Source organism: Anabrus simplex, chromosome 8, assembly GCF_040414725.1.
Source record: "Anabrus simplex isolate iqAnaSimp1 chromosome 8, ASM4041472v1, whole genome shotgun sequence".
Classification (NCBI taxonomy): Eukaryota; Metazoa; Arthropoda; class Insecta; order Orthoptera; family Tettigoniidae; genus Anabrus; species Anabrus simplex.
The window spans coordinates 168,019,691-168,091,779 of record NC_090272.1 but is presented as its reverse complement, the minus strand read 5'-3'; positions in this window follow the sequence as shown (position 1 = coordinate 168,091,779).

Below are 72,089 nucleotides of genomic sequence, written 5' to 3'. Positions count from 1 at the left end.
GTTGAAAACTCTGGCGAGCTAAGTCCGGTATCCCACCTAGACACTAGTTCCTGAATAACGTGATTATCTTTGGAAGATAGATAATTTCTTTAGACCGCACATCCGAATTGAGGTACAGATAATCTGCATGTAAGACTTAATAAATAACTTGAACTGCTTCCCGACGAAGAGAGAAATGACCACGATAAGAAGTTTGCACCTTGAGAAGTTGTACCTTTTCTGTTTGTGGATTCTCTTATTACACTGATAACGCTGTAATGGATGTCGCAAGGTAGCACGGAGCTCGCATATCAAATTCAAGCACTTAGCTGAGGAAGATAACACGAGACATGGTATCCGCTCATTTGGGTCATGAAGTTCTGTGTTTCATATTATTATTATTATTATTATTATTATTATTATTATTATTATTATTATTATTATTATTATTGTACCGGGCGGTGCACCTCCACGCCGCTAGTTCAAATATTGCGCCAATTGAAACTCCTCTACAGGAGAAAGTCTGAACTTTAAAAAACGGTATCAACTCACTGTTTCTCCGAAGATGGCTCTGTGTAAATTTTGATGTGTTTCTGTTTGTCATTTTTCAAGAAGTGAGGACGTTCTCTACCAGATGTCTCTACAAAACTATGGTAATACACTCTGGTGCAATGGAATGAACTTTCTTGAAGAAATTTTGTATTCATAAGTTTTGTCTTTACTAAATTTTGTTCTGTGGTTTGTGGGTTGGCAACACTAATTATTTCTACCCGCTTGTTTTGAATTTAGCCAATCCCGAATTTCTCTAATTATTTTTTGACCAATAACGTATGTCTTCTCCGATATGGATATGTTGCTTTAAGCTATCCAATAAAGTTCAGGGGGGTGGGTGTACTCATTCTTGAAAGGTCTCGAATGTTCCACGAGATATATAAACTGCGGATTTTCTTGTCTCGGGGCCACTTCATCGACATCTTGCTTAGTGTGTGATTATGTAGCAGGGGGCGGGAAGCGCCTCTTTCTTCGGGCAGCAGTTCATCCACAAGGTAATGGCCGTTTAATAACTTTATTTCTTGCTAGCTCAGCAGTTTAACCCTCGGGGCAGGTTCTAAACTTTTCTCATGTAACCTATCTTTAAACTGTAATAGACACTTGGTAAAATTTCGTCTCTTTAACTATAAATTGGGATAGAGAGTGCCTAACCCTCTCGAGCTCCCACTCATATTGTTTTGAGGTGACTACGTTTTCATAACCGTTTTTCTTCTCTTCGTAAGGTAATAAAGTTCTCTTATCGTGTCACCTCTTTAGTATGGGATTAGCCATTGCGTAAGCGCCCTAGTGCCAAGTAGGTTTCAAAAGTGTATTAGGAGTGCAAGCTTCGCCTCCATTCTATTTTGTATTATGGGCCAGTAACTTAACCTGATGTTTTATTTTCCTCATGTAAAGGCCCTGTATGTTGGGTATCAAATACCCCTGTTTCTTGGTGCGCCTTAAGGGCAGATAGAAATGAAGTTTGTTGTAGCCTTTGATAGGCTTGTCAAATTGAGAGCGGGTCTGCTCTTTTTCTTAACGTTGTAATTAGGAGCAAGTGCTCCTTGTACTTAGGGGTTTTCTGCCCTTTAGCTATTGTGGTGGTGAGCTGAGAGCTCAGAAATTAATCTTGGGGCTCGAAGCCCAAATATTGTAACTATTGTAATTTCTTAAATTGTTTTCCTGCTACTTGGTACCTGTTACTCTGTTGTTGTTATCTGTTGATTTTGAAAATAAAATATAACCTTTGTTAAAGTTTTAAATTAACTTTAATTCTGTAGTTGAGACCTATTCCACCCAGCACCTTCTTTCACCTCTGCAAATCCACAAAACATCGTAACAATTATTATTATTATTATTATTAGCGAAAGTACCCATTCTTTGTATAGATATATGTGAAAGGATTTAAAAAGGTTAAATTGCTATTGGCTTTAAGTCGCACCGAGGTACAGATAGATCTTATGGGGACGGTGGGATAGGAAAGGCCTAGGAGTGGGAAGAAAGCGGCCGTGGCCTTAATTAAGGAGTGGGAAGGTAGTGACCGTGGGCTTAATTAACGTACAGTCCCATCATTCGCCTGGTGTGAATATGGAAAACCACGTAAAACTATTTCCAGGGCTGCCGACAGTGGGGTTCGAACCCACTATCCCTCAAACGCAAGCTGATAGCTACCTAACTCAAGCTGCGCAGCCACATGCTCGGACCTAATATAATAATAATAATCATAATAATAATAATAATAATAATAATAATAATAATAATAATAATAATATCATGATGGAAATTGGATCTTCCAGCCTGAAGTGATATCAAAGACCGAGTAAGTGAATGAGTTTGTAGCTCGGTATTACGCCGTGGACGACAGTCGAAAACAAAAGGTAAACTTTCCCTACAGGACGAGTTGGCCGTGCGGTTAGAGTCACGCCGCTGTGAGCTGGCATCCGGGAGATAGTGGGTTCGAATCCTGCTGTCGGCAGCCCTGAAGATGGTTTTCCGTGGTGTTCCATTTTCACACCAGGCAAATGCTGGGGCTGTAGGCCTACCTTAATTAAGGCCACGGCCTCTTCCTTCCCACTCCTAGGCCTTCCCTGTCCCATCCTCGCTATAAGACCTATCTGTGTCGGTGCGACGTAAAGCAAGTAGCAATAATAATAATAATAATAATCATAATAATAATAAATTGTTCCGAAAACTAAGAGTTGCACATGACAGGAAAAGATAGCATTATTCATTATACCTTAGATTTCTTACTGAATAAAATAAGAAAACAATGATGGTAAGGAAGTAAATAAAATACAGGGAGTCAAATAAAAAAACGGAGAAACTAAATTAAAATGATAATGACAATGCAAGAACTAACTGACTCCGTGGCTCAGGCGGCAGCGAGCGGCCTCTCACCGCTGGGTTCCGTGGTTCAAATCCCGGTCACTCCATGTGAGATTTGTGCTGGACAAATCGGAGGTGGGGCAAGTTTTCCTACGGGTACTCCGGTTTCCCTGTCACCTTTCATTCCAGCAACACTCTCCACTATCATTTCATTTCATTGTCAGTCATTTGTCATTGCCCCAGAGGAGTGCCACAGGCTTCAGCAGCCGGCACGATTCCTATCCTCGCCGCTAGTTGAGTTGTGCTGTTATCATTATAGTGAAAGGCCGTTTCCCTAATGCCTGTCAGCTTACTGCCAGTCACACTCGAGTTGGTGAGTTTCGGTTAAAATAGCTGGCCACTTTGCCTAATGCCAGTCACAATTTTGATGGGTAATTTTGTTTATAAAGGCGGACACACTTGCCTACTGCCAGACAGGGGAGTTCTGAACAAAATATTATACTCCCATGCATTCTGCCAGTCAGGGAAATTATTCCTCCTTACTAATGCCAGATACGCAGGAGTTTGAGGTGGTCCGCTTACCTACTGCCAGTCAAAGTCGATGTGGGGAGAATTGATTACAATTGCAGACGCCCCTCGTACTGTCCTACTGACGGTCACGATCGATTTGTAAAGGATTATTTATAATGGCAGACTCCCCCTTCCACGATCGATACGAATCGACTTCAATGAATATGCATATATCGATATACGAAAGTACATGCACATTTACAATACAGCAGAACTTCAATTAGAGGTTAAGTGCTGTTTAACGGTACGCCAAATCGACAAACGGATTGCACCGTAAGACGCCCCTTGTAGCGATCTATATGTTTAATCCTATGCGATTTTATCGTAAAGTGGGAAGACAAAATATCCAATGAGGAAATTCTGAAGAGAGTGGGAGAAGTGAGGAGCATGCTGACCGTAACCTAAAATAGGAAGAAAAATTGGATAGGGCATAACCTAAGACATAACACTTTACTACGAGTAGCAATTGAAGGGATGATAAAAGGAAAACGAGGAAGGGGAAGGAGACGATATCAGTTATTAGACAGCATTATAAAAAGAAAGGAAGATAATGCAGAAGTGAAGAAAAGGGCACAAGATTAAGAGATATGGAGGTCACAGCCATGATTGGAGCTGCCGAATGGCAGAACAACTTTTGAACCTATGATGATGATAATCTATTTATGGGTTAGATTGAGTTAGAAACGTTGAATAGGTCGTAATATGGCTACAGTTTTCACATTTCACATTACCGATACGTATGTGACAGGTGGAAACATAGCATTTGGCACACATAGTGCCACTGGGCGGTCCAATGTTCGTGCAGAATTTGATGATTCTGTCTTTGCTGTAAGTGTGTCAAACTATGAAATATACGTGTAAAAAGCACAACATTTAAGTACAATCCAGAAATACAGGCAAATCTATCGTATAGGGGATAGAGATACGACAAGATCACTCCAAATTGAACGGAGATTGTGACATCCGTTTTGTGAAACGACTTATCGATTAGTCACCAAATACCTCGATATAAGGTCTGCACCGACATTAAAATTTCCTCCATATTTCAATATTTTTGTTTGGGGGGGGGGGGGGGGTTAAAAGTGAAAAATGTTAATTTAACATATTGGAATTTTTTCCGTCGGTTACTTGCTAAAAGCTATAATTGAGCCAAATTTCAATTTTCTATCTCTTCTGGCAGATCGTGTCGCCATCTTGATTTCGGGAGGGAAGGGGTGGGGGTGGGGGTGGGGGAATGAGGAACTTCCTGAAAGTTAATAAGCCCACGAAACCTATGTTATCGCTCTGGATAAATTTAGTGTATCCGTAAAGGATGGGCCATCTCGTCATGATTTGATATAATTGATATGATACTGAAATTCAGAAATATATATTGGGAAGCTGTGCTGCTCACTTGGGAAATATATTACCGCGCCTGCAAGTACACTCAGACAGACCTGGAGCCAGTCGGTTTATAGGGACAATAGAAGGGAACATTTCAGATGCGGGAACCACAGGTAGTTAAGCTGTTTATCTCTGCGTACGTCACACGAAGTGCCCGCTCCTTTTACTACGAGATTGAAAAGGGGAGAGCTAAGGACTAAGGACTAAGTCACTAATTGCTACCAGGAAAAAAATTACAGATATTTCTGTTCAATGCGAGGAAGAAAAACGCCAAAAATTCTTAGAAATGAGGAAACAAAATTCCCCACCCTAAGGGCATATAATCGCAAGGTTGGTTACGGAAAAATAAGGAACATTTAAAAGGCCCGCTTTACTTTCTAGGCCAATGACAAAATTCTAGTTTTATTCTTTTTTTTTTTATTAAGATAATTTAGAGTCACTTTAACCCTAAGGTCTTATCGTGACTTCTAACTGTAGAATTTACATTATATTACAGTAGGGTGAAGAATGAAAAAAAATAAAAGATTTTGGTATTTTAAACTGAACAGTTAAATTTTTCAATACAGACCAGTGTCTTTGAAAAACTTGATAATTTGTTTGCAGAGTGAAGGAGATGAGTGTGTCCCCTTAATATCCTTAGGTATACTGTGGTACTGGCGCCATTTGTCATACAGTGAACAGTCTGTTATGATGTGCTTCACAGTCAACACACTATTGCATGCTGTACAGATGGGAGGCAGTTTCTTCTCAAGGAGGTAGCTGTGACTTATCTTGGAGTGGCCGATCCGTATTTTAGTTATTAGGACTTGATCTTGCCTGTGAAGGTTGTGAAGATAGTGTTGTACTGTAGATTCCGTTGTTACTTCGTGGAGTTTGCTGTTCGAAGTTTGAAGCCATTTTATCTTCCACTGTTGGTATAATTTTGTTTTAGCATAGGCAATAATGTCAGTGTGAGGGGTTGCTATTGTTAGATCGCCTAGCGGGAGGTAAGTAGCGTCTTTAGCTGCTTGATCAGCAGATTCATTGCCTTGAATACCTCTATGAGAGGGTATCCACACAAGGATGACTTGTCTGCCTTCTTTCATGATGTTGTTAAACAACAGTTGTATTTCTTGTACAAGGATATGTTTCGATGATGGACTTTCTATTGCGTTTAATGCACTTTTTGAATCAGAAAAAATGATGGAGTTATTACGGGTGCTGGTTTTCAAAATATATAGCATAGCCTGCTTTATTTATTCTTAGCAAAAGGACGCTATCGCTTGGGTATTTGCTCCCAGTTTGTTAGGACAAATAATAGCAATGCACTGTCTCACTTCCTGTATGAATGCAGGGCAGTTCTCCAGCAACTTGACTTCCTCTCTCGGTAAACTTGGGAACGACGGGATGTTAACAATAAAAGATCCTGGACAGGTTATATCCGCACCTTGGGAAGGAAGGAAGGGAGAAAGTTTTAGTACGGTCTAGTGGTACGTGCCTGGTCATACAGGCAGGGCTTTAGACGGCGAACAACCATCACTCACATGGAGACACGGCCTGTGAATTCAAATGTTCCCTCGCTGGGTGGAACAAGCAAAGTGGTTGTAGTCCCAGCTTCCTGTGAGACACATCTGGTGGCCATCTGGGAATGACGGACAGACAGGTATATGACTGTTAACTCTCTGAAGTGCTTTCCTTTCCTCCTCGTATGTCCAGCGCTTCCTGTTGCTACTGCTGAACGCCATAGAAGCCTTTAACGAAACCCCAACCTTTTAAGCCAGGTAAAGCCCATATTCAAAACGCAACAGAATCACATCGCTTAACATTGTGCCGCTATTAAATGCCGGAGACAGGCATATTAACGAACCACCTTTCAGAGTAAAATATTGGTACTCCTCTGTGCGTCATCAACCATTAATGTTTAAAGAGAAACTGTCAGTATCAATTTTAAAACTTTTAATATGTAACAAAAATAGCTATCGTAATTCAATAATTTTAGGCTTTCACATTTTCATCATTAAACCTTCAAAATCGAATGCGTCTGAAACGTAATACTTTTTTGCGGGAATTATTTTTATCTGCAGTTTATTTCAAATGTAAATATTTTCGAATTAATTTTGAATTAATTTTTTTTACATATATATTTCTAAACGATATTCCAAACCCATTCAATAATTCCTTAGCGAGTATAACTTTGTTAATCTAAATTGTATTTTCTAAACCAATCTATTCTTCCAATCATTCAGGATTGATGTTTATTTTCTTGAATAGAAGATCAACTTCAGAGTGTAAGATGGCTAACAGGGGATCCAGGCCCAGTCTAGCTCTGCTTCTACTTACTTGTGCCAGGCTCCCCTATTTCATCTTTTCAATCCGACCTTTCTCGATTAACTCTTGTTTTCTTTGATTAGGTTTGCGAGGCCTAGGTTGTCTTATTTTCAAGTTTTTTTTCTTTTTTTGCTAGGGGCTTTACGTCGCACCGACACAGATAGGTCTTATGGCGACGATGGAATAGTAAAGGCCTAGGAGTTGGAAGGAAGCGGCCGTAGCCTTAATTAAGGTACAGTCACAGCATTTTCCCGGTGTGAAAATGAGAAACTACGGAAAACCATCTTCAGGGCTGCCGACAGTGGGATTCCAACCCACTATCTCCCAGATGCAAGCTCACAGCCACCCGCCTCTACGCGCACGGCCAACTCGCCCGGTATTTTTTAAGTCTTTTCGGGATCTTCCTTTTCTTTAGCTGACACCCTCTGCCTTATAAGGTTCGGAGCTTTCCTCTCTGATTAGTGTTAGGAGGAGATAGTGCTGACAAATTGTTCTTTATCTTAAAATAATAATCACCACCGCCACTAGTAACATAATTTTACCTGCTGTCGGCAGTCCTGAAGATGGTTTTCCGTGGTTTCCCATTTCCACACCAGGCAAACACTAGGACTGTACCTTAATTAAAGCCACGACCACTTCCTTCGCAATTCGGAACGTCGGTGCGACGTAAAGCAAATCTAAAACAAAATAAAAAAAACTTGTACAATGCAGTTAACTTCTGATTTCTGAACATATACGATGTTCAACAAACTTAATACGAGGAAATTAGTGCAATAAATTCAGTCTAGCCACTGTTTCAGTAGTCCCTATTGTATATTTTGTTTCAGGAATGTTACCGTACTAAAAAGTGTTGTAGCATTCCGGAGTAAAATAAAAATCTTAAAAATGACGGGAAAAGGGAAGTCAACATCAGTTTGTATAAGGAACATTGAATTTTTACTAACGCAGTTTGTGAGTTAGAATCCCACTGGTGTCCGTTTGGCCAATTTTGTTCTGTATTTAACATCTCTTCAGCACGTACTAGTTGTACGTAACACGACCTAATATGTTGAAAGTCGATTTCAGTGTGGATAAGTCGAATGAAATGTTGCTCTTAGGTAATCGTTCTACATTGGAAGGAATATTTTGACCTTTTTTTTTTAAACTGGTTTAGCGACGTAAGGATGGGAAACTAACGACCATGGCCTTAATTAAGGTACAGCCCCACTATTTGCCTGGTGTGAAAATGGGGAAAATACGGAAGACAATCTCCAGACCTGCCAACGGTGGGATTCGAACCCACCATCTCCCGCATACAAGCTACGCGACCCTAACCGCACGGCCAACTCGATCGTTTTTTTAAAATATAATCAAAGGAAATGTTTCAGATAAAGATTTTAATCATAATTGGAATGTGAACAAGATAATACTAGAATCACGCTTGAGGAACTAGAGGATGGTAGTAAACTTCATTGTTATAAAGTATCTGAAGTTCTCGAACTTCGACCACAAAATGTTGAAATAAAAAACCAAGATGTGGATAACAGAGATTTATAGAGTAATAAGATTTCCGGCTACCTCGCTAAGTAGTCACCGTTAGTGGCCTTCGGTTCAGAGAGCCCCGGGTGCGATTCCCAGCAGGTGGGGGGATTTAATTCTGTCTGATTATTTCCTCTATCTCGGGAACCGGGTGTTTGTATTAGTCTCAATCGCACTACAAAACACCACAGAAACACACATTCCCCCGCCCACATAGGGTTAGCTTCAGGAAGAGCATCCTGCCTAAAACTGGGCCAAATCCACTGCCAGTGCCGAACACATACATAGGAAAACTCAAGAATAACATTAAGAAAAAGAGAAAGTTACACATATTTAATTTTGTCTGGAACAGACCTCACGACCTCAGCCATAAAGAGACTGCTGGCTTTAATCGCCGCGCTAAAAGTCTCCTGTGGAACAAAATTCCGGATAAAAGTTAAAAAGTAGATAGTGAAACAGATTATTATTATTATTATTATTATTATTATTATTATTATTATTATTATTATTATTATTATTTGTACCCGTTCTTCGCACGGGAATTTGTAATGGATTACATGTTTCCTTCATGAATTTATGCGAAGTTACATGCCTGTATTCAAACATTTGATAGGCCTACGTCATGTTAAACTGATGCAATGAAATATCGTATGGCTTTTAGTGCCGGGATATCCCAGGACGGGTTCGGCTCGCCAGGTGCAGGTCTTTATATTTGACTCCCGTAGGCGACCTGCGCGTCGTGATGAGGATGAAATGATGATGAAGACAACACATACACCCAGCCCCCGTCCCATTGGAATTAACCAATTAAGGTTAAAATCCCCGGCCCGGCCGGGAATCGAACCCGGGACCCTCTGAACCGAAGGCCAGTACGCTGACCGTTCAGCCAACGATACCGACGTTAAACTGTTATTCTTCTGCTACGAAAACACGTGGCAGTAACGTGAAGTACGATAAAGCTGAACAAAGCGGAGACAGAATGGGGTAGACCACAGAGATTATTGAACGATACAGTTCCTTGTCCGAAGTTGTGCGAAATTCTCCCTGCTTCTCGATTATATACTGTTGTTTCCTTGACCACTGGGGAGACGCTGTGAAGGAAAAATCGTGAAACCCATCGTTGATGATAACCTTCCTTATTATCTGTTCTACCAAAGAATAAATAGTTATTCCCGTTAACCCACCTTGAAGTGACATCTACCAAGTGTTCCACGCGTCTTGAAAAAAAAAAAAAAAAAAATCCAGTTTTTCGTAAGCATCCACGTTATTTATAAACATTTGTCATTATAGTCTTAATAGACCTTAACCCCAAGGGATGCCGTGACGTCAAATGCACCTGATAACACAATCCGGAATAACTAGATTACAGACGGAACCCAGTTTTGGGACCGAACTTAACCTGTAAACCCGTCCATTAATGATATCTCCCTTACTAATCCTCCTATCGAAAAGGTGCACATGACAAAAATGTTTTAGAACTAGATTTCCGTCTTGTATATTTTAAGGAAGAGTAAAATCACTGTTGACATCTTCCTATAATCCCCAGTCCATTCAGGGATTTAGAAAGAATTATTATTATTCATTTTCTACCGTTTTTCCCACACTTATGGGGTTACGGGTGCAAACTGTGTCGCACATGTGGGTTTGATCATGTTTTGCGACCGGATGCTCTTCCTGACGCCAAACATATATGGAGAGATGACATCACTATTGCGTGTTTCTATGGTGGTTGGTAGTGTAGTGTGTTGTCTAAATATGAAGAGGAGAGTGTTGGGACAAACACAAACACCCAGTTCCCGGCCCAGAAGAATTAATCAGTAGGCGACCCGGGACCCTCTGAACCGAAGACCTCAACGCTGACCATTCAGCCAATGAGTCGGATGGGGATTTAGAAATAATATTGGCCATAAAACCTACCCATGGAGAGGTGTATTATAATATGAAATTTAGTAGAAACATATCCAGCGGTTTTCCAGTTATAAGAACTTTGACAAACAGACAACAAAGCTATTTTAAAAAAGCAGATGATCATTATTACTAGGGAGCGGATTTTTTTGTAATTACATAATTTTTTTTGCGTAAGTTTTAACGCAAGTTACGAAGTTCATTATTCCTATTGTGCATCCCCAAGTGTAAAAACTGAATCTTATTTCACATAAAAACACATATTTTCACAATTTTTTATGTAAATACATATTTTAAGAAAATCTATAACAAGCACATAAATCGCCAATATTTGTTGATCAATAAAATTTAAAATGCTTCTGTGTTATAAAACAATGCTCATATTTTCATTTTACGATTACGGTATTGTTTTAACAGTGTATTTAACATAATATATCTGAATGTTTCGGCTATTTATGGACTTCCCTCCATAAGTTCTAAAACTTGCTGGTCACTGGCTACGTCGTTACATTTAGACAGCGATTTGATTTGCTGCACAAGATGTTTCCTTGCATAATGTCATTCCAACTCTTTATGAGTCAGCCCTCTCGGGTTTTGTTTATAGAATATCAGCGAAAGGCAATCACGGAGAGATAAGGTGACGTAATTCCGTTACGACATGGGAGACTCGGAAGAATATTGCCCCACCATCAGGTAGTGGAATTTCATCACTCCTAAGAGTAAGGTTAGCTCTTAGGGTCCATATATCATTCCCGTGGTCGTGTGATTTTGTATGGATTTATAGCAAATATTTCCTTCAGTGTCCGCTGCTATTCTTTTTATTGAAACAGTGATTCACCGTAAATGCGTGTGTCGTAAACTGCAAAATAATGCCAAAAGAGAAGTCGAGTACAAGGTCGCGTCTTCAACAAAATGTAGTGGAATTTAAAAGCATTTTCACTACCGATGGAAAAGTATTATTTTGCCGACCGTGTGGTAAAACAGTACGTGCAGATCAACGTTCTCAAGTAATCCAGCATTTGTCTGGAAATAAGCATACTGCGGCTGCTTCGCGTGTGCGTTCGCGACAATTACTAATAGCTGAACCAGCTACTTCAAATGCAAGCCCATCTAAATATTCCCAGTATTATTTAGATGTGTGCAGAGCATTTGTTTGCGCCGACATTCCTCTTGGTAAAATAAATAATCCGGGACTGAGACATTTCCTAACAAAGTACGGTACATTAATTTTGAGCCTCCAGACGAATCCACATTAAGGAAAAACTATCTCCCAAAATGTTACGAAGAAACTTTATAGAGAATTCGGGCAGTATGTGATAGCGAAAAACTGTGGGTGAGCATTGACGAACCCACTGATTCAAGTGGCAGAAAAGTAGGAAATGTTGTACTTGGTGCATTGAAGAATGACAAAACTGCTTGCGAACATTCTTATTTGCTAGCGTGTAAAGAAATGCTTGCTGCAAACCACGTCACTGTAGCTAGGTTATTCAATGAAGCCATGCACTTACTTTGGCCAAAAGGTATAAAATACGACCATGTATTGCTTTTCCTTACTGACAGTGCAGCTTACATGAAAAAGGCAGCCGAACGCCTTTCTGTGAGCTTTCCGAAAATGATACACGTAACTTGCGTTGTTCATGCTCTACACAGGTTATGTGAAACTGTGCGGGCTCAGTATCCTCAAGTGGATAAATTAGTGTCTAATGGCAAAAAAGTCTTCGTAAAAGCACCCTCAAGAATCGATCTCTTTAAAGAGAAAAACCCGGATCTTGCGCTTCCTCCTCTGCCTATTGTTACGTGGTGGGGTACCTGGCTTAGCGCTGTGGTATACTACGCAGACAATTTCGAAAGTTTTGCATCCATTGTGAACGTGCTAGGTAAAAACGACGCGTCGTCAATTGAGATTCTTCAAGAGGTACTAAAAGACAGCTCTTTGAAAAATGATTTGGCGTTTATATCTGCCAATCTAAGCTTCTTGTGTAAAACTATAGACATACTTGAAAAATCCACTAACCTATTGTCCGAAACAGTGAAGGAAGTGCGCGCTGTTGAAAATAAATTAGATTCACTCCCGGCTTCGCAGGTGCAGGGACTGTTAAAGGTCAAATATCAAAATTTGTTCAGGAAAAACAGAGGATTTCAAACAATGTGCCAAATTTCTAATATATTAGAGGGTGCTCATGTTGGCGAAATTGATGGCGTTATTGTTGGTGACATTCCTCTCTTTAACTGTGCTCGTCTGACTTCCTGTGATGTGGAGCGATCGTTTTCGCAGTATAAGGCGTTCTTTAGAGATAATCGGCATGCATATGTAATGGACAATTTGGAGATGACCTTTGTTGTTCACTGCAATTCTGAGACTACTTCTAGCAACTAGTATTCCAGCGTGTGATGGGTGAGTACGAACTGGTACTATTTCTTCAAAGATGGTAGGTTGCTTTTGCCATATTTAAGCAAATCATTACCTTTAAAAAATAACCATTCATAATATCTACTCTGGAATATCAAAAATTAATATACCATACAGCACGTTTCCATACACAGACATCATTTTGCCTTAAGGAGCACGTTTGGTAGCACCATATTCTAATACAAAACATTATACTTATTTATTTCTTGAGAGCGAGTAGTTATGTGATATTTAAAGGAAAACAATTTCAATTTTTTTATCACATATTTTAAAGTTTTTCAGCACATAAAAAATAAATATTTTTCACATTTTTAGCACATAAAAATCCGCTCCCTAATTATTACACCTGAAACGGGAAACTGTTCGAAATTTTGCCAAAATATTAAATGTACAGACACACGGTTGTTACCATTTCATTTATATAGATAAAAAAAACTGCTCAGCGTGCAACACCTTTCGGGCTATGTCCGCTGTGACTTAGCCTGTAAAACGGCCCGTTTAATGATATCTCCTTTTTTACTCTTCCTATCGAAAAGATGCACATCAGAAAAAAGTTTTAGAAATCTACTTCCATTAAGGCTGGTAGATTTGCATTAAAGTTGGTCATGTATATTTTGTGGGAGTGTAAAATCACTGCTTCGATCTTCCTATAAACCACCAGTACATTCAGGGATTTTGAAATAATATTGCTCTAAAACCTACCCGTGGACGGGTTGATTCTTAATATGGAGTTCGGTAGAAATATATCCAGTATGTTTTCAGTTATAAGAACTCAGATAAAAGACACCAAAGCAAAAAAAATATGCAGATGACCATAATTACACCTGAAACGGATAAGTGTGTGAAAATGTCACCAAAATATTTAATATACAGACACACGGTCGTTTCGATATTATTATTATTATTATTATTATTATTATTATTATTATTATTATTATTATTATTATTATTATTATGCTGACTTATTGGGAGTAGGCTTTTTTTTGTAAGCATATACAGTACTTATTCTACGGATGTTTCTACTCGGAAAACATTTCTGTGCTTATTTTTTGGTTTGGTTTTTTATATGAAGTGATAGGCATCACTGAAGCCGGTCCACAGTCTGGGAGTAGTGAGTTTGCCTTTTACCGGGACGCCTCGGGTTAGATTCCTGGATAGGTCAGGGGTTATTTTACCTTGATCTGAGTGTTGGTTCGAGATCCACTCAGCCTACATGAGAAGACTGAGGAGCTCTCTGTGAAAGTGAGATAGCGGCCTCGGTCTAGAAAACCGAGAGGGTTCGTCGCGCTGACCTGGCGTCATCTCGTTATCTGCAGACTTTCTTGCTGACCAGCGTTCACTTGGTAGGCCAAGTATCATCAGGGATGATGACTTTGATTTGACTAGACATCATTGAATGTTTGTCATAGATAGACCCTGCTCAGTAACTCGCTCCCTCCCAACCCAACATACTCACCCATTTCTCTAAGAAAAGCCAACAATACCGAAATCTAACACGAAGATACGAACTGAACTTCGTATTCCGACAGTTATATCTCAGATTAACAAAGATGACCAAAGCTGGAATCCTCCTAAGCCATTCAAACGGCTCATAAGAACCAAGAATCCGAACACATATTATAAACATCACAGCCCTCGACTCACTTACGACCTATTTTAACAGGAAATATAAATTGTTTCGGCCTTTTCCAAATTTAATATCACTCTCTCGCTAAATTAAACTCAAAATTAAACCCCTGAAAGGGGTCGTTTGTTAAGAAGGGAGGTTTCTCCCCGTTCTCCCCCAATAGCTCTCCGAATCAAAATTTAACACCATTGCCTCAGTGAAGAGGGTTTTTTCTCTCTGACGAGAAGTGAATACGCCCTCTCAGCCAGGTCGTTTTTCACCCGCCAGTGAAAAACCAGACACTTTTCCGGCTCATCTGCATTTCTCGGAAACAGATGAGTAAAAGGGCGTAGTTTTCACCCTGGGACTCTCAGGTACTCGCCCTCAGTAATAACAACAACAACAACAACAACAAGTAAAGCTCGGACGTAACGAACAAATCAGGTGTCGAAGGCTACTTTCTTACAGGAAATGTTATTTAAAATGAATGCGAATCCTTCCAGCAATGAACATTCTTCAAGTATCCTTCTCCTTGAAAGTCTTGTAAAATTCTTACTAGCAAGTTGTTTTCATTAATATTGCAACAGTAGTTCTTGTTCATGGAATAGTCCAACAGAACGCAGGACGCGCTTGGCTGACTTACAGGTAATAAAATACTTCTTTGACATAATTTGTGGTTACTCCAAAGGGAGTGCCGTAAGATTTCTATTTCCTTTTTTCTTTTAAAAAAATGCAACATATTTCTAAACATGGGACACATAAGATAATCCAATTACAACTTTCAATTGTGTTTAGTGAAAAAAAAAAAACCGACTGTAATGAGTCGGTTCATTCAAGTGCAGCAGCTATGTTTTCTTCTGCGAACTCATGCTTTCGTGTTGCCTTTCACTAATGGCGCAACGTATACTATAGACGGAATAATGTTCATAAACAATCCAGTATGTCTCGTTTTTAAAAACCACTCACCTAGAGAGAGAGAGGGAAACACTAATACGAATATAATTTCCTGTTTCCGTCCCAATAAATCCATTATAATTACTGCTACTCGCAGCCTGCTTGTGGCGTATCCTTGGACTGTGTTGTGAACTGTGTAAGGATATGAATTATTACGGATGATAAATAGCGATTTAAATGTTAGTTTAATATTCACAGACGGCGCGGATTAGATTTCGAGAGGAATAAAGTGGAAATTTCACAAATATTTCCAGAGAAGTTTTCTCGTGAACAAATTTCATTGCTTGAATCAGATGAAGGGTAACTTGTGACTGAAGTTAATTAGGCTCTAAAACTGAATCTCACCTACAGACGCGATTTTTTTTTGTGATGAAGAAAAAATCAATACAATTTTAGCATCGTAGTATTCTACAGGTCCGCCTCTGTGGTGTAGTGGTTAGCGTGATTAGCTGCCACCCCCGGAGGCCCGGGTTCGATTCCCGGCTCTGCCACGAAATTTGAAAAGTGGTACGAGGGCTGGAACGGGGTCCACTCAGCCTCGGGAGGTCAACTGAGTAGAGGTGGGTTTGATTCCCACCTCAGCCATCCTGGAAGTGGTTTTCCGTGGTTTCCCACTTCTCCTCCAGGCGAATGCCGGGATGGTACCTAATTTAAGGCCACGGCCGCTTCCTTCCCTCTTCCTTGCCTATCCCTTCCAATCTTCCCATCCCTCCACAAGGCCCCTGTTCAGCATAGCAGGTGAGGCCGCCTGGGCGAGGTACTGGTCATACTCCCCAGTTGTATCCCCGACCAAGAGTCTGAAGCTCCAGGACACTGCCCTTGAGGCGGTAGAGGTGGGATCCCTCGCTAAGTCCGAGGGAAAAACCGAACCTGGAGGATAAACAGATGATGATGATGATGATGATGAGTATTCTACAGAATGTTATAAGAATGTTATAAAGCAGTAGCGAAGCCACGGTCGGCCTTTATATGGGGGGGGGGGGGGGGAGGGGGCTTACAAAATGATAATCAAATACAATGAAGGTGATTTTGCGTGTGTGGTGCACGCATACAAGACTTATTATAAGGACACTGATACAAGTGAAATTATGTTGATATTTAGATTGCAGTACACTGCAAAATATTACATTAAAATACAGATCCAGAACAATACGATCAAGGTCAACAGTTTTACAGCAGATTTCATTTCTTTTCATTTCTTTTGATAAATGTTAGATAGATATATAAATAGATAGACAATGCCTTTATCTGTGGCGAAGTTAGGGCTCAAGGCCCTCTCGTACACTTCACCACTAGAAGAGTATACATCTACATAACTTATAAATTAGGCTATAAATACAAATAAGGCAAATAATATTAATAGCAATAATAAGAGAATCCTTAAAATGCACAAGATGAAGTACCCTTAAATGACGAAACTACAGCAATCCATTCATTTATCTCATTCATTCATTCATTCATTCAACAATTATCCAGCAAGTCAGCGGGATCTACTCAGCAAATGCTCGCGGCAAGCCAGTTTAAACTTGAGATGAGAAGGATTATCCCTAATGTTCGCAGGTAGTGAATTCGATGACCTGGACGCAGAGATTATGAAGGAGCGGTTGTAAACAGCGGTGTTGAACTAGTTCACGATCTAAAATTCAACTTTCGAGGCGTCTTAGAAAATAGATTCAACCGATCTGTTGGTTCTACAATTATGTTTCTGAATGTTTATTTTTTATTGTCAGTTTGTGTTTATTTTATTTTTGTGAAATTTCTATGGGGAGTCTAACCCCCCAGTAACGCTCCTCCCCTCCTTTGGCTACGCCCCTGTTATAAAGAAATTATTTTCTGAAGTACTGGCAGGGAAAATCCTAAACTTCTATGTGCATAATTAACACAGCAGATACCACAATGTATTACTACATTATCAACAGCAGTAACTCCAAACTAAGCGGGTTTCTCGCTGTCTATCCATCCTTCTATCTATCTATCTATCTGTCTTTTTATCCATCTGTAGTAAATTTTGGCGTCTACATTGCCGGCGCTGCCGCCGACACCACAGAGAAAGATAGAAATTAGGTGCATTCGTTATTACATAATTTGTATTTTCTATAAACAGTCCAAGTCCACCAGATTCCCGTAACATATATCAGAAAAGACACGATTTCTACCCAGCGCCGAAGAATTGAACGGATACATAGTACATACACAAAACGTCTTCAGCGTTTTCGATTTAGGGCGTATTTGCCGGCAGAGCTTCAACGTTTAAATTAAATGTACAATTTCATTATACCTAATGCATTTTTTTCACTATTAGCTCAATGAAAATTCGATTTTTATTTCACACTTGCAAATGCACCGGTGCTTCACTACAGTATTCTACCTTGTATGCGGCTTTCTACGCAAAACAACTTTACCCGCAGTGAGTAAGGTTGGTGATTATAGCAGGCTACGATCCCTACTTCCATTAATAATCGATTTCGGGAGTTTCTGCTATAACGGTAGGATCAGTTGCCTGCTGCCATTCACAATCGGGATCGGGAAATTTGGTGATTATGGCAGGCCACGTTTCCTAATGCCATGCACAATCGAGTTGGAGACGTTTGATTATAATCAACAAATGCAGCTCTATCTAACGTATAAGGGATTGAGATACGACAAAAAGTCATAGGGCCTAAGTTGTAGATCTCTCTAAAGTCAGTCATGATTGTGATACCTGTTTTGTGATAGGACTTGCCGTTCAGCCACCAATTAAACCGAAACGAAGATCTGCACCGTCATTAAAATTGTTTCTATATTTCAATATTTTTCGGGGCCAAAACGTTACACATCTGAACAGCTTGGAATTTTTCCTCAAAGGAAAAAGTGTCCAGGTTTTGGGATTAGCTTTCGCATACATATGGAGAAATTAAGGAGGAAAATAATACAGTTAAGAAAGTCGACATTAATTGAAAATGGGATAATTACTGAGGACAGCCATATAGGACAATGGAAGAATGAAATGTCCTTCACTAAATTGTGATATGAGTTACGAATTAAAGAAAGCTGTAACAGAAGAGAAATTTATGCGCCGGGATTCTTACGTAAACAGATAAGAAGATGACTTATGGTGTTATCACTTAGGAGTGAAGAGGCAAGAAATTAAAGCAGAAAACAGAAGTAGAAGAGAAATACAGTGAAAATTATAGCAAATAACAAAGGCCAGAAAACACCTTACGGTGTAAAATAAAGGGCTACACTCCGCCGTAATGTTGGAAATATTAACCACCACGCTTAGTGCTATTCGAAGACGATTGTAACCTACAACGGTATTCCGCAAATATCCCGCGGAATGGCAGCTTGACATCTCTCTCATCTTCTACCCAAGGAAAGACCACGAGTTTACAGGAATGATGACGACAGCATAACGTTACTTCCCGCTGTCAAGCAGCCAGAGACGTTGCCATGGTAACCAGTAGGTACGGTGTCGATCTGCGAGGGTGTCCGTCATCCAAGGCAGAAAATTGTAATTTGCTCCGTCATTTGAAGAATACGTGAAATTATGTACGAAACAAAAGTTGTTTAAAATGAAGGTGTGTTCCACATAATTATAGTCTACGGATTTTACAGAAAATCAATAGTATAGTAAATTTAAAAAAAAACCTGTTCTAGTAACTGTTACAAAATTATTAATGAACAAATCAGAACGGTAAATTTCTGATTTAAAAACACAGAAAATCAACACAGTCCATGCATTCCATTGGTAATGTAATAGGCCCATTTTTCTTCAACCTGACTGCGATTTGTACGAGTAGCGAGGAGCACGGGTATCGCTAGTTTGGAATAATAATTCACAGACTGATGAAATTTGATCCTAAACATATAAGAACGGAAGTTCTCTTGTTAAAGCTTCGCGGAATTATTTCCTTCAGTAAAATTTACTGCCACTTTGCCGCCGGTAGCCGAGCACAGTTAGAATTAACTTCCTCTGAAGTTCTGGTAATTGCACCGGTAAAGATTTAACCAGAGATGGTAAAAGCGGGTTGATTTTGCTTATGCTCACTGTAGCCACTTGTGCAGTGAGTGCCAGATTGTCGATGATCACAATCCTTAATTTTTGCTTCTGACTTTCTTGATGTAGTTGTTGCATTCCACAGACTGATTTGATAAATCCTATTCTTGCAAGTTTTTCATTTTTTTACGTAGCCTAACTACTAAATCCTATATCTACATTAATCATTAAATATGATGTCCGACTCATTGGCTGAATGGTCAGCGTACTGGCCTTCGGTCCAGAGGGTCCCGGGTTCGATTCCCGGCCGGGTCGGGGATTTTAACCTTCATTGGTTAATTCCAATGACCCGGGGGCTGGGTGTTTGTGCTGACCCCAACATCCCTGCAACTCACACACCACACATAACACTATCCTCCACCGCAATAACACGCAGTTACCTACACATGGCAGATGCCGCCCACCCTCATCGGAGGGTCTGCCTTACAAGGGCTGCACTCGGCTAGAAATAGCCACACGAAATTATATTACATATGGTAAAAATGATCTTTGGGCTTAACTCTAAGATTAACACATATATAGTTTAAAGCATAGATATGTTTCGATCCTTTGAAAAACGTACAGCGTGTTATCACAGCACAAACATTGCTTTCAGACTTTATGGTATATTTAACAGAATAATTATGTTGCTTGTGGACTGCAATGATGGAACAAATCTAAAAATACGAAAAACTTTTCGGCATTGCAAATTAGTCTACCTTCCAGCAGCAACATCGGCATGTCTTGCAGTTCAATATTCCACCAAAAAATAATGGCAAAAGTGCTGTTGTTGCATTCTCTGCATTGTTACTACTTGCAATACTGGCGCTTCTCAGTTTGCACCTGGAGCTCGGCAGTCGCTTAGCGCATTCTGTTCGTCAACAGTGACACACTGCAACTTGTGCCAGTGTTGCAGAAGAGTTTAATTTTTCTTTAGATTCATTTATCTCAGAACTTTTTTTTTTTTTTGAGTAGTGCCACTATTGTAGCCCATGAGCGATGTAGTATTGATAGTTATTTATGAGGAACGAGATTCGTAATTAATTTACAACGGTACAATATAGATTCTGAGTTTTGCAGTCAAAAATTCGCTTCAGACCCAGGGTTATATACACTTTAAAAAAATTAAAAATATTTTTATCTCTTCTATCGTCCTAAAAGGAGTATTGAATGTTAATGCAGGTTACATTTTAGCTGTACCGAACACATTCACGCTTAGTGCTATTCGAAGACGATTGTAACCTACAACGGTATTCCGCAAATATCCCGCAGAATGGCAGCTTGACGTCTCTCTCATCTTCTACCCAAGGAAAGACCACGAGTTTACAGGAATGATGACGGCATAAAATGCAGGTTACATTTTAGCTATACCGAACACATACACGATGAAATTATAAGGCTTATAAGGCTTAGCACAGTAACACTGAATTTTATTTAGACCATTATACTCTTGAAACATTTTTTGACCTTCCATTGATCCCAAAACTTACACTTGAAGCCCTTCACAACAGCTGACCAGTTGTCATTCTATCAATTCACCGCACATTTCTTCTGAGGAACTCCTCTTCGGTTCGTCTGACAATCTGTAGGTTCTCAGAAATCAGCAGGATATGGTGGTGGTTATTGTTTAAGAGCAGCAGCATCAACAAACAGAGAAAAGCATAGGAAACATTTTTCGCAACTTTTGAGTTGAAAGATACTCTAATACATGTCTTCAGTGAATGTGGTAAGGACTCATAGCTGCCCTCACCTGTGAAGATAATCCAGAGTACTGATGTACGCCCCCGAAACCTTTCCGATGCGCATTTTGAAGTTAGGGCGGAATTGGAAGTGCTGACCATGGTGAAAATGGTTTTTAGCGGTAAAGAGGAAGTAAAACTAGCTAACCATCCTCTCGGTCAAAAAGAAAATAGAAGGGACGGTGTTTCAAAAAATGAAGGTATCGGCAAAAAGAAGTGAAGGGCCCCGAAAAGCGTGAAACTGAAATAATCTCTAGGTGTTGCAAACCTAATACTATCGGGGGCGAAAGAGAACAAGAGTTGACCAAGGGAGGTCGGATAGGAAAGGGAAACGTGAGGAGAGTGACGCCAGTGGATGGAGGCCGTAGAATAGTATCGTCAGAGGCGACTAAAATAAGCCCCAGGGACATATAACTTGGGAGCGTGGATAGGAGACCACCACGGGGCCCTTAGCTTAGTCCTGGCATCGCTTCCGCTTACTTGAGCCAGGCTCATCACATTCCTCTAAACTGTTCGACCTCCCTTGGTCAACTCTTGTACCTTTCCGAGCAGGTTGGCGAGGCCTAGGAAATATTTTATATTCACGCACTTCGCAGCCTTTGGACTTCTTTAGCTTATATCTTACTTTTTTGAAGTGCCATAAACCTTCGTGTATTTCCTCACTAGTTAATGTTAATAGAGACCATGGGGCCATTAGACGAGTCCTAGCATCACTTCCTCTTACTTGTGCTATGCTCATCGCAGCCGTTGCTTAGTTATATGTACTTCCATATAAAACAACAATAATCATGACTACCAACACAATAACCATGGCCGCCAATCCATACCGGCAAGTTGATATCCCCTGTTCCAACTTTCAATCTTCTCTGACGAAAGGTAAAGGGTACCGTGAACATATTCTACCATCCCAACCCACCGACGAAGGGAGGAATTATTAGAGGATAACAGTGGTTGTCTTCCAGCCAAACGAAGTTAACAATGGGGCATAACCATTGTACACACACGGCTTATACCAGAAATCAACCAAGGACTATTCATTCAGTATTCATCTAATTGACTAACGCAGCAAGTTCCTGTAGAGGTGTCTTCCCAGAACTGATCAGACAGTTGATGAAACAAATGTCAGTAGTTCATTTCGCCTTCCTTAACATAATTTGACAAGGATAGATGATGATGATTGTTTTTAAAACGGCCTAATATCTAAGTCATCTGCCCCGATAAGGATAGAAAGGGAGAGACATTTTCTTCAGAAGAGTACCACAACCACCATATTTCGTTCTCTGGAAAGACTTGTTGGTCACATTCCTTCCACGCCAGCAACACAACTACCGTCCGGCTCCATAGCTAAATGGTTAGCGTGCTGGCCTTTGGTCACAGGGGTCTCGGGTTCGATTCCCGGCAGGGTCGGGAATTTTAACCAACTTTGGTTAATTTCACTGGCACTGGGGCTGGGTGTATGTGTCGTCTTCATCATCATTTCATCCTCATCACGACGCGCAGGTCACCTACGGGTGTCAAATCGAAAGACCTGCACCTGGCGAGCCGAACATGTCCTCGGACACTCCCGGCACTAAAAGCCATACGCCATTTCATTTCAACACAACTACCATATCCGTTGTTGACTGGTTAGAGCTGCCTTAGTTCCGATCTTGTGTGTCAAGCATGGGTTCTAGTCATCTTCAACTCCTTCATATGCGGGCAGCCAGTGATTTGGAAAGCACAATTGGAGGATCTTGCAGACTAAATGAATCTTCGAAGTTGGCATGTGTCCCTTTTGGTAGAGAAATTTCAGATTCTGATGAATGAACCATGGAATCCAATTAATTTTACAATAGGAAATGCCTTCTGGTTTGTGCTTTCATTTGAGATCTACTTTGAGGTGTTGAATGTAATAGATGAGACGGCTATATGATAATGCAATTCGCTGCCCTTCACTTCATGGAACAGTAAGATTTTAGCTTCACTTGAGTCTGACATTTGCAAGTCTTGCTCTATCACCTTTTAAGCGTTTGTGACCTTCATCAGTGGTCTCTGATCTGTGTTTCTGAACTGGCCGTCTTTTCTACTTCTGCTGAGCAATCTGTATCTCGTTTGACGACGAATAGCTAATTCGTCATTCTGCTGACCCCTGCAAATATTCCTCAGTGACTGGGTTCTCTCGTCTAAATGAAAGGACCTTTTTACCAGTTTTACTGGGTCCATCCAACTTTACTTGTCTTAAACGGTACTATCTAAACTTCTGAAAGAGAACTTCGGCTCACGATCAGTGTCACACACTGTATATCGAGGAGAGTTCTTGTTGAGTCTGTCGGCACAGAGCCTGGTTTCTCACTCTGAAGCAGTCTTGCTGTGATAAATTGGTTAGATAGTAGAGCGCTGGCTAGCTGTCTCCAAGGTAATGGATTTGATCCTGCCTCATTTCGATGGTATATGAAGAGGTGTAACTCGTGGGAAGCTGGAAATCTGAAAAAGCTCGTGTCGGTAGATCTAGCTGTACATAAATAAACACTTGAGGCACAAAATTCCGGCTTCTCGATGTCTTCGGAAACCTTGGGACGTAAAGCTATTTTATTTAAAGCAGCCTCACACGCCTTACATTTTCAATGATGTTCTCTCTGCGAGCTGATCCTGGCCTTCTATCAGCATTGTTCTCCAAATATCTTGCTAAATCAGTGCGCATTCAAACCGGCCTCACGTTCAGAAGCATTCTCAGACGGCTTAGACATGGACTAGTTTTCATAAGCTTTGAACGGATATTTTCCAAGGGCAGCTCGTATTTTAGTTCCCATAGTAATAGGCACCAACTCTCATAAGGTTGCCTAGTTGTACTTTCTCACCACCACCACCACCTTTCACAAACTACTTATTCTCTGAATAAGTTCCAATTTACAGTCCGTTACGCGACTTAATTGGCGAAATCATAGACTACGAAGCAAAAAATCCGCGAATGAAATAATGCATAGTATTGTACCGTACCCAAGGGTAAATACCCTCTAGGACGATGCCTCCATTCCTGTATGAACATCCGACTAACTCAGGGTTGGGCAGAGTGTGGGTTGGTTGTCGGTTGGGTCAGGATAAAAAGTCGAAGTTCTACTCTAAAATATCAATCAATGACAGGAAATGGAGGTATAACACGAATGAGAAACAATCATAGGGGGGTAAGATAGATTTATTGATAAATATCCCCGATCATATTACGAGAAAATAAAATCAAGGAAAAATAATATGTCAAAAGGAGCTCAAAAATATAGAAAATAAATGGAAATTAAAACGCTACTTGAATGATAATACAAAATTTGAAATCAAAATCAAGTTCAACAAAGAACATTTATATACATCAAGACTGAGCTTCTTCTTATAGTCCAATGTTTATATTGTATGGCAACAAGTGTACGCAAACACTGACATGTGGTATTTCCGTATGGAGTTACACACTATCGCATCACAACGATACGGTTTCCAAAGTTAAGTTAATTTGAGAGTCGCCGAAATGTTACCGTAAAATAAAAGTTACATTACAAAGAAAATTTACGACGAAAAGAAAAATAATTAAGACGCAATGGACGCTATGTAAGTTATGCAAAATACTAGGTGCATATCCTATACTGTATTTACAACAATTCAAATAATCAAACTAAACACATATATACATCGGATATCGAGTAAAATCTTAAATGCTACACAGATTCTAATGTGAAACCCGGTTCACTGCAAAAGATCTAGACAGAACTAGATAAACCACCAATACTTCAGCACTCGGGCTGTTCCCTTTTAAAACAACGAGACAAGGTATACAACCACAAATAACAAGGTAAAACATCATCCTGTAAGGGAAAAACATATAAATAACCCTTGATATCATGAAGAAAGCAATGGGCAACACTGCCTCCTTCTGCTGCATTTGAGCGCTCAACAGCGCGGTCATCCGTCATGTACTTCCTGGCAGATTACGAGCTGAAAAGAAATGTTGAACTCAACACGATGCTAAAGTTTGGATTCTGTCTCCCGAGGCTGCCATAAGGAAATATCGCCTCATTCTCGCCTACAGATAAACACAGGCCAGAAATCAGCTTGCCATGAGATAACGTCTTTCGCCGGCTACACGGAAACTCACGTATATTCATTCCTTCTTAGCATGCTTGTGCCATTTAACAACATCAGACTCAATAGTCTGGAATTAACACTGTCCATTCTGATCACAATATACACTCAGAAGACACTAGGCAGGCACACACATCTGCACAATATTCTTTCTCTTGTCAGGCATACCATCAGCCTGCACCAATACATTATAATTCAGCATGCAATCTTTATCTCTTATTTCTCATAAATCCCATTGGCCTTCCACATTATGAGACTCAGTTCGTGTCCTTTGCAGACCATCAGGCAAAACAGAATCCAACTTAACTTCAAAGATCTTATTTTAACAACGACGTTCTGCAGCTCCTTCAGTCAGCTTCCGTAAAATCATGCATCATGCAGAATAACTATACCTGTCTCTCTGAATAACCGAAATAAAATGAAATGAAACGTATTTAACGTTGTATAAGGATGAACCTGTCAATCTAGCCCTTCTAGCATATATATAGGGAAAACTCGGAATATCCTACACTAAGTAACATGCATAAATAAACAACAACTAATCCTATCAATCCCTCATTTTCCCAATCACCTAATCATAAAGCAAAATGAAAATAAAATAAACATGCATTATTCTTGTATCCGAATCTATCATAGTGACAAAATTAAACAAACACATGCCGTCAGGCTTACTTTACATAAAATTAAAAATCCTATCTACACTGCCCTAGTACCTTAACATAATTTACATATCATGCCATAAATAACACATGCGTCTTAAATGAATTCCATCCGAGGACGCTCGAGATACCAGGATAGCAGCTTACATCCCCACTGATTGAGGGATTTACTCCATGTTAATCACAGCATTAACATGTGGGAATGCACTTCCTTCTTCTGCATGCATAGTCATCATCTTGCTGGAAAATAATTCACTGGAACACAGAAGACTTTAGTTGACAATATCTTCGCTGCTTAATGCTACGAGCCGAAATACCCTTTCTCTTTACAAGATCAGCTAAACACACTGATACATTTATAATAACACTTCACTTAAAGGGTGAGAATACAGTTTGAAAAGCAGCACACGGTTCGCTACGGAAGTTCCTCGCGAAACGCGCCCGTCGCGAAGTAGTGAAACAATAGCACGTCTCCTCTACACTTGCTACACAGCGGTCACTAAACACCGTCTTTATATATTGAAAGTAAACTCTGCCAAAATATACTCTTCCATTTACTCAAGAACAGTAAAATCTTCCAACTGCACAATTTAAAATATCATTAAGAACCAGTTACTGTTACTGGAATAACACTACGTTAATCACGATCACCAATTCAGAGTTTGTGCTTCCGCACTATCCAAGCATTTAACACAGAGTGACGCTCTCCAGAGCTTGGGTTACTGAGGAGGCTTCGGTGATGCCATTTCAATACTGGGGTTCCCGGGTATCTGAACCAACCACCAATCAGAAAATTCGTCGTATATGATGACACAATATGTATTGTGATATATTTACAAAACACAGCTCAAACACTAGCAAATCGCTTCCACCAATTTTTATATTACATTTCCAAATATTTCTGACTTCTGAAACTGTGGAAAACCGATTACCGACAGAAACTGACTTAAGCAACTGAGCACGTTGGTCATTCTGGAATTAAGATTTGGCACGGTGTGGCCTCCATGTTTGCCAAATCCTTAAGTTCCCATTGGCTGAAATATCTTGCTTGGTCAGCATCTAATACACGTGTCGATCCTTGCCAACGCTTGGTTACGCCACCCTTTCTCACGGTCACACGGAAATATGAAGCAATACCCAGCGACTTACTGTCTTGCTCAACATCCGGTATCAACTATCTTGGGATACGATACTTTAACATATTAGGCTGTAACTTGTATGTATAAATTTTACATCTTGCATCAAATAATACTCTAATTATTATTATGGGCCGGCAGGATACAACTCAGTATCACTCAAAAGAGAGTCCAGGATTAGCACTCGCATACATACAGAGAAATTAAAGAAGAAAGTACAACAGTTAAGAAAGTTGGCATTAATTGAAGATAGGATAATAACTGAGGACAGCCTCGATAGGACAAATGTGTAAATATCATGTGGATATATTTGGTGATTTGAGTTACGGTTTATAAAAGTGGTAACATATGACAAATTTAGGCGCAGGGATTCTTAGGTATTCAAATAAGAAGGTGACTTACGGTGTTATAGCAGAAAACGGAAGTAGAACAGAAATTAAAAATGATAGCAAATGCCAGAAAACAGCTTACGGTGTGAAATAATGGGCTGCATTCCATGTTACTATTGGAAAATCCCACAGAATGGCTGCTTGACGTCTCTCTCGCCTTCTGCCCAACGAACAACCAATCAAGTTTACAGGAATGGCATTACGTCACTTCCCTGCCGGTAAGCAGCCCCAGACCTTACCACGGTAACCAGTAGATTCGTTGTCGGTATGGGAGGATGGTGCTCATGGTGGTGATTATTGTTTTAAGAGGAAGTACAACTAGGCAACCATCATCTATATGACACTGATCACAGAGAAAAAATTGAAGGGATCCGACATTTCGAAAAATATAGGTACCGGCCAAAGAAAGACAAGGGCCACGAAGGGGCGTGGAAATGAAAGACTCCCTAGGCCTCGAGTGCTCTAACACCGTTTGGGTCGGAAAAGATGCTTGTTGTTTAAAGGGGCCTAACATCTAAGGTCATCGGCCCAAAGGGGTCGGAAAAGAACAAGAGCTGACCAAGGGAGGCCGGATAGGATAGATGAAAGTGAGGGGGCCTGGCACAAGTGGAAGTAATGCCATGATTCAGCTGAGGACCCCGTGGTCGCCAACCCACGTTCCCTAGTTAACAGTACCTTGAGCCCCTTTTAGTCGCCTCTTACGACAGGCAAAGGATACTGTGGGTATTATTCTATCGCCTCCACCTATAGGGGGACTGCGGGGGTGTCCATCACTCGACGCAGAGCATGAAACCCGTAGAAAATAGCATTTTCTCCGTCATTTGAAGAGTAAGCGAAATTATGTACAGTAAATAACAAAAATAATTTTAAATGTAGGGACGTTTCTCGCGTAGTCTACATATTTTTCATAAAATCAATAGTCTATGAGAAACTATCGAATAACTCGTTGATCTCCCTGGGAATTTTCAGTCTGTTCAGTGATTTTCAAATCATTTGCATACAAAACCTGCTCCTAGATGCGTAGACTAAACACGAAGTTTGGTCGAGATCTATCTAGCCGTTTCCCCGTGATGGTGGAACAAACAGACAAACTGACACGAAAGCTAAATCACTGATACGGTTTTGGATTCAGTTATATCAAAAAATGCAAAATAAACGAAATTACAGACAGCGGCCCCCTACAACTCTATTTATATTTCTCCACATTGTGACATTTTTAAGCCCACGTTCTATACATATTTAGCCATTTTATTATATGTAAATCATAGCCCTGGTTATCACATAGTGACCTCATTTACTGTGCAGTGTCCAAGTTTAATGTTTGTTTTGATCTTGTGGTAATCTCTTTGTGAAATATAAATAACTTCTTTCTCTTATAGATTATCTTTCTATTCAGAGACAGATGCTGTTCACACCATCCTACCGTGAAGTTTCCATATTCAATTAGTAGCTAATAAGTAATAATATATATTCAATCTGGACTTGCAGTGATATCAACAAAACTGTGCTTTCCAGACTTCGGACTGGGGTGTGTTCCTCGTTAATATTCTTTGTCGGTGTTTTAAAACCACATATTGGACAAGAGCGTGTAAATTACATTCACTTTTTTAAAAAAAATAGAGTTCACCATTGTCTAACTTGCACTGTCAGCCACCGAGAATACCTTCAAAGCATTTTTTCCCCTTTCACAAAAAAAATATTGCTGTATTCGCCACGCAAATCAGCACCTAATTATAGCTTCCCTGAGCCGTCAGACACGAAGTGAACTTGTGGATAATGTCAGCTCCGTCTGACGACCTGTCAGAGAGCTCCCGTTCATGTCATTTCCATCGAATTCGAAAGGTACTGCACGCTCAGCCGGCAAAGAAACGAACACATCACATCACAATGGAACGTCACGGGTTGATATAATAGGCAAATGTTCAAATTCCTCATTCTGCGAGCCGATGAAGCTATGAATCAGAAAGAGGATAAGGTTCAGTTCATAACTGATGCATATATCTGTCAACTGAAATGAATTGGACGGTGGAGGAAGGAAGTAAGGCCATTTTAAGCCATTTTTGTTCCTCTCACTTCGATATACTGTATGGCCGACCGCGTGGCTGAATGGTCAGCGTAGTTGCCTTCGGTTCAGAGGGCCCCGTGTTCAATTCCCGGTCGGGTCGGAGATTTTAACCTTAAATGATTAATTACCCTGTCTCAGGGACTGGGTGTTCGTAATGGCCACAGAATCCCTGCAACTCACTTATCACAAACAGCACGAAGTATCGTATACACGACAGATGTCGCCCACCCTCGTCGGAGGGTCTGACGTACAGGGTATGCACCAGGCTAGTAATAGCTACAGGGATTTTTTTTAAGCTTTGATAAATGAGGGTTGCCCAAATGAAACTGCGACTTTATCACCAGCGTCGTTGTTCGAAGAAGGAGAACATTGCTCATGGTTCGGTGGTGGGTTATGAATATCAGCAAGAAATCTGGTGCTGTCCGAAGGTGTAAGTGTGCTGTTTGCATATGCGGAAGTAAATTGAATTCGTCCAGAACTGTCCAGAGTTTAGTTCATAGTGGCAGATGGTGTTAGTAGAGTCGACATTTACCCTCGTATGAAAGATGTTAGCGGAGCCGACATTTACCCTCGTATGAAGCATCTTAGTGGAGCCGACATTTACTCTCGTATGAAAGATGTTAGCGGAACCGACATTTACTCTCGAATGAAGGATGTTAGCGGAGCCGACATTTACTCTCGTATGAAAGATGTTAGTGGAGCCGACATTTACTCTAATATGAAAGATGTTAGCGGAGCCGACATTTACTCTCGTATGAAGCATCTTAGTGGAGCCGACATTTACTCTCGTATGAAAGATGTTAGTGGAGCCGACATTTACTCTCGTATGAAAGATATACAAATATTAACTTCTTTCCATATCTTTTATCAGTCATCGTTGCTCATTGACTTCCTTTAGAACATCTCGATTCGCTTTTTTTTTTTTTTTTTTTTTTTTTTTTTTGCCAGCGTGTCTTTGTCATTTTCCTCCAAATCCATTTTGCAGTTGCTTCCAATGAATCTCTTTCCTTTTGTTCCAATAGTCCACCTCGCGAACCAAATATAAATCGTCATCTTTTAAAAGCTTCTACCCCGATTGTCGCATTTTCTCTCGTGTCCCGTTCTTTAAAACTCAAACGGTGCCTCAACTTTCCGGATCGGATCTTTAGTTCCGAAACTACAGTGCCAGCCTCAGTCAAGTTGCCCGTTATTCCTTTTGTCATGTCTGGACGATTGAAAGGTTACAGTAACCACCTAACCCATATAGCTCACCCAATGATGTCATGGTCTCAGCTAGTCTGCGATAAGCTTCCGTACAGCGTACGAAATGTTGAAGATCATGAGGTTGAATTGCAGAGTGAGAACGGGAATATTATCACACTCTAAAACGCTTGTCTACAGGAGTGAATTTTCATCACTTACTTCTGAGGTTGTGTTTCTATCCTTTTTGTAATCTGTTAATCCATTCGTAGAAGTTGGCGTGTTTTTTTTTTTTTTGTTTTTGTTTTTTTCGGTCGTAAGGGAACGGTGTGACGGTGGTCGCGCTCTCGTTTACCGACTCGCAGCATGCAGGAAGGACGACAACCCTTTTTTTTTTTCTGGAGTGTCCGAAGATGAGGGCCAACATAATATATGTCGCTTCTAGGTCATTGAAGGTCAAAAAATGGTGGTATTTATTTGTCCTTTTTTTGGCGTTTTTTACGTGCTGGTCTTTTTTGACCTTTATATTAGGTCTTAGTGGCTTTTTTTGCAACTTCACTTTCTTTCAACTACACTTTTACTACTCAGTTTCAATTCCAATCATCATTAGTTCGCCCATAAAAATTAAGCGACAAAGGTAAATAAGCCTTTCATGCCTAGTATATTAATTTATCATACCGAAACATTGATTGAAAAGCATTGAATATTTTAGGTAAAGATTCATCAGAGACAATTGCATCGATTGCGATTTCTTATAAAACTTCATTTCGTTCTTCTGCTACAAGATATTTTCTCTAGTAAATACATATATTTGAACCATATCTGAAAAGAGAAGAAAAACCTACAATCTGTTTTGCAGTCTTTGACCAGGTCAGGGATATAATGAATATATACAGTATATATATATATATATATAGGCTGCTAGTACAATGGGGTCGCCAGTCCCAAGGTGATTTTTTAATGACTGATAAATGCTACGAAATGAGAATGGAGAGTGTTTCTGGAATGAAAGATGACAGGGAAAACCGGAGTAACCGTAGAAAAACCTGTTCCGCCTCCGCTTCGTCCAGCACAAATCTCACATGGAGGGACCGGGATTTGAACCACAGTATCCAGCGGTGAGATGCCGACGCGCTGCCGTCTGAGTCACGGAGGCTCCCAAAAGAGAGGGAATGAAATGAAAATAGTGCTTGAAAGAACCCAGTCGGTATCAAATCATCTGCACGATAAGTCAAATATTGAAAGGGCAACATTTTGATGTGAGCGTTTTTGAAGAGGAAGATTTAACTTGTTTCAAGTATGAACCCGTAACATCCGTTGATGAGAAGTCTCTCGATGTTTCGCAATGTGCTGTCTGAAAACCGAAAAAATCTGGAGATTACTATTGTCATATACTGCAAAGCCAACTGATGTAAGGTTTCCGAATTCCAGTTTCTGTAACTCTAGTGTTGTTAAACCAAATATGATTCCAGTTATACTCATTTCAATTTCTTTCTCCAGGCTTTCCAATGCGGGTTCACTGAATTCATTTTAATATTTTATTTTCAATTCTGCAAGTGCTCTTTTAACAAACACGGATGTTTTTTTTTAAATTATGTTAATCTAAAAATATATACTGTCTGAAAGAAATATTTGACTCATATATTTTCGCACTATATGTTCCCTACCACCAGAATTTTGCATTTTTAAACATTATTCCTTCATTAAATATGTAATTAAAACAAAAATTATGAATGAATTTGGATAGCATTTTTACGTCCTTTTTGGATATGTTAGGTCTTTTTGTAGGTCTTTTTGAAGCAACTTATGAACCCTAGTTATTACAATTGAGAAGCTCATGGAGATGAGAAATCGGTGCCGGTCGAGAAGGGTCGTTCAAAATTCCGCGCCAAAACAAGTGAACGAGGTTAAGACGTGTCAAGGTGGCAGCAGTGAGGTTAGCCATGTTCACCTGTTCAATATTCCGCGCCGACATGTCAACATAACAGCAGTGATGTTAGATACGCACACTTTTTCAAAATCCGCACCAAAACAAGTGCACGAGGTTAGGACCTGTCAAGACGATGGCTATCAGGTTAGCCACGTTCACTTGTTCAAATTCCGAGCCCACGTGGTCAGAAAATAGGAGCTGCCAATATGGCAAGAAGCTTATGGAGATGAGAAATCAGTCCCGGTACAGAAAGCCAAAATGGTCGAGAGGATTCGTCGTGCCGACCACACGATAACTCTTATTCTGTAGGCTTTCTAGTTGATCAGCGGTCGCTTGATAGGCCATTGCCCTTCAGGACTCTTGCGCAATGAGGTTTGGCTCTTTAGGCTCGAATGTATGTAGTTTGATTTCATAAACGTTATCAAGTCGAAAATAGTTTGTGGTACGTAAAACTGGTAACATAATTAATATTCATACTCCTTCTCGACGAAATCGAACACAATCTGATGAAATCAAAAATCACAGAAAGTCTTCCTACGATTAACATTTTGGGTTAGTGAAGACTTGTAATGGATGATCAATCTCCAATCTTACGATTATTCCGAAATTAATGACGTATGTCCGCTGTTGTAAATAAATATGGACTAACTTCATTCGAATGAGGATAATAATTGAGACGTAACAGAGCAGGTTACATTAAGCTCTCGTTGACTGAGTTATTTATTATAGTAATCAATCTCGAAGTAGGTAGTTTTTGTTTCCATCAGCGAAGACAAAAGAATGTAGTCTGATTTATGACCAGAATATGCATAAACATGAGGGTCAGATAAATCCATCTCGGCCAGTGACAGAACACCGACAGCAACGTTTATTCTAAAGGCATATTTAATTTACGTATATCGGCAGACTTTCTGGACATTTCTTCATTCTTGCTTACCGTTCCCCACAGATAGGAAATTGTCGCTGTTGTAGGTATATGGGCTAGTGTAAGTTAAGCTTCATACTTGTTTCTCACGGTTTTGATTCCTGACTCTGCCACGAATTGGATACTGGGTCATTTTGTGCTCTAAACCACGAAGGAGTGACTTAACAAACTAGCTTATTATTCATCTTTCGGCCGTTGTTTACTCCACAAGAATGCCCTGGAACATACAACATGTAACACATGGCTATTCCATCCTGGAGAATAAAATGGATAATTTGGTCGTTTTTTATTTTAAAAATCATTGAATATTTTAGGTAACGATTCATCAGACACAATTGCATCGATTCGTTTCTTCAAACATTTTTCCATTTTACAAACTGAATTGAACTTTCTTTTGTAAAATTCCGATTTCTTATAAAACCTAATTTCGTTCTTCTGCTACAATATTCCGTTCTACTTTGCAGCACTTTTGTGCATTTTGTATCAATAGTTATATTAGTAAAACCTCTGTACTGATTTCTTGATTGCAGGACTCTTCAGGTAGTAGGTATCTTAAATGTTGATACGAAAGAAATATCGTTCTTTTAACTACAATATATTTATGAATTTAAATTATAACGTGCATAAAAATCAATACACATTGTTTTCGGAATATGTGCTATAAAGTTAATTCCAAGTATTCAAGAAAACTGCATTGGAATTTTACAAATATAATGGATTTGAAATAAAAATAATATATGTTCATGAAATATTTAAAATAACTCACGTGCGTTTTGGGAATACCTTTTCTGTTATTGCAAAGTAGAATCTTTGAAACTTCATGAGAATCCATACAGTCAGTTGGAAAGATAAGTTTGCGCAAAGGAAGCGAATCGACAAATTAACCTTTTAAGTGACAAATTCTTTAAACAATGGTTTGGTCTCAATAGTTCTAACATTTTCAGTCTTATTTTTTCTGGCCTTTTCCCCAATTTATTGCGGTCGCCATGTGATATGAATTTGATCCATTTTTACGACCTGATGCCCTTCCTGACGAGACCATATGTGTAGAGGAGTAGCGTATGTGACTTTGTCTGGTGGTTGATAGTGTGGTGTGTGTACATAGATGAAGAGAAGTGTGTTAAGACGAACATACCCAAACACCCAGTCTCCAAGCCGATGTACTTGTACGTAGTTAAAATACCAGCCCGGCCACGAATCGAAACCAAGACCATCTGATCCGAAGGCCAGTATGTAGGCGTGTTATACAGCGTTTGACTCTGATTCTTCCGTGTACATGTACACACAGTCTCTGTGTTAGGAAGTGTGCAAGGGCCTACAAGGTTACAGATAACGATTTACAGTACTATGTAATACTTCAAATCCCCTGCTTAAACCAAAGACAAAACGAGATTTACTAAATTACTCAATTTCATTTACTAATTAGAGGATTACTAAATTAAATTATCTTAGGTGGTAGATTTACTTCATAATTTGTCAGTAATGCTATAATCAGTAGGTTTTTATTCTTCTTCTTAATCTGTTTACCCTCCAGGCTTGGTGTTTCCCTCGGACTCAACGAGGGACCCCACATCTACCGCCTCAAGGGCAGTGTCCTGAGCGTGAGTCATCTGGTCGGGGGATACATTTAGGGAGGATGGCCAGTGCCTCGCCCAAACGGCCTCACCTGCTATGCCCAACAGGGGCCTTGTTATGGGATGGGAAGATTGGAAGGGATAGACAAGGAAGAGGGAAGGAAGCGGCCGTGGCCTTAAGTTAGGTACCATCCGGGCATTTGCCTAGAGGAGAAGTGGGAAACCACGGAAAACCACTTCGAGGATGGCTGAGGAGGGAATCGAACCCCATCTACTCAGCTGACCTCCTGAGGCTTAGTGGACCCCGTTCCAGCCCTTCTACCACTTTTCAAATTTCGTGTCAGAGCGGGGAATCGAACCCGGGCCTCCGGGGGTGGCAGCTAATTACACTAACCACTACACCGCAGAGGCGGACTAGGTTTTTATTAATTTCTATATTTGTAAATTTTGTTCGACTCTTATTCTTTTTTTGTTTTTTTTGTTTTTGTTTTTTTTGTTTTTGTTTACCCTTGTTTGTTTTATTTCATTTCATTTCTTTTCATTATCCGCTTAACTTCCAGGGTTGGCTTTTCCCCCGGACTCAGACGCCGAAATAATGCCCATACAATAGAAGAACTGACGGCCGAAATAACATGCGATACAGTCTGTTACCGAAGCGGAATATCAAAAAGTGGCAAACAGTTTGTTTAAATGGTGTGAGGCATGTCTTACTGTCGCAGGAGATAATTTTCAACAGCATTTGAAATAAACTTGTGTACATATAATGTATTTAATAATAATATTTAAATTTTCAGGCTTATTTTATTCCCATTTCATTCTTTAGTTGCTAAATGTCTTGATTTGCCGGTAGTAATGGAACATGCTCCCCGCCGCAAGCACGACTCGTGATAGGGGGAGTGGAAGTAAGACGGCAGCTGAATGATGCGCAAGTTTCCTCGTAAAACGAAAACACTGGTTTATAATTTGAGCCGAGTAGCTCTAACGGTAGAGTATTGGCCTTCTGAGCTCACGTTGATGGGTTCATCTCAGTACAGTACGGTGATATTTGAAGGTGCTCAAATACTCCAGCCTCGTGTCAGTAGATTTATTGGCACATAAAAGAACTCTTGCGGGATAAAAAGCCACTAACATTATTAGGCTTATTATGATTATTATTATTAATACATGAATACGTCTATAACTTCGGTTGGGAACAACGGTGCCATCCCAGAAAGTGGACTGACATTTTCCACGCGAGTTTTTTCAGACCTATAATATCGAAACTACGCAACATATTCCAATTAAATAAACGATAATCGACAGATAAAGGATTATTGTATTCAGTGATATTGAGTTGGAATAGGTAACGTAATTTTGCAATATGTGGGCGGAGGGAATTTCAGGCCCAAATCTGCATGTCGCGCTGCGATCGGTATAGTGTAACTTTAGAATGCGAAGCGATAAAAGGTTCCCAGTGGTGTCAAATGGTTTCTAATTAACCTGGATACAATATCAATTAAGGAATAATCAGTAATCGACAAGGTAAACTGGAAAAATCGCGAGTTAATTTAAATTGAGTGAAGAGAGGAAATTTACAGTGTTGAGGCATATGAAGCGTAAATGGGTTGGAGAGTTCAAGTGACTGATAACAATCGATAGAACGTGTCGAGTCAAAGAGAACTATTACAACTTTACCAATACTGAGAGTTGTAGAAGGTACAGAGACCGAAAGAAACTCGAATAGATGCAGTGAGTCGACTACGACTCGAGTAATTCTAGCGCCCCTGTGCCGGAGCCAATGCATGTGAACGAATATATCTATGTATATCGATGTATTCCATGCCTCGATACACTTTGGAGTACAATTAACTGAGATCGCCTATACCATTGATCTGTTAAACTACTAAATGTGAGCGCATTTCTTCATTCACCTTAAATATTGCCAGATTACGTTACCCACTCCAACTCAAGATCACATTGAATGCATTGATCCTTCGCAAGTCGATCATCGTTTGTTCAATTGGAATATGTCAAGTAGTTTAGAAATTATAGGCCTGAAAATACTCGTGTGAAAATTCCAAACATGGAAATTATTATACCATGCCGTGAGACGTTCATGCATAGAATTTCTGGAAGTTCCTCCGATACAGCCCACCCCGTTTTCCTATCTTTTATATGTGACCTTTTACCGTCAACGTTTATTTTTGAGGCCACCGAATTATTTTTCCTGATTTCTATGTCTTTAGCCGATACTTCCAGTATTTGTATGGGTTTGAAACTCTTGTTCTCTCCTTACAGTGAGCTGATAATTATTATTTATCCCTTAAAATACAAATTAGCACCTGTGTATTATTTATTCTGGACAATGTCTCGGTCTTCAGTGTGTCATCTGTTGACATTTTCCTGTTGAAGTGTGGATATACTTACCTTTCAAGACAACCATGAACTTAATTCAGGATTGGGAATATCAAGGGATTTATTATTAAGTTTAAAATAAACTACGCTGGTAGTAATTTTGTTCGTGATTCCTTCCGTAAGGTGAAGAAGAAGCTGAACAGTTGACGGCAACTCATTTCACCCTCTCTCGTCCCAGGCGAGGTGGAGAGTGCATTATTTATTGTAAAACTTCCGTCTCCCTGCCTGACAGCTTCTCAAGTTTGTTCCACCCCTCTCCGTACACAATTTATAAGTCGGCATGTTTAGAGCCTGCTTGGCTGCCTGCCTTCTCGCAGACTACACAGCTATGGTCTACCACAGTGGATAGCAAACTCGTATTATTTGTTGACTACAGTATCACACCTTTCATCAGACCAGGCCCCGAAACAAACGAAAAAAACAAGAAAACATACAGCAAGTCCAACAAGAGGAAAGAAACAAACAAGCAAACAAACAAGGAAACAAGGAAACAAACAGAGAATCCAACAAATAAACTAAAATTAATCATTAATAAAACAAAAGTCCGCCTCTGTGGTAGTGGTTAGTGTGATTAGCTGCTATCCACGGAGCCCCGAGTTCGATCCCCGGCTCTGCCACGAAATTTGAAAAGTGGTAAGAGGACTGGAACGGGGTGCACCTCAGCATCCTCGAAGTGGTTTTTCGTGGTTTCCTTCTTCTTCAGTCAAATGCCGGGATGGCACCTAACTTAAGGCCACGGCCACTTCCTTCCCTCTCCCTTGTCTATCTCTTTCGATCTTCCCTTCCCCACTCCCCACCCCACAAAGCCTCTGCCCAGCATAGGAGTTGAGGCAGCCTGGGCGATGTACTGGTCCTCCTCCCCGGTTTTACCCCCGAGCCAAAGTCTCATGCTCCAGGAGTATGTCCTTGAGGTGGTAGAGGTGGGATCCCTCGCTGAGTCCGAGGGATAACCAAACCTGGAGGGTAAATGGATTAAAATAATAATAATAATAATAATAATAATAATAATAATAATCAAGTGGGTCTTAGTTAAAGAAATTTGTGTGCTGAACGTATATGGAATATGGAAGTGATTCTGAAGATCCGCAGAAGCAACAACACAAAAGTGACCTTTGTGGACGTGAAAAAGGCGTAAGACTCTGTGGACAGACAGACCTTGCTCTATACGCAAGAAAAACTTCGAGTGGATAAGAAGACCAGAGAACTGATACGTCAGACCCTCACAAACACAACATCTAAGATGAAATTTTTGGGGGAAATTTCTGACTCTCTTGAAGTACACACAGGTGTTCGTCAAGGAGATGGACTCTCTCCTCTAATGAGAAAAGGATAACACAGGCATAACCATCAGAACTGATGGGAACAAAATTAAAGTGAAATGCTTGGCTTTCGCTGATGACCTAGCTATCATCACTAAGAACAAGAAGGAAACTGTATATGTTATCGAGACATTACACAGAATTACATCACAGGCAGGCCTTCAGATATCGTTCGAGAAAACCAAGTATATGCAGAATTTTCTGCAAAAGTGCAAGAAGGATCTAATTGAAACGGAATATGGGACAATTTCACAGGTATCTTATTTTAAATATCTTGGAGAAATATTTCTTCCTTCGGGATTAGACAGTTTGGTCAGTAGATAAAGGGCCTCAACACTTCAGAGGGCATTTAGACTAACATGGGATCACTAAAATAAACGAGTAATGTCACATAATGCTAAATTGAAACATTACAAAACAGTTGTTTACCGGAATCTCTATATGCATCGGAAACCTTAACTTTAGGAGGTCATTCTAAAATTGCAGATATTGAAAAACAAGAACGTAAAACTCTTAGAAAAACTTTCGGCCCCATAGCCAATGAACAAGTTCCAACACGCTCTATGAATGGGCATAACGAAATAATAATAATAATAATAATGTTACTGGCTATACGACCCGTAAGAGGTGGGGTTTTTTTTTCCTGCAAATCTACTGGGGGCTGCCTGGCCGAGGCGGTAAAGGCGTGCTCGATTCGCCCGGAATGACGTGGGTTCGAATCCCCGTCAGGAAGTCGTAAAATTTAACAAACAAGATTTCCACTTCCGGAGGTGCATATGGCCCTCAGGTTCATTCAGCCTACACCAAAAATGAGTACCAGGTTAATTCCTGGGGGCAAAGGCGGCTGGGTGTAGAGCTAACCACTCTACCCCATCACGTGCCGCGGTTAACAATGGTGGAAGCCTTTACCTTCCACTCCTCCAAGGGCCTTCATGGCCTGTATGGAGTTATCTTTGTCTTTTAAATCTACTGACCCATGGCTGTTGTATTTGAGCACTTCCGCATCATTCAGCCGCCGTCTTATTTCCACTCTCCCGATCACGAGTCGTGCTTGCGGCGGGGAACATGTTCCATTACTAGCGGTAAATCAAGACATTCAGCAACTAAAAAATTAAATGAGAATAAAATAAGCCAGCGAATTTAAATATTACTAGCTGTAGTTCCCGTCGTTCACGGAACAATCATAATTAAAAAATACTTTCCGCCAATATTCAGGCATACTGTTTTACTCGGGGTGCAGCAGTAATCCCATCTGTCGGAGATGATTGGCAGCAGAAGAGACAAATCACATTAGAATAATGGTCAATTTAATTATATTTTTGATCAGTTTTATGAGCTTTTGATTTGTGGGCCTTCACATTTAGTTTTCTTCCGACTTGGTGATATTAGGGCATCTAATGTAAAGGGAGTCCTTTCTTCTTGTCTTATTCTTCAAGATTTTTTAACATTGTCTAATAATCATCTTCACACTTTGCCTTGTCGATACGGACCGATGACCACGCAGTTTTACACCTTAAGACAATCATTACAAAAACCACCACCAGTTAACGATTTTAAACAATGCTTCCATGTTAACAATGCTTGGCGTTGATATGGACTAAGCATCAAAAGTGTTAATTCATAACTCTATTACCATAGTCGGTACGCTAACACTGTATAAGACATAACTAATTGGAACTTGTATTTCATATACCTTTTGTTACAGTACCGTATGTAATACTTTCTATAGGACCAATGACATACGTAAATAAAAAAAATTTAGGCACCTTGCCCTAAACTACCACTTCATACAGTGTGAATACAAATAATGTATAACCTAGACTGTAGCACCTTATTCCCAGACTTTGCATGACGATTTTCATTAAATTCTATTCACCAATTTTTTCAGAGTTCGAAGTTGATATGGACTTAGCAACAAAAATCGAAATTCACGAATGTCTCTGCTATCATAGCCATATCTTCTTCTTCTTCTTCTTAATCTGTTTTCCTTCCAGGGTTGGCTCTTCCCTCGGACTCAGCGAGGGATCCCACCTCTACCGCCTCAAGGGCAGTGTCCTGGAGCTTCAGACTCTGGTTCGGGGGATACAACTGGGGAGGATGACCAGTACCTCGCCCAGGCGGCCTCACCTGCTATGCTGAACAGGGGCCTTGCGGGGCGATGGGAAGATTGGAAGGGATAGAAAAGGAAGAGGGAAGGAAGCGGCCGTGGCCTTAAGTTAGGTACCACCGAGCTCGATAGCTGCAGTCGCTTAAGTGCGGCCAGTATCCAGTAATCGGGAGATCGTGGGTTCGAGCCCCACTGTCGGCAGCCCTGAAGATGGTTTTCCGTGGTTTCCCATTTTCACACCAGGCAAATGCTGGGGCTGTACCTTAATTAAGGCCACGGCCGCATCCTTCCACTTCCTAGGCATTTCCCATCCCATCGTCGCCATAAGACCTATCTGTGTCGGTGCGACGTAAAGCAAATAGCAAAAAAAAAAAGTTAGGTACCATCCCGGCATTTGCCTGGAGGAGAAGTGTCAAACCACGGAAAACCACTTCCAGGTTGGCTGAGATGGAAATCGAACACACCTCTACTCAGTTGACCTCCCGAGGCTGAGTGGACCACGTTCCAGCCCTCGTACCACTTTTCAAATTTCGTGGCAGAGCCGGGAATCGAACCCGGGCCTCCGGGGCTGGCAGCTAATCACAATAACCACTACACCACAGAGGCGGACACGTTAAAAATATACAAGACATAAATGATCGGGAATTTAATTATATATAACTTTAGTTAAGTAGTATTTATCAATAGGACCGTTATTAACATAAATATTTGAGAATTAAATTTTAGGCCTTCCCTAATTTACCATTTCCATCAGCGTGAATTATTTATAGCCTAGATTGTAGTGTGTCCACCTCTGTAGTGTAGTGGTTGGGGTGATAAGCTGCCACCCCCAGGGGCCCGGGTTCGATTCCCGGCTCTGCCACGAAATTTGAAAAGTCGTACGAAGGCTGGAACGGGGTCCACTCAGCCTCGGGAGGTCAACTGAATATAGGTGGGTTCGATTCCCACTTTAGCCATCCTGGAAGTGGTTTTCCGTGATTTCCCACTTCTCCTCCAGGCCAATGCCGGGATGGTACCTAACTTAAGGCCACGGCCGCTTCCTTCCCTCTTTCTTGCCTGTCCCTTCCAATCTTCCCGTCCCCCCGCAAGGCCCCTGTTCAGCATAGCAGGTGAGGCCACCTGGGCGAGGTACTGGTCATCCTCCCCAGTTGTAGCGCCGACCCAGAGTTTGAAGTTCTAGGACACTGCCCTTGAGGCGGTAGGGGTGGGATCCCTCGCTGAGTTCGAGGGAAAAACAGACCCTGGAGGGTAAATAGATAAAGAAGAAGAAGAAGAAGAAGAAGAAGAAGAAGAAGAAGAAGAAGAAGAAGATTGTAGTGAATCGTTTCCCGACTTTATATACCGATTTTCATTAAATTATCTTCAGCCATTTTCTCGTGATGCCCGTACAGACAGACAGACAGACAGACGGACAGACGGACAGACAGACAGACAGACAGACAGAAATGTTACTGTGGACACGACCGGTATAGAAATGCCATTCTTTTTAAATCCTGAACAATGTACAGACAAAACTCGTATTTTATCCATATAGATTATTTAAAATACGTACAGTACAACACCGGCCGAGTTGGCCGTGCGGTTAGGAGCGTGCAGCTGTGAGCTCGCATCCGGGAAATAGTGGGTTCGAACCCCCGAAGATGGTTTTCTGTGGTTTCCCATTTTTCACACCAGGCAAATGCTCTGGCTGTACCTTAATTATGGCTACGGCCGCTTCCTTCCCATTCCTAGGCCTTTCCTGTCCCATCGTCGTCATATGACCTATCTGTGCCGGTGCGACGTAAAGCAATTAGCAAACAAAAAAAACACTATATGTACACAGGTTTATTATTCACCATTTATTTCAGATACTGTTGAAAATGACCTCGTGCCGCAGTAAGATATGCCTCATATCATTTAAACAACCTGTTTGCCACTTTTTGGAATTCCACTTCTTTAACAGACTGTATTTCAAGTTATTTTGGCATTATTTCTGTATACTTGCTCTTTGAGTTTCCTCAAAAATATTAATCACAGTAACTTAAGTCGGCTGTACTAATTATCGAGTCATCAAAAGCTAGACGTAAAGTGTGTATAGAATTAGGAGCGGTATGACCTATGTCACCGTCCTCCTTCTGTATGAGTCCATTAAAATATGGACGCGAAATATTGTTCACACACAAATCTGAATTCACGCGGTCATCAATATATACAGACCCAATTATCTACCGCGAGTTTACTGCACACCATATACCCACCCCTAATTTAATGGAATGCAATAGCCCTTTCTGTACAATATGGTGGTTCTCAGTACTCTACAATCTCTTATTTTGAGAATGTACATGTCCAGAAAGATGATACTATTCCTAGTCAGACTGGATCCGAATTTCCATTGTAAACACTTTCACGAAACCAATTGAAAATGAAAACCTACAACCTGTTTTCCAGTCATTGACCGGGTCAGGGATGTAATGAATGAATCATATCTAGGCTATTAGTACGATGGGGTCGCCACTCCCAAAGTGATTTATTAATAACAGATAGATGCTATGAAATGAGAATGGAGAGTGTTGCTAGAATGAAAGATGACAGGGAAAACTGGATTACCCGGAGAAAAGCCTGTCTCGCCTCCGCTTTGTCCAGCACAAATTTCACATGGAGTGACCGCGATTTGAACCACGGTATCCAGCGGTGAGAGGCCGACGCGCTGCCGTTTGAGCCACGGAGGCTCCTCACGAAACCAATTACAGCACCTTAATCCTCCGGCGTGATCTGTCTCGTGAAGTTCGTACACAAACTTTATTTTATATGCTCAAAATTTCAGCAGTCTAGTCGCGTTGTGGATCGACACCATGGATATGTTTGTTTTCTATTCTAGACCGTGAAGTGATTTTCGGGGAAGGACACAAACCAGCCGTGCAGTTAGAGGAATTAATCAAAGTTTAAATCTCTAACCAAGCTAGGATTCGAACTAAAGGCTCTCAGGACCTAAGGCTACTACGCTGACCATTCATCTAGGGAGCCAGAACCTGTCAGAAGTACTATTTTTTTTCATAGTAAATTACTTAGTTAGGAAAGCTATATAAATGGATAAGGTGAATATGTCCAAGATTTGAATGTAAAGGTACAGAAACTTAATTTAACTTGCATTTTTATTGTTTTGAGTACCATTTGATGTAATATTTGGCGATGCGACTCGAGGATCACTGTAATACGTTTTGTTCCATTTCTAAGTATTGTTTTCGAAAAATCTTTAAACATTTAACTTATTACACTGTTTTGTAGCATTAACTTTTCCATCGGACACAACGGGTAAAAATTAGCCAGGTCCACCTCTGTGGTGTATTGGTTAGTGTAATTAGCTGCCACCTCCGGAAGCCCGGGTTCGATTCCCGGCTCTGCCACGAAATTTGAAAAGTGGTAAGAGGACTGGAACGGTGTCCACGTCAGCCATCGTCTAAGTGGTATTCCGTGGTTTCCAACTTTTTCTTCAGGCAAATGCGGGGATGGTACCTAACTTAAGGCCTTGGTCGCTTCCTTCCCTCTTCCTTGTATATCCCTTCCCATCTTCCCATCCCCCCACAAGGTCTGTGTTCAGCATAGCAGGTGAGTCCGCCTGGTCGACGTACTGGTCCTTCTCCCCAGTTGTATCCCCGGCCCAAAGTCTCACGCTCCAGAACACTGCCCTTGAGGCGGTAGAGGTGGAATCCCTCTCTGAGTCCGAGGGAAGAACCAACCCTGGAGGGTAAACTGATTAAGAAAGAAAGAAATAAAAGAAAAAGTTAGCCCGTATTGACTATAATTTTATTTTATTCAGTAGTTTGTTGTAGTGCCGATAGGTAAAATGTTCATTTGCTCTGAATAAAACATATTATTTACTGAAATGAAATGGCGTATGGCTTTTAGTGCCGGGAGTGTCCGAGGACATGTTCGGCTCGCCAGGTGCAGGTCTTTTGATTTGACTCCCGTAGGCGACCTGCGCGTCATGATGAGGATGAAATGATGATGAAGACAACACATACGCCCAGCCCCCGTGTCATCGAAATTAACCAATGATGGTTAAAATTCCCGACCCTCCCGGGAATCGAACCCGGGACCCCTGTGACCAAAGGCCAGCACGCTAACCATTTAGCCATGGAGCCGGACATATTATTTACTAATTAACAAATCATATAGCGATCTGTGAATCATATCTCATTGTTTGGCTCTGTCTTCTGTTCACTACACAGTTACTGATCTCTGAGATTTGTGTTTCTCGTAACAGATTTCTCTGACCTCTTCTACTCATAAAGGAAGATTAGCGGAGAAAAAAAGAGAAGTCTTAGCCGACGTGCACGATTGGGACGTGGTATACTAAAATGTAATTGAATTGAGATCGGTATCTGGAGGGACTACTCCGAACAGTACAGTATAATTGAGGTAATGATGGGCAATTGAACATGAAATACTCTTCGATATTGCAGCCTGGGCCTATTAATTTGACGTCTTGTTTCCAAAACTTGCCCGACCACAAAAGAGGTCATCACCTCTGCGGTACGCGCTCCAGAGTTTTGAGTGGAATGGAAAAGGGGCGGAGCAGAGAGTTGCAGTGGCTTCATATCAAGTTGATTCTGGGCAACGACTCACATGTTTCTATGTTGCAACGCTCGAGTTCAAAATGACGTTCATCATCTCATTATTTTACATTTCGTTAGCTTCCTCCAACTGTTAGAATCCCCAGTTGGGATATTTAAAAATAATCATTTGACCCGAGGTATGGGTTGCATCCATCTCTTGGCACAGGCCAGAGTAAAGTGTAGCTTCCACCGAAGTCCCAGTCAACATCCACGCCTGTGACAATATGGAAGCTGCTGGGGTATGGGTGGTGCTGACTAATGACATTCAGAGCACGACTAGTGCATCTGAGTGTTATGAAAGGTGCTGCTCATAGGGTCAGTCGTGCTGCAATAGTACTTTCTGAGCCAATGAGGAAAGCAGTGGCAAAAGTACCTCACTCCTCATCTTGCCTAGTACGCCTCATTTTGGTGCTGCCATTGGTTTTTGGGGTTTCCTTATAACCGCATAACCTTTGGTGGTGCTATTTGAGGATCCAACCAGCCTCTGGGCGGATGACCTAACAGACATATGGGTGACAATATGAAAACTATACGCAACATTTTTTCGATACGCTGCGGTCAACGCGTATATCTTAGAAACGCTGCAACCTGGAACTAATGAGAGGAGCCCGCTAAGTGTAAAAACCCGATTTCCCCGAAACATCGCTCAGAAAAAGAGGGGTCGAAATAAGCGAACACATGTTTCGGCTTATCCGTAGACATTCGACCGTTTCTGAGAAAATCACGGTCGAATTTTCCGACGTGCCTTACCTGCCTATTAGCGCGTAGCTAATTGAACCTACGGGGGGGGGGGGGGGGGGGGGCGCAGTGGCTTTCGACGAAGCTTCAAAACTTTTTGCTCCTTATGTTCAGATTGCGATGAATTGTGTTTTGCTTTTCTTTCCTGTTTCATTTATTTACTTTTGATCGTTGACGATTATTACACGAATCTTTTGTTCACTGTATTTTGAAATATTGTTGTCCTTTTTCGTCCATTCATGTTCTGCCTGTTCAATGAATTTTAAAACATCAATTGTTGTGCACTCATTGCACAGAAAAGCGATTTCATGACTAGACGCGAAAAATAAACATCCACGCATTGATTCATAATCAATTGCAAGGGTTAGTTTTGGAAAAATGATCCGTTATGCGCGGTTTGTCGCAAACTTATTACTGACACATGAAATCTTCAGTAATGTTAACGACATTTCTTTCCGAGTGATATTTCCACCCACATTTCCAAACCCGCCTTAGTGCGATGGTCGTGGTACCAGTATGTGAAATTTCTGTTTCGAATGTTTCTACGATCAGTTTCATTCTAGAATATGCACCGTATCTCCCTGAAGCATTAATATAAGAATGAACTTATAAAACATTGCCTTCCTTTTCTTTCCTTCTTAATCTGTTTATCTACCAGGGTTGGTTTTTCCCCGGACTCAACAAGGGATCCCACCTCTACCGCCTCAAGGGCAGTGTCCTGGAGCGTGAGACTTTTGGTCTGGGGATACAACTGGGGAGGAGAACCAGTGTATTGCCCAGGCAGCATCACCTGCTATATTGGACAGGGGCCTTTCCACCTGAAGGGGACCATACTTATATAATTAGTCCCCCTCTGCGGTTGTAGTGGTTAGCGTGATTAGCTGCCATCCCCGGAGGCTCGGGTTCGATTCCCAGCTCTGCCACGAAATTTAAAAAGTGGTACGAATGCTGAAACGGGGTCCACTCAGACTCGGGAGGTCAACTGAGTAGAGGTGGGTTCGATTCCAACCTCATCCATCCTCGAAGTGGTTTTCTGTGTTTTCCCACTTCTCCTCCAGGCAAATGCCGGGATGGTAACTAACTTAAGGCCACGGCCGCTTCCTTCTCTCTTACTTGCCAGTCCCTTCCAATCTTCCCATCCCCCCACAAGGTCTGTGTTCAGCATAGCAGGTGAGTCCGCCTGGTCGACGTACTGGTCCTTCTCCCCAGTTGTATCCCCGGCCCAAAGTCTCACGCTCCAGAACACTGCCCTTGAGGCGGTAGAGGTGGAATCCCTCTCTGAGTCCGAGGGAAGAACCAACCCTGGAGGGTAAACTGATTAAGAAAGAAAGAAATAAAAGAAAAAGTTAGCCCGTATTGACTATAATTTTATTTTATTCAGTAGTTTGTTGTAGTGCCGATAGGTAAAATGTTCATTTGCTCTGAATAAAACATATTATTTACTGAAATGAAATGGCGTATGGCTTTTAGTGCCGGGAGTGTCCGAGGACATGTTCGGCTCGCCAGGTGCAGGTCTTTTGATTTGACTCCCGTAGGCGACCTGCGCGTCATGATGAGGATGAAATGATGATGAAGACAACACATACGCCCAGCCCCCGTGTCATCGAAATTAACCAATGATGGTTAAAATTCCCGACCCTCCCGGGAATCGAACCCGGGACCCCTGTGACCAAAGGCCAGCACGCTAACCATTTAGCCATGGAGCCGGACATATTATTTACTAATTAACAAATCATATAGCGATCTGTGAATCATATCTCATTGTTTGGCTCTGTCTTCTGTTCACTACACAGTTACTGATCTCTGAGATTTGTGTTTCTCGTAACAGATTTCTCTGACCTCTTCTACTCATAAAGGAAGATTAGCGGAGAAAAAAAGAGAAGTCTTAGCCGACGTGCACGATTGGGACGTGGTATACTAAAATGTAATTGAATTGAGATCGGTATCTGGAGGGACTACTCCGAACAGTACAGTATAATTGAGGTAATGATGGGCAATTGAACATGAAATACTCTTCGATATTGCAGCCTGGGCCTATTAATTTGACGTCTTGTTTCCAAAACTTGCCCGACCACAAAAGAGGTCATCACCTCTGCGGTACGCGCTCCAGAGTTTTGAGTGGAATGGAAAAGGGGCGGAGCAGAGAGTTGCAGTGGCTTCATATCAAGTTGATTCTGGGCAACGACTCACATGTTTCTATGTTGCAACGCTCGAGTTCAAAATGACGTTCATCATCTCATTATTTTACATTTCGTTAGCTTCCTCCAACTGTTAGAATCCCCAGTTGGGATATTTAAAAATAATCATTTGACCCGAGGTATGGGTTGCATCCATCTCTTGGCACAGGCCAGAGTAAAGTGTAGCTTCCACCGAAGTCCCAGTCAACATCCACGCCTGTGACAATATGGAAGCTGCTGGGGTATGGGTGGTGCTGACTAATGACATTCAGAGCACGACTAGTGCATCTGAGTGTTATGAAAGGTGCTGCTCATAGGGTCAGTCGTGCTGCAATAGTACTTTCTGAGCCAATGAGGAAAGCAGTGGCAAAAGTACCTCACTCCTCATCTTGCCTAGTACGCCTCATTTTGGTGCTGCCATTGGTTTTTGGGGTTTCCTTATAACCGCATAACCTTTGGTGGTGCTATTTGAGGATCCAACCAGCCTCTGGGCGGATGACCTAACAGACATATGGGTGACAATATGAAAACTATACGCAACATTTTTTCGATACGCTGCGGTCAACGCGTATATCTTAGAAACGCTGCAACCTGGAACTAATGAGAGGAGCCCGCTAAGTGTAAAAACCCGATTTCCCCGAAACATCGCTCAGAAAAAGAGGGGTCGAAATAAGCGAACACATGTTTCGGCTTATCCGTAGACATTCGACCGTTTCTGAGAAAATCACGGTCGAATTTTCCGACGTGCCTTACCTGCCTATTAGCGCGTAGCTAATTGAACCTACGGGGGGGGGGGGGGGGGGGGGGCGCAGTGGCTTTCGACGAAGCTTCAAAACTTTTTGCTCCTTATGTTCAGATTGCGATGAATTGTGTTTTGCTTTTCTTTCCTGTTTCATTTATTTACTTTTGATCGTTGACGATTATTACACGAATCTTTTGTTCACTGTATTTTGAAATATTGTTGTCCTTTTTCGTCCATTCATGTTCTGCCTGTTCAATGAATTTTAAAACATCAATTGTTGTGCACTCATTGCACAGAAAAGCGATTTCATGACTAGACGCGAAAAATAAACATCCACGCATTGATTCATAATCAATTGCAAGGGTTAGTTTTGGAAAAATGATCCGTTATGCGCGGTTTGTCGCAAACTTATTACTGACACATGAAATCTTCAGTAATGTTAACGACATTTCTTTCCGAGTGATATTTCCACCCACATTTCCAAACCCGCCTTAGTGCGATGGTCGTGGTACCAGTATGTGAAATTTCTGTTTCGAATGTTTCTACGATCAGTTTCATTCTAGAATATGCACCGTATCTCCCTGAAGCATTAATATAAGAATGAACTTATAAAACATTGCCTTCCTTTTCTTTCCTTCTTAATCTGTTTATCTACCAGGGTTGGTTTTTCCCCGGACTCAACAAGGGATCCCACCTCTACCGCCTCAAGGGCAGTGTCCTGGAGCGTGAGACTTTTGGTCTGGGGATACAACTGGGGAGGAGAACCAGTTTATTGCCCAGGCAGCATCACCTGCTATATTGGACAGGGGCCTTTCCACCTGAAGGGGACCATACTTATATAATTAGTCCCCCTCTGCGGTTGTAGTGGTTAGCGTGATTAGCTGCCATCCCCGGAGGCTCGGGTTCGATTCCCAGCTCTGCCACGAAATTTAAAAAGTGGTACGAATGCTGAAACGGGGTCCACTCAGACTCGGGAGGTCAACTGAGTAGAGGTGGGTTCGATTCCAACCTCATCCATCCTCGAAGTGGTTTTCCGTGTTTTCCCACTTCTCCTCCAGGCAAATGCCGGGATGGTAACTAACTTAAGGCCACGGCCGCTTCCTTCTCTCTTACTTGCCAGTCCCTTCCAATCTTCCCATCCCTCCACTAGCAAAGGAGTTTATTCCGCCTGGACAAGATACTGGTCCTCCTACCCAGTTTCATACTCCTACCCAAAGTCTCACGCACCAGGACACTATCCTTGAGGCGGTAGAGGTGGAATCCCTCGCTGAGTCCGAAGGAAAAACCGACCATGGAGGGCAAACAGATTAAGGAAGAAAGAAATGAAAGAAAGATTTCTAAAATTTCCCTAACTTCCTGATTTTTCTCACAACTCCGATATTTATAATCCTAAAATATCAAACCAAGCTTCACACCGCTGTAATACATTGGAAAAACCGTAGTGATACGACAAACTTCAATGAGAACTCAACAGAAACAGTTATTCTTCTTCTTTATCTGTTAACATTCCAGGTTCGGTTTTTTCCCCCCTCGGATTCAGCGAGGGATCCCACCTCTACCGCATCAAGGGCAGTGTCCTGGAGCTTCAGACTCTGGGTCGGGGGATACAACTGCGGAGGATGACCAATACTTCGCCCAGGCGACCTCACCTGCTATGCTGAACAGGGGCATTGCGGGGGGGGGGATGGGAAGATAGGAAGGGGTAGACAAGGAAGAGGGAAGGAAGCGGCCGTGGCCTTAAGTTAGGTACCATCCCGGCATTTGCCTGGAGAAGAAGTGGGAATCCACGGAAAACCACTTCCAGGTGGGCTGAGGTGGGAATCGAACCCACCTCTACTCAGTTGACCTCCCAAGGCTGAGTTGACCCCATTCCAGCCCTCGTACCACTTTTCAAATTTCGTGGCAGAGCCGGGAATCGAACCCGGACCTCCAAGGCTGGCAGTTAATCACACTAACCACTACACCACAGAGGCGGACTTTGTCCGTTATTATTATGATTATGATTATGATTATTATTATTATTATTATTATTGTACCGGGCGGTACACCTCCACGCCGCTAATTTAAAATGTGCGCCAGTTGAAACTCCTCTGCTGGAGGAAGTCTGAACTTTATTGACGGTATTAATTTTCTACTTTCTCAGAAGATGTCACTACCTGTAAATTTTGGAGTTTTAGAACTGTGTCATTTTTGATGTGTTTTTGTTTTGCTTGAAGTAAGAAGTGTGAACTTTCTCTTCTAGAGGACACTACTGAAGAACTACAATAGTGCACCCTAATGCGAAGAAAAAGAACTGTTCTTTGGAGAAAATTTTATTTCAAAAGTTTGTTCTTTGTTAAATTTCTTTCAGTCATTGGTTAAGTTGGCAATATTACCCCTTTCTTTCCCCTTGTTTTAAATCTAGCCAATCCCGAAATTCTGAAATTAATTTTCCACCAATAATGTGTTTCTTCTTCATCTTGTGTAGGGGTTTCTCTTTATTCTCCAATAAAGTGATTGTGGGAGGGTGTTCTCATTCCCCTAACGCCTAGAACCTTCCGCGAGGGTATGTAAACTGCTGATTTTAGGGTCTCTGCGCCACTTCTGTTCTATCTTTCTGTGTGTAAAGTACATAGCAGGGGGCGGGAAGCGCCTCTTTCTTCGGCGGCGGTCAACAACCAGGTAATGGCCGATTAATAACTTCTTTCTTTGCTAGCTCAGCAGTTTAACTCTCGGGGCGGGTCCGAAGCTTTTTCCATTATGTAACCTTCCTTAAAATGTAAAGAAACTTGTATCTATTTCATCTTTTAAACTGCATATCGGGATAGAGAGTGCTTAACCCTCTCGAGCTCCCCATCATATTGTTTTGAGGTGAACTTATTTTTCTCAACCTATTCTTCGTTAATGTAATGTAAATTGTTCTTTTCTGAAGTCACCTCTGTAGTATGGGATTAGCCCTTGCATTAACGGCCTAGTGCCAAGTAGGTTTTAAATAAAGTGTATTAGGAGTGCGGAGAGCCTCCTTCCTAGTTGGTATTTTAGAGGCCATATAATTAACCTTTTCTCACTTAATAGGCCTCAGTAGATTGGGTATTTTACCCCTGTGTTTATGTCCGTTGAGGACAGCTTGAAGGTGGAGTTTGGTGTGGCCTGGGAGAGGCTTAAATTTGAGAGCGAGTGGCTCTTTTCTGGAAACTGAGTGTTGTATGCCTCGTGGAGGCTTTTCAGTGTAATTTGGAGCAAGGGCTCCTAGGCATGAATGGGGTTTTCTGCCCCTCTGTTGAAACTTGTGTTTGGGGTAAAACTGAGCTGATTGCCCAAGCATTGTGAGTCAGGGCGCGAAGCCCAAATCCTGCAAATATTGTAACTACCCTTTGGACTTGCTACTTTGTACCTGCCATGCTCGTTATTTCTTTGTTTTTGAAAAGAAAATATAACCTTGTTAAATTTTAAATTAATTTTACTTTCGTAGCTTGAGACCCGTTCACACCCGCACCTTCTTTCACCTCTACCTACCGCTAAAACACGGTAACAAGTGGTAGCAGAGCGTGGTTGAATGGGTCTCAATTTAGCCCTTTTTGACGGCTAAACATTGTTTTGTTCAGAACTCTAACAATTTTCTCGGTTGCTGGAATTTTTTTTTTTTTTAGTTTTTCAAAATTGTTCTGTCATCATGCCCGGACCTCGCGATGTTCTTCATCTTAACTATTTGCGCAAAGAGGAGTTGATATATGAGTTAACTATTAGAAATGTGCAATCTGGAGGCACGGTTGCAGTAGACACAAATAAGCTTAGAGAGTCCCTTGATTTGCCCATTTCCATCCCCACTTTGGGAGATAAAGAAGTTGACGACTCTCTTTCCACGATCGTCGAGAATATTACTGGGCTAGCATCTGTAGTTAGTTTTTTTGATGAAAATGATCCTTCTCCTAATCAAATTAAGCGTGTGCAAGCCAGGCTATATCACTTTTCAAATAGAGTTAACGATCTGTTGTCTCTGAAGTTGAATGACGTTCAGAGGAAGGAAGCTAGTACGCTGCTTGAAAATATTTCTGAATTATCTAGCAAGGTCACTCAATTGTTAACTGGGGAGGTTACTCCCAAAACTGATCAACCCGCCACGGTGAATGTAGGTAGCGAGGAAGAGCCTCATAAGGGAGAAGTAAATAGGAAAACCATTGCTGCTCAAACAACCTCTGCCCCATTGGACGAGTCTGAACACCGTAACTCATTAAATAATGTACGTTCAAAATTAACCACCTTGCCATTGAAACCTTTACCTACTATGTCACCCGGGTTTAGTAGCTTGCCTCATCCATTGGCAATGTTGCTCAGAGGTATCTCTAAGTTTTTCGTTAATACCACCAGTGACGTAATTTCATTTTTAAGATTTCTAGTTGAATCTCAGGATCATGCCCTTGTTTTTTCTCTTTCTCCATGTCAAAGTTTGCAAATTATCTATCCGTATGCTATTGGTATTCTCTCTGATAAAATCGTAAGAGCCATTGCCGAGCAATCATCTATTGAGGATTTCCATGCCCACTTGCTAGCTAACTTCATCCCTGCTAGGGCCAGGTCCTCCCTTATTCAGAAGTACTATTATCGGGTACAGCGCTTGGATGAAAACTTGGCAGACTTCATCCAATATATTAAGTTTTATACTAGGGCGTTTGCTCTTCATTTCCCTGAGGATCAGATTGTACAAGCTATTGTGGAAGGGATCTCACCACCCTACAGGTCATATTTGTGTTTCGCGGCGTGCCCGCAAACTTTCTCGGAACTTGAAGCATTGGCCGTCTCAGCGCAAGGAGTTAGATACGCCGATTCTTTGCGTGTAGCGAAAGAACCCCCGCCTTCCTTTAGTAATACTCGGCCTCCACCTCGCCGATCAGTCACCCCTCGTAAATGTTATGCTTGTGGGTCGCCTGACCACCTGCGCAATAAGTGTCCACTGATCAAGTCGAGTGGGACAAGTAATGGGGCTGGTTCATCACAAGGCTGTTTTAAATGTGGGGCTTTCTCACATATTGCCAAGAATTGCCCAAATTCGAATAGCACCCCCTCCTGCTCAACTTCTGGTGCAAATTCCACCTATGCCAATAATAAAAAGTGACTAGTGGCTTCGGCTGAGTCGACTAATCCATCTTCCCGAGACTCAGCCCCTAGTAAACAGGTTGTACATTCAGGGAACGAGCAATTTTCAAATGCAACTTTTGAATGCCCCAAAGAGTGTCTTAGGATTGCGGCGGATTCCCCCGCACCTATTCCTTTTCTTAAGATTGAGTTAAATAATGAGCCTATAACCGCTCTATTAGATTCAGGCAGTGTCTGTTCGATTATTTCGGCTGAATGGTATTCTAAATTGAAATCTGTTTGTAAACTACCTGACTATGTCTCATCTCCTGTTCTATATGTTTCGGCTAATTCATCTCCATTAGAAATTCTAGGTTCCTTACTGGTCAAAATTCGTATTTTTAAATTTACATGGAAAACCAAACTGTTTGTGGCTAAGCACTTGTCTTGCCCCATCATACTGGGAGCGGACTTCATTTCTCACACTGGTCTTGTGCTCGATCTTCAGAGTAAGTCGTGCACATTCAAATTTGCGTCCAATTGTAACATTCCCTTGTTAAAGTGTAATTCTGTATCATGTTCATCTATTTCGCCTACCCAGGATGAGATGTTGTTAGACCTTAGACATCTACCTGAGGAGCAGGCTGATAGTATTCGTAAATTATGTCAGTCCTTTCCAGAGGTGTTCTCTGATACTCTTGGTGTTACTGACCTTATTGAATACAAAATTGAGGTCACGGATTCGATTCCTGTCCGTTTTCCACCTTATAGGCTATCTCCACCTAAAATGATGGCTCTGAAAGAAATCATCGATCAGATGTTGAAGGATGATATTATTAGGCCCTCTAAGTCAGCGTATTCTTCGCCTATTTTTCTAGTCCCGAAACCCCAAGGGGGCTTCAGGCCTGTCATTGATTACAGGGCTCTCAATCGGAAGGTGGTGTTACAATCTGTGCCCCTTCCCGACCTTCATTCTTGTTTTTCATGGTTTCGTAAGGCCAAGTTCTTTACTATCTTGGACTTGAATCAGGCCTATAATCAAATTCCCCTTGCCGAAGAGTCTAAACACCTTACAGCGTTTGCCACGGACTGGAATTTATATGAATACAACCGCGTGCCTTTCGGGCTCCCCACGGGAGCAGCTGTACTCACTAGGCTACTAGACAGGGTCTTCTCCGACATCAAATTTGAGTACTTATATCACTACTTGGATGATGTCGTCGTATTTTCAGAAACTTTTGAAGAACATCTAGATCATCTGCGAGAAGTTCTCGATCGCCTTCATAAGGCTGGGTTAACTGTCAAGTTGTCCAAGGTCGCCTTTGCTAAGCCCTCTATGTCATTCCTAGGGCATATTGTGTCACCTGATGGTGTAGCAGTCGATCATTCTAGAACACAGGCCATCCGTGATTTTAAACCTCCCAAGGACATTAAAGTTATCGCCAGGTTTATTGGTATGGTGAATTTCTTCAGAAAGTTCATTCCTAACTTTGCTAATAGAGCGGCGCCCTTGAACCTTCTTCGTAGGAAAGGCATCAAATTCGAGTGGGGTCCTTCTCAACAAGCCGCTTTTGAAGATCTGAAATTAGCTCTCTGTAATGCCCCTGTCCTTGCTATGCCTGATTTCTCGAAGAAATTCATCGTCCAAACCGACGCGTCGTCGTCAGCAGTAGCTGCAGTCCTTCTTCAAGAGACTGAACTAGGGAGGCGACCCATCGCCTATGCATCTAGGACCTTGTCGGCTCAAGAAGCCAAGTATTCCATCTATGAGCTCGAAGGTTTGGCAGTTTTATTCGCCTTAGAAAAGTTCCGTCTCTATCTGGAACACGTCAAATTCGACCTGGAGACAGATAATCAAGCCTTAAGCTGGGTCTTAGGTAGGCCGCGTCGTACTGGTCGTATAGCCCGTTGGGCCATCCGTATTTCTGCCTTCCAATTCGATGTCAGGCATATCAGAGGTACCGAAAATGTTGTTGCTGATGGACTCAGTCGTATGTTTTCTAACGACGTCGAGACCCATGAACCGGTCGACAGTTCATCACCTCCCGAGTCCATACTATCTGGTGTTAATGCCATCTTAACGGATGCTCCCATGCTTTTTAGGGATATTGAGAAATACCAACGTGAAGATCCGACGCTGGCTCCGATAATGGAAACCCTTTCTTCTGGGGAACATGTCGTCCCTTATGTTCTGAGGAATGGTGTTTTATGTTGCCCTTCAAGGCATGACAAGATGATGAAGGTTGTCGTTCCAGCTGTTCTTGTGCCTATGATCTTCAAATACTATCATGAGATCCCATTGGAGGGGCATCTGGGAATATTTAAAACTCGTGAAAAGATTCGTGAAATGTTCATCTGGAAAGGTATGGACGGTGAAATCCGTGAACTTGTAAAAGCTTGTAAATCTTGTTTGCTTAGTAAACCCACCATGTCCACCAAGGTAGGTCTTCTGTCTTCGCATCAAGCGTCGCGCCCCATGGAACGCCTGTATATTGATTATGTAGGACCCTTCCCCCAGTCGAAGGGAAATGCCAACAAATTCATCTTTGTATGTGTAGATGGTTTTACAAGATTTTCCTGGTTATTTCCGACTAAGCTGGCTACCGCTCAGTCCACCATTACTTGCCTAAATTCTATTTTTGCTTCTTTTGGTCCGTGCCAATATGTTGTGTCTGATAATGCTAAGGCGTTCACATCAAACCTTTTTCGTAAATTCTGTTTTGACTTGTCTATCTCTCATGTAACTACTTCTGCTTATTACCCTCAACCATCGCTGGCTGAACGGGTTAACCGTAATCTCAGGTCCGCGCTTATTGCCTATCATCATGAAGATCATTCCAGGTGGGACACGTCCTTGCATTGGTTAGCTTTTGCTTTGAATTCGGCGGTTCATGAATCACATAAGTTTACTCCAGCCTCTTTGATGTTCAAGTTTGTTCCCAACACGCCGCTCTCTAACCTCTGGTCTCTGAGTGACATTCTACCCGAGACAATAGATCCGGACAACATCAAAGATCTTTGGAAGAAGGCTAAAGCCAATCTTAAAGTTTCTCATGAAAAGGTTAGGGAAAGGTATGATCGTGGACGGAGACCCACCCCTATGAAGGTAGGTGACCAAGTTATGGTCAAGAACTTTGTTCCCGCGGGCAAGCTTGCCCCCAGATTTCATGGGCCTTGTATCATTCTCGATTTCCTTACGCCGGTCACATTATTATTAAGTAATCCAGCCACCGAGAGGATATTTAGGGTTCACCTGTCCCAGGTGAAACCGGTGTAAATTTTGTGTCAACTTGCTTCATATCATTTGATAGGAATATGAAGGTTATATTTTTTTTTTGAGTTTCCACTTTTAAGGCATTCTGCTCCTCCTATAATATTTTGTTTTATATGTAAGCCTTTTGTAAAACCTTCCCCGATCCGTTAAACTGCCATTTTGTCCTTACCATGGCCATTACCACGCTCCCGTCTCCTGCTATACACACTGTGGCTTGCTTATTTTAAATGCCATGGATTTCTGCACGCCGCTGGCCCCTCAACCTCTCCAACAAGTCTGTGCCCTCAAAAAGATGCTGGTCCAACAATATTCTGCCGCCTAGCTTTAATGTTTCAGTGCCCCCGCAGCCGCGCGGCGCTGTGCCGCGACTGGGTTTGAGGATGGGCCCCCTCGACCCCAGCGAGGACGACATGTGCACGGCGAGCCGGAGCTCTCCTCCCGGCCAAGGCTGAAGTGCGGCGCACGACCTGCTACTTGCCCGCAGCCTGTATATCTTCACCGCGGGCGCGGCGTGTTTCAACACCACTGCTCCCCTCATGGTGCGGGCGAGCGGTATCTCAGGGTACTTGAGGGGTCCGAGCGGCCTCCCCTGGACGCAAGCGGCAACGGCCGATCTGGCCATTCAACTTAGTCTACATCAACTACATGGACATTCCAGTTCGATATTACTACCTTCTCTTGGATTTTTCTGCAATACCTGGTGGACTTAGATTTTTTTTTCTCTCAACTTTATAAACTAAAGTTTATCTTCTGAATTCAACTTCTACAAGCATAAAGACTTTACTTCACCTGCAACAACAAGATTTTGAAACTGAATCAAACCATATTAAGAAAATCTTAAAAATACTTCTGCAATTAATCTCCACATCTACATCAAAACTTGGACCTAGTTTTCAAACAAATTTCATGTGTCACCCCTGGAGGGACATTTGGGGGGGGGGGAGGTCTTTACCGGGCGGTACACCTCCACGCCGCTAATTTAAAATGTGCGCCAGTTGAAACTCCTCTGCTGGAGGAAGTCTGAACTTTATTGACGGTATTAATTTTCTACTTTCTCAGAAGATGTCACTACCTGTAAATTTTGGAGTTTTAGAACTTTGTCATTTTTGATGTGTTTTTGTTTTGCTTGAAGTAAGAAGTGTGAACTTTCTCTTCTAGAGGACACTACTGAAGAACTACAGTAGTGCACCCTAATGCGAAGAAAAAGAACTGTTCTTTGGAGAAAATTTTATTTCAAAAGTTTGTTCTTTGTTAAATTTCTTTCAGTCATTGGTTAAGTTGGCAATATTACCCCTTTCTTTCCCCTTGTTTTAAATCTAGCCAATCCCGAAATTCTGAAATTAATTTTCCACCAATAATGTGTTTCTTCTTCATCTTGTGTAGGGGTTTCTCTTTATTCTCCAATAAAGTGATTGTGGGAGGGTGTTCTCATTCCCCTAACGCCTAGAACCTTCCGCGAGGGTATATAAACTGCTGATTTTAGGGTCTCTGCGCCACTTCTGTTCTATCTTTCTGTGTGTAAAGTACATAGCAGGGGGCGGGAAGCGCCTCTTTCTTCGGCGGCGGTCAACAACCAGGTAATGGCCGATTAATAACTTCTTTCTTTGCTAGCTCAGCAGTTTAACTCTCGGGGCGGGTCCGAAGCTTTTTCCATTATGTAACCTTCCTTAAAATGTAAAGAAACTTGTATCTATTTCATCTTTTAAACTGCATATCGGGATAGAGAGTGCTTAACCCTCTCGAGCTCCCCATCATATTGTTTTGAGGTGAACTTATTTTTCTCAACCTATTCTTCGTTAATGTAATGTAAATTGTTCTTTTCTGAAGTCACCTCTGTAGTATGGGATTAGCCCTTGCATTAACGGCCTAGTGCCAAGTAGGTTTTAAATAAAGTGTATTAGGAGTGCGGAGAGCCTCCTTTCTAGTTGGTATTTTAGAGGCCATATAATTAACCTTTTCTCACTTAATAGGCCTCAATAGATTGGGTATTTTACCCCTGTGTTTATGTCCGTTGAGGACAGCTTGAAGGTGGAGTTTGGTGTGGCCTGGGAGAGGCTTAAATTTGAGAGCGAGTGGCTCTTTCCTGGAAACTGAGTGTTGTATGCCTCGTGGAGGCTTTTCAGTGTAATTTGGAGCAAGGGCTCCTAGGCATGAATGGGGTTTTCTGCCCCTCTGTTGAAACTTGTGTTTGGGGTAAAACTGAGCTGATTGCCCAAGCATTGTGAAGTCAGGGCGCGAAGCCCAAATCCTGCAAATATTGTAACTACCCTTTGGACTTGCTACTTTGTACCTGCCATGCTTGTTATTTCTTTGTTTTTGAAAAGAAAATATAACCTTGTTAAATTTTAAATTAATTTTACTTTCGTAGCTTGAGACCCGTTCACATCCGCACCTTCTTTCACCTCTACCTACCGCTAAAACACGGTAACAATTATTATTATTATTATTATTATTATTATTATTATTATTATTATTATTATTATTATTATTATTATTATTATTATTATTGTTACGGAGTTATCCGTGGTAGTTAGAGGTGAAAGAAGGTGCTGGGATGAATAGGTCTCAATCTACGAAATTAAAGTTAATTTAAAATTTCACAAGGTTATATTTTCTTTTCAAGATCAAGAAATAACAAATATAACAGGTACTCAGTAGCCTAGCAACAAATCGATAATGTACAATTACAGTGTTATAGGATTTGGGCTCCGAGAGCCAGACACACCATTCTTGAGCAATTAGCCCAACATTACTCGTATACAAGATTCAACCAAGGGGCAGAAGACCCCAATCATGCTCAAGAGCAGTTGCTCCCAATTACATAGTAAAAGCCTCCTCGAGGCACACAGAAACAATTTTTTTTGGAAGAGCAACCCGCTCTCAAAGTTCCAGCGTATCAAAGGCCACACCAAATTCCACCTTCAAGCTGTCCTCTAAGGACATAAACACAGGGGTAAAATTACCCAACCTACTGAGGCCGATTTAGTAAATAAACAGGAAAATTACAAGGCCCCAAAATACAAACTTGAGTGGAGGCGTAACTGGCACTCCGAATATACTTAATTAAAACCTAATTTGGCCTTAGGCCGCTTATGCAAGGGCTAATCCCATACTAAAGAGGTGACACGATAGGAAAACTATTACATTACGAAACGAAGAAAAATGGTTGAGAAAACGTAGTCACCTCAAAACAATATGAAAGGGAGCTCGAGAGGGTTAGGCACTCTCTATCCCAATTTGTAGTTACAGAGGCAGAATTTAAATCAAGAGTCTTTTACATTTTAGAGAAAAGTTACATGGTAGAAGGTTTCGAACTCGCCCCGAGGGTTAAACTGCTGAGCTGGCAAGAAAATAAGTTATAAGACGGCCATTACCTGGAGGTTGAACTGCTGCCCGAAGAAAGAGGCGCTTCCCGCCCCCTGCTACATAATTTACACAACGATAGGTGTTACTGAAGTGGCGCAGAGACCCGAAAATCAGCAGTTTATATACCCTCGTGGAACATTCGAGACCTTTCAGGAATGATAACACCCGCCCACAATCATTTTATTGGCTAACAACGAAAACCCCTACACCAGATGAAGAAAAAACACATTATTGGTGGAAAATTAATTAGAGAAATTCGGGATTGGTAAATTCAAAACAAGGGGAAAGAGCAGGGTTATACAGCCAACCTAAACAATGACTGAAAGAAATTTAACAAAGAACAAACTTTTGAACACAAAATTTCTCCAAAAAAAGCAGTTCTTTCACGTCGCACTAGGGTGCACCATTGTAGTCCTTCAGTAGTGCCATCTAGAAAAGAATGTTCACACTTCTTACTACAGGCAAAACAAAAATACATCGAAAACGACACAGTTCAGAACACTTCAAAATTTACAAGTAGGGACATCTTCTGAGAAACTAGAGAATTAGCACTGTAGTTAATGTTCAGGCTTCCTCCAGTAGAGGAGTTTCAACTGGCGCAAAGTTTGAATTAGCGCCGCGGAGGTATACCGCCCGGTACAATTATTATTATTATTATTATTATTATTATTATTATTATTATTATTATTATTATTATTATTATTATTATTATTATTAGCGAATGATGTGTACATGATAATCAAAATATACAAACATAATGCAAAATATACAAATATACAAGTTGGTGACAGCATCAGGACTTCACTTTTATATTTTATATTTTTTATCCATGTAATCACTTCCGGTGTTACTTCAAAGAATTCCTCCGCAGAACCAGGAAATGCACGTAGGGGGTACTCTAGAACTATGTGGTTGATAGACTGCACTTGAGCACCATAGTCACAGCAGGGAGAACCTACCCATCCCCATAGATGTAACGCTGCGCCAGTCCTACCAACACGACATCGGATCCTGTTCAGGGTTGACCAAACAGTACGGGGCAAATTGAAGCCAGCCAGTTTCATGCTGCGGTGGGAGATATCACATAAGCCACTAGGAGACGACATCCTCCACTCTTCTCTCCAGGCATTCCTGGGATTGAGCCGAGGACTTGACAGGTCCAAAGCTGCCTTCCACGCTGGTTTTCTTGATTTCAGCCTAGTTGTCGTGTGCTGCTTTATATCTTGATGTATAGGAAGGGCCTCATTCTTCACTATTCTGCACCATAAGCTAGTAAGTGCTTGTTTTCTCCTTATATGAGGGGGAGAGATATTGCAAAGGACAGGTAGTCATTGCACTGGAGTTGAGTACAGCGTGTCGGATACAATACGCATAGCCTGGCGAGGTTGGATATCAATTAGATTGCAGTGAGAGCTATTTAACCATATTCCGGAACAGTACTCAGCTGTAGAATATACCATGGCCAAGGCGGTAGTTCGCAAAGTATTGGCGTCAGCTCCCCATAAAGTTCCAGCTAACTTGCTCAGCGGGTTATTCCGGGTCTTAAGTTTGGCGGCTGTTTTTTCTAAGTGACTTCAATATGTCAGTGATCTGTCTAATGTTACACCTAGGTATTTTGGTGTACTATTGCATTTCAAAATTTGATTCCTGAACCATATCCTAGGTTGATAAGTAGCCTCTGTCCGCCTCTGTGGTGTAATGGTTAGCGTGATTAGCTGCCACCCCCGGAGGTCCGGGTTCGATTCCCGGCTCTGCCACGAAATTTGAAAAGTGGTACGAGGGCTGGAACGGGGTCCACTCAGCCTCGGGAGGTCAACTGAATAGAGGTGGGTTCGATTCCCACCTCAGCCATCCTGGAAGTGGTTTTCCGTGGTTTCCCACTTCTCCTCCAGGCAAATGCCGGGATGGTACCTAACTTAAGGCCACGACCGCTTCCTTCCCCCTTCCTTGCCTGTCTCATCCAATCCTCCCATCCCTCCAAAAGGCCCCTGTTCATAGCAGGTGAGGCCGCCTGGGCGAGGTACTGGTCATTCTCTCCAGTTGTATCCCCGACCCAAAATCTGAAGCTCCAGGACACTGCCCTTGACGCGGTAGAGGTGGGATCCCTCGCTGAGTCCGAGGAAAACACCGAACCTGGAGCGTAACCAGATTAAGAAGAAGAAGAAGATAAGTAGCCTCTAAGTTGTTGAGATGGAATGCAGCTACTTCCGTCTTCGAAGGACTTGGTTGAAGTCTCCACTTCCTAAAGTATTCATCCATCACCCGTAGATCTTCAGACAGGATGTCCTCAACCTCCTTGAAAGTAGATCTCTGTACAGTTCAAACGGGAAAATCGAGGTGAAAAGTATATCGTAAGTAAAACAAGAATGATTTTTGTTGAAAGAAAAATAGCATGCATGATCCCTGCTTCAGTAATTATATCAATTACTGAGTAAGTCAACATCAAGCTAAGCAAAGCATTTCAAAGAGGTTAAGTCAGCAAAGACTCACACACAAAAGTGTTACATGAACAAAAGACATACCGGTACTGAAGTGCTGTGACTTAGTAGAATTCATAGTCGTAAAGTAGCAAAGTCGGAAATAACGTCGACCCATGGTGATCCGCACGCAATGATACTAAACACAAGTCTTCTCACGGTTCTAATTTCATCATCCTTTGGTCGCCCGTTTTAGTCGCCTCTTACGACAGGTAAGGGATACCGTGGGTGTATTCTTCGTCTACGTCCCCCATCCACAGGGGTACACACATATACTTACACATGCAGTTCCTCCTTGGCTAAGGCGGCAGCGCGCCGGCCTCTCACCAATGCGTTCCAAAGTCACTCCATGTGGGATTTGTGCTGGACAAAGCGGAGGTTTTTCTCGGGGTACACCGGTATTCCCTGCCATCTTTTATTCCAGAAACACTTTCAACATCATTTCATTTCATCTGTCAGTCATTAATCATTGTCCCAGAGGAGTACGACGGGCTTCGGCAGCCGGCACAATTCCTGCCCCCGCCGCTAGATGGGGGCTTTATTCATACTATTCCTGACCTGATTGAATCTGTAAACAGGTTATGAATTTCCATTTTCATGTACACATCCAAGTAGAAACATTAAAAGATAATACCGGCATTTCAAAAAAGGAGCCTCCGTGGCTCAGATGGCAGCGCGTCGGCCTCTCACCGCTGGATACCGTGGTTCAAATCCCGGTCACTCCATGTGAGATTTGTGCTGGACATAGCGGAGGCGGGACAGGTTTTTCTCCGGGTACACCCGGTTTTCCCTATCATCTTTCATTCCAGCAACACTCTCCATTCTCATTTCATAGCATATATCAGTCATTAATATATCACTTTGGGAGTGGCGACCCCATCGTACTAACAGCCTATATATGCTTCATTCATTACATCCCTGACCCGGTCAATGACTGGAAAACAGGTTGTAGGTTTTCATTCATTTCAAAAAAATCACCTAGGCTTACCTTATCATTAATACTTATGTCAGATCCACTCTTCTTTCTTTAGCTGTATCCAATCTCTCGGTCATATCCAGCGGATTTTTCCCCTCTAATTTTCCATTTCACTTGAAGGAAAACGTTTTAATAGTATTCCAGGAATGTATGTATTCTATTTAATGTAGCCAAACTACTCTCGTCTTTCATTCATAGTAGTCATTGATATTTTCAACAATAGCACATTCTGAAATTCTGTGAATTGTGTAGCTTTCTTTATTTTGCAGAGAAGTACCTGCTACCCTTCTCGGTCACAGTTTACTTGTGACCGAGGATCTCTCAGTACAGCAGGCCTCTTCCCCAGGACACATTTCTCTAGTAATAATGGTAATTATTAATTTACCGTTAATTTTACTGTTGATTTGCGTAAAAGCAATTATTATCTTCCATTTAGGACAAAGATTAAAATTAAATTTCATGAAAACGATACGTTCACGTATGTGACTAGTGACTAGTGACTAGTGACTAGTGACTAGTGCTTCTAAACAGCGAAATCTGGATTTAAGATAGAGCGTAGAGTACATATCATCCCCCGGTCACAACCCCCACGTGAACGTAAGCAGACGTTTAAAGTAAATGACCTCCAAACGTTGCCTAGGTGGGTTTTTTTTTTTTTTTTTTGACATATTGTCTTATATTGTTTCTACTTGGATGTGTAAATGAAAATCGAAATCCACAACCTGTTTCCAGATTCAACCGGGTTAGGAATGGAATGAATAAAGCCCCCATCTAGTAGCGAGGAGAGGAACTGTGCCGGCTGCCGAAGCCTGTCGCACTCCTCTGGGACAATGATTAATGACTGACAGATGAAATGAAATGATGTTGGAAAGTGTTCCTGGAATAAAAGATGACAGGTAAAACCGGAGTACCCGGAGAAAAACCTGTCCCACCCCCACTTTGTCCAGCAAAAATCTCACATGAAGTGACCGGGATTTGAACTTTGGAACCCAGTGGTGACAGGTCGGCGCGCTTTCGCCTGACCCACGGAGGTACTGCATGCGTACATATGTGCGTGTAAACCCTGTGGGTAGGGGACGACTCGAAGAATACACCCACGGTATCCCCCGAGGCGACTAAAAGGAGCGACCAAGGGATGATGAAATTAGAACCATGAGAATACTTGTGATTAGGACCACCTTGCGAGGAAAACCATCGGTCTACGTTACATAGTAGCAGTACCATTATGCGAGAAACACTACGAGTCTGGGAGTTGTTTGTGATAATGCTAATGGTCATCGTGTGTATTCCACCTGTAGGTCCCACTGTGTTCAGAAAGGTCTGCGTTACCTATGAGTAGTACCACTTTATGAGAACTCCATAGGTCTACGTTTCCTTGTGATTAGTGCCACTAAGTGAGTAAAACCATAGGACTACGTTGCATGAGAGTAATACTACCTATCATTATGTGAGGAACACCATGTATTTGTGTTGCCTGTGTGCGTTCCCATAATGTCTGATATACCGTGGGTCTACATTACCTATGATTAGTCCCACTATGTGAGGAACACCACGGGTCTGCGTTGCTGGTGCCAAACACCGTAAGTTTGTGTTACATGTGAGTGTTTTTTTTTGTTTTTTTGCTATTTGTTTTACGTCGCACCGACACAGATATGTTTTATGGCGACGATGGGATAGCAAGGCCTAGGAAGTGGAAGGACTCAGCCGTGGCCTTAATTAAGGTACAGCCCCGGCATTTGCCTGGTGTGAAAATGGGAAACCAAGGAAAACCATCTTCAGGGCTGCCGACAGTGGGGCTCGACCCCACTATCTCCCGATTACTGGATACTGGCCGCACTTAAGCGACTGCAGCTATCGAGCTCGGTACATGTGAGTGGTGCCATTGTGTGTGACATACCATGGGTCTACATTACCTGTGATTAGTACCACTACGGGAGGAACACCATGGTTCTGCTTTAAAAGTGATTAGTACCATTATGAGAAGCCGGTGATCTGGATTTTGCACCCCTTTAGATAATGAGTATCATCCCAGTAATGAAGGCATTGTGAATTGGATCCTTCTTCTTCTTAATCTGCTTACCTTCCAGGGTTGGTTTTTCCCTCAGACTCAGCGAGGGATCCCACCTCTACCGTTTCAAGACAGTGTCCTGGAGCGTGAGACATTGGGTCGGTGATACAACAGGGGAGAATGACCAGTACCTCGCCCAGGCGGACTCACCTGCTATGCTGAACAGGGTCTTGGTGCGGGATGGGAAGATTGGAAGGGAAAGACAAGGAAGAAGGAAGGAAGCGGCCATGGCCTTAACTTAGGTACCATCCCGGCATTTGCCTGGAGGAGAAGTGGGAAACCACGGAAAACCACTTCGACGATGGCTGAGGTGGGAATCGAACCCACCTCTACTCAGTTGACCTCCCGAGGCTGAGTGGATCCCGTTCCATCCCCCGTGCCACTTTTCAAATTTCGTGGCAGAGCCGGAAATCGAACCCGGGCCTCCGGGGGGTGGCAGCTAATCACGTGAACCACTACACCACAGAGGCGGACGTGAATTGGATCCACTCATTGTTTTGTTACACGATCATTTTTTCATAATCTTTCCTTTTAGATTCTAGTCGGTAGATATATTTTGAAATTTTAATTTTAGTTTCGTTCACCTCGTACCATTAGGGACCGATGACCTAGTTGTTAGGACCCTTTAAACAACAAACATGATCATCATCATCATATGCGCGTATTTTAGACTTATATTATCCTTGTCTGTATTTAAACCACAACGTGACCCTCCTATGTGAAACTTCACTGGTCTGCAGACCTTTGCTGTACTCTTGTAATAGCCGTTCCTTCTGGAGGTGCACTCGGAGAATCAGAAGCGTGCTATAGCTGTCGTTAGTCATCAAGAAAACCGCACCATCATTGTTAGTAGGAAAAGGAAGGAGGGATACGTGTCCGGACGAGCTACAATAGCGGGACGTGCTTGGGTCTTCGGTCCGCAGCTCAACCTCACCTGAGCCCACCCTTCTTAGAGCCAGTCACGAACTTCTTGCTATTCTCGAGCTTACTTGCCTGCCCCTTCTCCCCTTTCAGGACACCAGGAATTGCTCAAGCAATCAACAAAAGCAAACGACTTGCATGTCCCACACACTGTCAATTGGTTTCGCACGCACAAGAATTGCTCCTGCAGCAGAATTTCACACACGGACACAAGTATGAGGAAACTACTGATAAACTATACGTGGCCTAGAAGACAGCGTGAGAGTCCAACGTTTATCTTAATAAAGTGACATTAAACACGAGGTTAATGGGTTCCGTATCTATTCCTGGTTCTGCCAGAAATTTAATCTACATACTGTAAAAGAGCCCATATTCATTTCTAGTGAGATATAGTGATTATCAGGGCAAGGATTTTGATTGGTTCAGAACACACATTGCTAACTTGTACATAAAGCCTGTTCGTGGTTCCCTCATTGTAGAAATGCTCATTTATTAGATCATTCTTTACCACTTTGTATTTTTAGGTCATTTTCTAAAATTATACGTCATTATTTGGTCATTTTATGGAATTTATTGCCGGCCCCGTGGTGCAGGGGTAGCGTGCCTGCCTCCTACCCGGAGGCCCCGGGTTCGATTCCCGGCAAGGAGAGGGCTTTTTATCTGGACCTGAGGGCTGATTCGAGGTCCACTCAGCCCACGTGCTGACCACACGACACCTCGCAACCTGCAGGCCTTCGGGCCGAGTAGCGCAGCGGTCGCTTGGTAGTCCAAGGCCCTTCAAGGGCTGTAGTGCCATAGGGTTTGTTTGTTTTTTGTTTTATGGAATTTATTAGACTATTGTATACAATCATTCTTTCTTTCTTTCTTAATCTATTTACCCTGTAGGGTTGGTTGTTCCCTCGGACTCAGGGAGGTTCCCACATCTGCCGCCTGAAGGGCAGTGTCCAGGAAGGCGAGAATTTGGGGTTGGGGACACAACAGGGGAGGAGGACCAGTACCTCGTCTAGGTGGGCTCACCTGCTATGCTGAACAGGGGCCTCGTCGAGGGATGAGATGATTGGAAGGGACAGGCAAGAAAGAGGGAAGGAAGCAGCCGTGGCCTTAAGTTAGGTGCCATCCCGGCATTTGCCTGGAGGAGAAGTGGGAAACCACGGAAAACCACTTCGAGGATGGGTGAGGTGGGAATCGAACCGACCTCTACTCAGTTGACCTCCCGAGGCTGAGTGGACCCCGTTCCAGCCCTCGTACCACTTTTCAAATTTTCGTGGCAGTGCCGGGAATCGAGCCCGGGCCTCCGAGGACGGCAGCTAATCACGCTAACAACTACACCACAGAGGCGGCCTATTTTATATCTTCTGAGTCATTTTCTTACATGTTTGAGGAGTTTGAAGAAACTTGAGAAGCTTCACAACGCTTTTTCAGTGTGGGGACGAAAGAAACTTTGTTCACATCTTACTTTTTGGGAATGTCCACATTCCAGGAGAGACATCTCAAATTGAAGAAGTCTTCCTCGTGAAAAGTCGAGATTTTCTTCTGAAGACGCGGAGCGAAACGTAAAGAATTTCACATTGTTTTCTTAACACGGCAACAGCCCAAAAGCTTACTATAATATCTTTAACATAAATATAGCCTATACTAACTCTATTAGTAAAACGATTGTAAAATTTCGTTTAAAATTCGTCAATTTTTAAAGTTTTCGGATCATTTCACTGGATTTTTGCCGTCATTTTGTAGATCATTTCTTAAACATTTTTAGATCATCAAAATCCTGGCCCAGGTGATTCGACAAGAACAGTTCATCACTTTCATTGATTTGTCTCAGACGTGTATTTTATTTTGACATAAATATATCTTATGGCTGGAGGTCATCTGAATATATGCGACACGAAATTAGAGATGCAAAATGTGTAATGCTATGTTACCTAGTAACCGTGCAGGCTGTGATGTAAAGTATTGATGGATGGCCATGACTGATTTTTTTTTGCTAGATGCTTTACGTCGCACTGACACAGTTAGGTCTTATGGTGACGATGGGACAGGAAAGGGCTAGGAGTGGGAAGGAAGCGGCCGTGGCCTTAATTAAGGTACAGCCCCAGCATTTGCCTGGTGTGAAAATGGGAAACCACGGGAAACCACCTTCAGGGCTGGCGACAGAGGGGTTCGAACACACTGTCTCCCGAATACTGGATACTGGTCGCACTTAAGTGACTGCAGCTATCGAGCCCGGTGACTGAGATTTATAGAGAAGGCTCTTTTATCAAAGATGTCTCGTCACATCATAGTCTAGAGAACTAATTATTTCATTCGTGGTGTTTCATAGGTCGTGAGACCAAATTTCATACAGATATATCCTGAAAACGACTCGTAAAACTAATCGTTATCAATTTGAGTTTCAACTATTAAAAGACATTTATGATCATTTGATTTTTGCAAAGGGTTTTTTTTTTCTTCTTTCAAGTTGCTTTACGTCGCACCGGCACAGTTAGGTCTTGTGGTGACGATGGGATAGGAAAGGGCTAGGAGCGGCAAGGCAGCGGCCGTGGCCTTTATTATGGTACAGCCCTAACATTTGTCTGGTGTAAATATGTGAAACCACCGAAAACAATCTTCAGGGTGGCCGACAGTGGGGTCCGAACCCACTATCTCCGGAATACTGGATACTGGCCGCACGTAAGCGAATGCAACTATCGAGGTCCGTAAAGGGATATTTAACACCACTTTTAAAACAAATTATATTTTTGCCATTATTTTATGGTCATCTGAAAATTTGCGTTGCGTGAGGACAGTGTGACAGATGTAACCCAAGCCACCGTCCAGGCGTGATATAAGGTATGGATGGATGGCGAGACAATGTGAAGGCTGTATTGTCGCTGCTGTTCCGCGAATGTAGTATTGCTCTTCCTATCCATTATTTCCCTTAAGATTGGTCACGCCTATCAGTCTCATATTGATATGCAGTTCATCAGAACAATTTTCATTAAGTTCATTTTCTTATGCGCGTCTGTAAAGGAAAATGAACCGTAAATACACCATACTCTAGGAGTGGGTAAGTATGTCGTATATATTCCTACAGTACGGAACAGTAAGGTTCATTTTTCTATGTCACATACCAACTGGCTGGTAAATTGCTTCTTTCAACATGTTGCTAAGAAATCGAATTTATGACCTAAGAAGGATTCAAGAACGTCGTTTAGACTATTCTTATACAATTTTTCAGTATTTCTTTGAAGGGTAGGAAGAGTGGTTTAAATGCGGTTGTGGTTATTGAGATTGTAGAGGGAGATTTGAGATGATATGGCTACTGAATGTACACAGAAAGAAGCTACTGTTTCTTCTAGCACGCTTGTGAGGGTTGCGAGGAATGTGGTGCGGTGCTAGGGGTTAGTGAAGTTTGTTAGGAAGGATAGTAGAGACTTGAGGAGTTCTGTTGTAGAGTGAAGCTGAGGCGTGGTTCGTTGCGATAGGAGTTGTAGGGGGGGGGGGGGGGGGGTTAATTTTGAACCGAGAATGGAAGTGCCACCCTAAAATGTGTCGACCAATTAATTATATATTGTAATGACAATCATTCACACGCTGTGAAATACCTTCTTTAATTATATACAGGAATATGCTTAAATGAATAACCGCTACAAAATAAACAAATGTTAGACATCTTTTCTAACTAAGTACTGTCGGCCAACTGTAATCTCACAGATACTGTATAATGTAAATTTTGAATAATCATGTACTGTATGCCTAATTCATTTTATTGTACAGCATTACTCTAATAATATTAATATTATTAATAATTCGAAAGGAAAAATGTTATTCATTTTCCCTATCGGAAAATCAAATGTTCATAAACATATCTCTCAGTAAAATATGTTAAGCGACGTTACCTAGCAACCGTGCAGGCTGTGATGTGAAGTATTGATGGAAGGCCATGACGTATAGATCAACGGCCTGTGAAGCTCTCAAGGTACCCTTGCTAGGTAACGTCGCCTCAAACATTTTGTTACATGACACTAATTCGTTACACAAATTTGCGGATGACCCCCAGTTTTAGATAATATTTTTATGCGAAAACGTTTTATTCCTGTTTTATGTCGTAAGTTCTATTTATCAGATACACCTGCATAATTAATATTTTCACGGGACATTGGAAAAAATTTGTAACATGACCAATTATGTGTGTTGCCTAAATTGACCAGTAGCACAGATGGTCAACATATACAGTTTTTTACTATATCTGTATAGTACCACATTTTGATATAAACTTTTACTGATGTTGCTAGATCTAAACTAGCTCCAGGTGACCTAACAAAGAACTCATAACTACCTAATTACATCGTTCTTGACACGCTCTACCGACCACTTACAGAACGGTAATCTTCAACATTCTTTACCGGTTCACAAAACACTTTCTTTAACTGCAGTTGAGATTGTTAAATGCCGTCCCTCCCACTGCTATTTGCCTTACGAGAGCAGTGGCCGGTAATGTCCGCATCTCTAACCAAGAAAAAATGTGCCAATGATGAAACTGCTTGTTTCCTTCGCCTTGCTTGAACCTCTGCGGCATACTTAAATTCTTTCAGAAACCACTGCTTCCACCAGTTAAATATTTTAATAAATATTAGTGTATGTTTAATGAGCACCATGTACTTCTCTTCACGCTCTAAAGAGACTAAAGTACACATTTCC